Source organism: Mobula hypostoma, chromosome 8 (genome assembly GCF_963921235.1).
Source record: "Mobula hypostoma chromosome 8, sMobHyp1.1, whole genome shotgun sequence".
In the NCBI taxonomy this organism is placed as follows: Eukaryota; Metazoa; Chordata; class Chondrichthyes; order Myliobatiformes; family Myliobatidae; genus Mobula; species Mobula hypostoma.
In genome coordinates, this window is record NC_086104.1 from 33,096,242 (window position 1) to 33,168,330 (window position 72,089).

At 41.9% G+C, this 72,089-nt stretch overlaps 1 long non-coding RNA gene across 1 annotated transcript; it reads left to right on the forward strand.

Annotated features, from left to right (window-relative positions):
* The first annotated feature begins 31,443 nt into the window (after positions 1-31,443).
* LOC134350084 (uncharacterized) lies at positions 31,444-51,045 on the forward strand. Its single transcript, XR_010018805.1, has 3 exons — positions 31,444-31,525; positions 44,539-44,606; positions 50,346-51,045. It is a non-coding gene; the product is annotated as an uncharacterized LOC134350084 (long non-coding RNA).
* The last annotated feature ends 21,044 nt before the right edge of the window (positions 51,046-72,089 follow it).

Here is a 72,089-nt window from a genome sequence, read left to right on the forward strand (position 1 = left end):
ATTCAGATTGGAGGATTGTGACTAGTGGTGTCCCACAAGGATCTGTTCTGGGACCTCTACTTTTCGTGATTTTTATTAACGACCTGGATATGGGGGTAGAAGGGTGGGCTGGCAAGTTTGCAGATGACACAAAGGTTGATGGTGTTGTAGATAGTGTAGAGGATTGTCAAAGATTGCAGAGAGACATTGATAGGATGCAGAAGTGGGCTGAGAAGTGGCAGATGGAGTTCAACCCAGAGAAGTGTGAGGTGGTACACTTTGGAAGGACAAACTCCAAGGCAGAGTACAAAGTAAATAGCAGGATACTTGGTAGTGTGGAGGAGCAGAGGGATCTCGGGGTACATGTCCACAGATCCCTGAAAGTTGCCTCACAGGTGGATAGGGTAGTTAAGAAAGCTTATGGGGTGTTAGCTTTCATAAGTTGAGGGATAGAGTTTAAGAGTCGCGATGTAATGATGCAGCTCTATAAAACTCTGGTTAGGCCACACTTGGAGTATTGTGTCCAGTTCTGGTCACCTCACTATAGGAAGGATGTGGAAGCATTGGAAAGGGTACAGAGGAGATTTACCAGGATGCTGCCTGGTTTAGAAAGTATGCATTATGATCAGAGATTAAGGGAGCTAGGGCTTTACTCTTTGGAGAGAAGGAGGATGAGAGGAGACATGATAGAGGTGCACAAGATAATAAGAGGAATAGATAGAGTGGATAGCCAGCGCCTCTTCCCCAGGGCACCACTACTCAATACAAGAGGACGTGGCTTTAAGGTAAGGGGTGGGAAGTTCAAGGGGGGTATTAGAGGAAGGTTTTTTACTCAGAGAGTGGCTGGTGCGTGGAATGCACTGCCTGAGTCAGTGGTGGAGGCAGATACACTAGTGAAGTTTAAGAGACTACTAGACAGGTATATGGAGGAATCTAAGGTGGGGGCTTATATGGGAGGCAGGGTTTGAGGGTCGGCGCAACATTGTGGGCCGAAGGGCCTGTACTGTGCTGTACTATTCTATGTTCTATGTTCTGAGTCCCTAAAGCAGTCCCTAACAATTAATTTCAACACCAACTGGCAACTATTGCGATGCATCTGGTAGCAAACTGTATCAGACTCTGACGTTCCTTTGGATTCAGCAGCTGTGTGGAGAGGAGGAGCCTGCTGCACAGGCAACAGCTTGCTCTCTATATCATACTGCCCTGTGTATACACATATTGCCCTGGCTTGTGTATCATCTGACAGCTAGGATGCATCATCCATGGTCAATCTCAACCACTGGAGGGCTTCACCCAAGTTCGGAAAGCACGGTTGTCTCCCTCATTTGAAAGACAGGAGTACAAGTCCGTTTAAAAAAAGGTATCAAGCCCCTTAGTGGAAATATCACCTTCAAATTGTCCTGACCCAGCAACATTGAAGCTCTGGCTAAGGAAACTCACCAACACCTCTACTTTCTCAGAAGGCCAAGAAAATTCGGCATGTCCCTGATACACCATAGAAATCATCCTATCCTGATGAAACAGAGCCTGGTATGTCAACTGAAAGACAGCAAGAAATCACAGAGAACTGTGAAACAGCCCAGTTGGTCACACAACCAGCCTCCCTTTCATTGACTCTATGTAAACCTTCTGCTGCACCAGGGAAGCATAAAAGATCCCCCCCGCTTCCCTTTCTCACCAGGCAGAAGTTACAAAAGCTAGAAAGCAAATACCACCAGTCTCAAGGACAGCCATCTTGCTATTATCAGACTTTTCAATGTACTCTTACTTGCTTAAGATTATTTCTTAATTTCCCAATCTAACTCACTGAGGCACCTACAATTGTGTGCACTGCACCTTCTCTGTAAACTGCAGAACTATATTCTGCATTCTATTTCCTTTTTACTACCTTGATCTACTTACAGTATGTATGGTAGATACTACTTGTCAGCCTGGGAAGGCAGTACATCAAAGAGAGGGAAAACTCTGATTTCAAACCTCCGCTGCCTTGCGGCCATACCCACTCATGGGAAAGGCTTCGGGAGTAAACCCTGAGGACAAATCCGGAGCTGGAGTCCCTAAGGCAGTCTGACGTTGCCTTCAACCTCGTTCTGGCAACTCCTGCAATGACACTGGTGCCGAGCTGTATCGGCCCTTGGACAACATCGGTGTTGTGGAGAGGGGAGACTTGCTGCATGGGCAACTGCCGGTCTTCCATACGACCTTGCCCAGGCCTGCGCCTTGGAGAGGACACTTCAAGACTTTCCAGACGCAGATCCATGGTCTCACGAGACTAACGGATGCCACCATGTATGGTATGATCTGCCTGGATGCTACACAAACAAAACTTCTTCACTGTATCTCAATAATAAACCAATACTAATACCAGAGACCAATGGGCAAAATTAAGATCAAGTGCTGAGTCAGGAGTAGGTGTTGCTTTGTGATGCTGCAGGTCAAATCTAGATCTAAATGCTGCACATTTGGATTTTGATCCAAGAGATGAGTGTGCTGCCACCAAGTCAGAGTCACATTTCTAATGTCAGAGACTGGATAAGGTTGGATTTTAAAGGCCACAAAATTAGACACGGTGACGGAAATTCATTCAAGTAAGTCCAGAGGCATTTGTTTAAAGTTCCAAGAAGGACTGTGATGGGGTTGGAGTTAATGTCATTTTCACAGTGAAAGTGCAATGGGGAGGGATGGTATGCAAAACAGAGTGAAAAGGAAATTCTTTATGACCATGGTGAACTGAAGCCAAACAAGGAGACAGATATTCACTTCTTGCATTATACCACATGCTATTTGATTCGAGATTTATGCCCTGACACCTTCCTGGAGATCAGCTTCCAAGAATGACCACACAAAAATACTTTAAGCTGATGTGAGTTGTTCGAACATCAAATACCCACTTCAGAGTTGGTGAACTGCTGTGAAACGGTATTATTCACTGGCAAATGGCCTCAGCCACGGTAACATGGAAACTGAAACAAGTTTACCCAGATGCTCTCAATCTACCAATTTTCTGCTTGAAGACAAAAGTCTTAGCTATGTCTCTAAAGACATCATTACGATGTACTTTCCGAAATTTGCCCTGTTCTTGGATTCTAGGATTCTGATTATGAGCTGATCTCTTTCCACAGTACTGCTTTTGACTTTCTGTGACAAGCAAGATTCAGAAAGGTAACCATTTCACTAGGACCACATGAGTCCAGATAAAGCTGGTAGCAAACAGTAGCTCATGTTGTCTGTGAACTATAGGCTTTTGCAACTGGTGCTAATGTTCCAGAGGTTCTCTCTGCACTTTATCAACGTCTCGGCGCACCCACTGAGGTCAATGCTGTTGTTGATAATCTGCTCTTATATATGTGACAAAATCTTTAAGAAGTGCTAAATCCAACTCGAGGCCCCTAGGTTTGTTGTTCTTGTTTATCTCTTTCCGAAGCACATTGTTATAATCAGAATCAGGTTGATTATCGCTGTCTTATATGACACAAAATTTATTGTTTTGTGGGAGCAGTATTGTGCAAAATTGTGCAAAGTATTATTAAAAATTGTGCAAAGTATTATTATAAATTACAAAATAAATAAATAGTGCAAGAATCATAGAATCATAGAAATCTGCAGCACATTACAGGCCCTTCAGCCCACAATGTTGTGCCGATCATGTAACCTACTCTAGAAACTGCCTAGAATTTCCCTACCGCACAGCCCTCTATTTTTCTAAGCTCCATGTACCTATTTAAGGTTCTGTTAAAAGAGCCTGTTGTATCTGCCTTTACCACCACCGCTGCACCCACCACTCTCTGTGTGAAAAGTTAGCTCTGACATCCCCCTGTACCTACTTCTGAGCACCTTAAAACTATGCCCCCTTGTGCTAGCCATTTCAGCCCTGGGAAAAGCCTCTGGTTATCCACATGATCAATGCTTCTCATCATCTTATACATCTCTCTCAGGTCACCTCTCATCCTCCAACACTCCAAGGAGAAAAGGCTGAGCTCACTCATCCTATTCTCATAAGGCATGCTCTCCCATCCAGGCAACATCCTTGTAAATCTCCTCTGCACTCTCTCTATAGTATCCACATCCTTCCTGCAGTGCGGTGACCAGAACTGAACACAGTACTCCAAGTGGGGTCTAACTAAGGTCTTATATAGCTGTAATGTTACCTTACGGCTCTTGCACTCAATCCCACGGTTGATTAAGGCCATCACATCATACACCTTCTTAACAACACTGTCAACCTGCGCAGAAGAGGAGTAATGAATTAGTGTTAATGGATCCATGGACCACTTACACCATTACTTCCAATAAGGTGAAACCTAACAGCATAAATGGCAGTGACAACATTACACCTGTGCAAATCTCCACAGCCTCCTGTGACACTGTGATCTCTATCTCCTTCAAGAGAGTGAAATCTTGCTGGACATCAGGCCCCAATCATGTACCCTGGCTGGGTACTGAAAAGCTGTGCTGACCAACTGGCTGGAGAGTTCAAGGACATCCTCATTCTCTCACTGCCGGGCTCTGAGGTTTCCCATTTGCTTCAAAAGATAGCAAACACACCAGCGCCCAAGAAGAGCACAGTGAGCTGCCTCTATTGGTAGCACTCACTACAGTCCTCTCATGAGGTGTTTTAAAGGGTAGTTCATGGCTAGAGTTATCTCCTACCTGGAACCGCTGCAATTCGCCTACCACCACAATGGTCTGCAGTGGATGCAATCTCATTGGCTTCCTACCCTGTCTTGGAACACCAAGGCAACAAAAAACAATATGTCAAGTTACTGTTTATCAATCATAGATCAGTGTTCAATACCATTATCCCACCAGTAACTTCTAAACCTTCATTAGCTTCCTCACCAGGAAACCATAGTCAGTGCGGATCAGTGATAACATCTCCTCCTTGCTGTAAGTCAACAGAGGTGCACCTCAAGGAGACATGCTTAGCCAACAGCTCCACTTTCTGTACACTCACGACCGTGTGCCTATGCCCAGCTCAAATGGCATCTATAAATTCAAGATGGTGGCACTGTCGTTGGGAAAATCTCAAGTGACAACAAGGAGACATACAGGAGTGAGATCGCTCAGTTGCTTGAGTGCTGTTGCAACAACAGCCTCCTGTTCAAAGTCAACAAGACCAAAGAAGTAATTGTGGACTTCAAGAAGGGAAGTCAGGGGAACACACACCGGTCCTCACTGAAGGGTTAGTGGTGGAAGTGGTGAGCAGCTTCAAATTCCTGGGTGTCAGCATTGTGGAGAATCTATCCCGTACCCAACACATTTATTCACAATCAAGAAGAAGGCACCACAGTGGCTCTGCTTCCTCAGGTGTTAGCAAAGATTTGGTATGTCACCAAAGTCTCATGCAAATTTATACTGATGTACAGTGGAGACCATTTTGACTCACATCCTGGCATAGAGGCTCTAAAGCAGAGGATCACAATAGGCTGCTGAGGGTTGTAAACACAGCTAGCTATATCGCCGTCACAAACTTCCCCACCACTGAGGATGCCTTCAAGAGGCAGTGTCTTGGGAAGGTGGAATCCATCATTAATGACCCTCACCATCCAGGATCTACCCTCTTCTCTTTACTACCATCCGAGAGGAGGTACAGGTGCCTGAAGACTCACACTCAATGATCCCCTCCACAATAAAGGTCTCTTGTGGGTAGCAACTGTCATACCAATACAAACTTTTACTGATTAATATTCTCATTGTTTCCAACAAAAAAAAACAGCTTTAAAAAAAAAGGATCCAGAGTCTAGAATGATATGAGAGTGCAAGGAGTCAATACTGAAACATTCTTACTGATAGAATTTCCCTATGGATATTTCAAATTTCCAGTACTTGTTTCATTTATTTATTTTCAGGATCTTAACTTAGAGAACCATCTTCTTGAATCACTGCAGTCCTTCTCATGAAGATACGCCTGCAGTGCTGTTAGGAGGGATCTCCAGGATTTAGATCTGACTGCCTCTCTGCCCTCTCCAGTTGGTCAGGGTCGACCATAGGTGTTGTGTCCCAGCTGTCTACTGTAAGCCAGGGCAGTGTGATATAGAGAGAAGGTGGTTGCTCATGCATTAGGCTCCCCCCACCCCTCTCCATGAAGCTGATGAATCCAAAGGAACAGCAGAGATCGATACCATTTGGTACCAGCGGCATTGCCAGTCAGCGTTGAACTCAATGTAGGACGGCCTTAGGGAATCCAGCTCTGGACTTTTCCTTTGAGATTGTTCTCAAAGCTTTCCCTGTGAGTTGGTACAGCAGTAAAGCAGCGGAGGTTTGAGATCAGAACTTTCCTTCTAGGTGAGCTGCCAACCACAGCTGACAAGCCCCATCTCAAACCACGTCATCAAGTTTGCGATGACACAACAGTTGGCCTTATCAAGAACAATGACGAGACAGAGTATAGAGAGGAAGTGGAGTGGCTGGTGGATTGGTGTGAGAAGAACAACCTAAGCCTAAACATGGGTAGGACAAAGGAAATCATTGTGGGCTTCAGGAAGGTGCAGACAAACCATCCTCCTCCACGAATACATGGCTCCTCTGTAGAGACAGTTAAATACACCAAGTTCCTGCGAGTTCACATCACGGATGACCTCACCTGGTCCCTCAATATCACCTCTCTGAACAAGAAGGTACAGCAGCACCTCCACTTCCTGATAAGATTGAAGCAAGTGAGGCTCCCTCCTCCCATCTTAACTACATCTTACAGGAGCACCACTGAGAGCATCCTGACAAGTTGCACCTCCATCTGGTATGGGAGCAGTTGAGCATTGGACCAGAAGTGCCTACAAGAGACAGTGAGAACAGCTGCGAGGATCATAGGGGTCTCCCTACCATCGATCAGGGACATTTATCAGGAGTGCCGCATACGTAGAGCACTTAAGGATCCCGCCCATCCATCCAGCATCCTCTTCAACATTCTACCATCAGGCAGGAGACTATAAAAACAAGAATAGTCAGGATGAGAAACAGTTTCTTCCCTCAGGCCTTTAGGCTTCTGAACTACCAGCCACCTCTATTTTGAGGTGTCACTGGTTAATCTGTTCTGTACTTACCAATATTTAAAATTAATTCACCTTAGTTTGTTATTTATGTATGATTCATCTGTTGATTTGATCCTTACCTTCACAAGTTATCATGTGTTATGTGTATTAGTGTGCTTTATATGCTGGTTCAAAGAAACTTTGTCTCATTTCTATATACATTATATGGTTATGTACATGTATAGTTAAATGACAGTACACTTGACTTGACTTGACTTGGTGATGTGGGGAATGAATGTTTGGGATGGTCAGTTTGAATGTAGTTTGTTTTATAATGAAAGCTAATTAAAGTCATGTGTGAAATGCGGCATAATACAAAATGGAATCAGTGTAATCACCAGAAGCACATTTACGATATGAACTTTCGTTTGGGTTCTAGGAAGAGGTTATGCTGCAGACTGTATGTTATAGAGTAATAATGTTTGCCAGTTCTGTAATTGAACACAGAACATAGAAATTTACAGCACATTACAGGTCCTTCTGCCCACAATGTTGTGCCGACCATGTAACCTACTCTAGAAACTGCCTAGAATTTCCCTAGCACGTAGCCCTCTATTTTTCTAAACTCCTTGCACCTATCTAAGATTCTCTTAAAAGAAATATGAACAATTACTGAAACGACCCGTTTATACAATGGGTTTGTCCCAAACAGATGTCTTGAATGTTGTACACTAACTTAATGGCAAAATCATGGAGCCACAGGTATCTCTTCTCCTTCACAGACCAGCAATGTAGTTTCTAACCAGCATTCAGCACAGTTTGCGAAGAGTTTGCACATTCTCCCTATGAGCACATGGATCTCATCTCCATGCCCTGGTTTCCTCCTACGTCCCAAAGCTTGCTGGTTGGTACACTTATAGGTCACTTTAAATCATTGTAATGTATGTGAGTGGCAGGTGTATTGGAGGGATTATTAAGCATGTGAAAGAGAATAAATAGAAACAAGTGGATGAAAGGGATTACCCTGCGAGCCAGCATAGACTCGATGGGCTGAATGGCCACTTTCTGTATCCTCAGAAAATAAGAAAAATTGGTAGCTGAGAAGGTGCTTTTCTGCGAGCCCTGCCTGTTGGTTACCAGAATAAAATACTGGGGTAATGACAGGAACCTAAGGCACTGTTTGCTTCTATGGGAATGAGTGTAAACTCACCTGTAACAATAGAGCTATAATTTGTCTCGGGTTTATCACATGGTTAACTCTCATTTGCCTAGATGTTAATTAATTCTGATACTTCCAAACTCTGTTCAGCGAAGTGATGCATGAAGAATTGCAAACTTGTGTACAGTAATATGCCAAATGTATTGGGGCAGAAATATGACATTCCTTTACCTATTCTTTGGGACTGAAATGAATCTGAGTGACAATCTTTGGATTATGGACTTCTCCGGAAGTGTACCAAACATAACAGAACTATTCACTTTTAGGTACCTGGACTGTCCATTTGAAACAGGAGTCATCTGCACTGCTTCAACATCTAGACCTAGCAAACACTATATTCTTGACCTGGACTAGCAATATAATTTTCCCATGTGATTCAACACTAAAGTCAAATGGTAAAGATTAGAAAACCAGTATAAGCCTTAGAAATGCTCCAAAGAATAGAAACCAAATGCACACTTCAGCTTATGTTATGTTAAAGGGGTTGATGTCAGGAAATCCAACATTTTCTATTTACATAAACAATCTTCCATCAAAAACTCAATGCAAACTGACAAAATTGCTGACAAACCTGGCAAAATAAACAATCATTCTGAGGGGGGTGATGGCTTCTGGGCAACGTTGTTCAGAAATTAAAAGGATGAGCTTGATAAAATATGAGCATAAGCAGATAAACCATCCAGTCTGATGAACCACACTGGATGGAGATTAAAGCTAACACTTGTGCTCCTTGGATGGTGTTGATCTAGTTAATGCTGAATATGAAAATGCCTTTAGAACTTTAGTAGATTTGATGATTAATATACCCAACTAATACACAGCAGCAAAGCCAAAGAATACAGGATCACATGCCAGCATAATAAAAAAAATACTAGAAGAGGCTCCAATCAAAATAGTCATAGTCATAGTCATACTTTATTGATCCTGGGGGAAATTGGTTTTTGTTACAGTAGCACCATAAATAATTAAATAGTAATAAAACCATAAATAATGAAATAGTAACATGTAAATTATGCCAGGAAATATGTCCAGGACCAGCCTATTGGCTCAGGGTGTCTGACTCTCCAAGGGAGGAATTGTAAAGTTTAATGGCCACAGGCAGGAATGACCTCCTATGACGTTCTGTGTTGCAGTAATGTACAGTAATGGTTCAAATGTCATGTAAAGTTTTGGTCAGTCAAGACGCTAAAATAGTAAAGGTTTTATGCCAAGCATCCTGAATATTAAGGGCCTCCTAACTGAGGAAAAGTTGGAGCTGTTTCATATTTTCAGGGGAAATTGAAAGTGATTTACTAGAATAGTATAATATAGTTAAAACCATCTTTAAATTAAATGCCATAAGGTGCATAGATTCATACCAAGAAAAAGTACATTTATGATTGAGACCCAGTTTTTTAACACAGTTCTGGTCAACTTCTAAGCTAGAAAGTGATAGGTGACGGTGGGTGGTTGGGAAAGATAAAGGGGTGGATAAGAAGGAATCTGATAGGAGAGGAAAGTGGATCATGGGAGAAAAGGGAAAAGGAAGGAGACGGACAGGTAATAGGCAATACAGGTGAAGAGAAAAGAGGCCACAGTGGGCAATGGAAGAAGAGGAAAGAGGGAGGGAATGAATTACCAGAAGGAGAAATCGAAGTTCGTGCCAACAGTTTGGAGATGAGACAGAAGATTAGGTGTTGCTCCTCCATCCTGAGAGTGGCTTCATCATGGCAAAAGAGGAGGGCATGGACTGACATATCGGAATGGGAATGGGGACAAGAATCGCAATGTTTGGACATTGGGGAATTCCACTTTTGGTGGATGGAGCGGAGGTGCTCGACAAAGCAGCCCCCCAATTTACGCCGGGTCTTACCAACATAGAGAAGGCTGCATCGGGAGCACTGGGATACAATGGGCGATATTGATAGAAGTCCTGTGTCACCTGGAAGGACTGCTTAGGGTCCTGAATGGAGGTGAAGGAGGAGGTGAATGGACAGGTGTAGCATTTCTGTTGCTTGCAGGGATATGTGCCAGGTGGGAGTGATCCCTGGGGAAAGCAGAGAGTGGTGGGGGAGGTAAAGATGTGCTTGATGGTAGATCCCACTGAAGATTGTGGAATTTGTGAGAATGATGTGTTGGATGCAAAGGCTGATGGAAGGGACAAGAGGAACTCTAACCTCCTCTGTGACCACTTTCACGATAATTCTCTTGAACTTCATGACTATAAACAAGTAGAGATTCACTGCAGAAATTTACATAAAGCTTCTGAGAATCTCCAGGTATCCTAACATGCATTGCAGCCAATGTCACTGACTGCAACACTGTTGTGCAAGTAAAAATTCCAGGCTATACCCCTGTGACAATTATACTAGGCTCTGATTATGAAATAGGGAATAAATGATCACAGGCACAGTGTATCATTATCAAGTTATTACTGGTTACTCTACTGGGACTGTCTCAATTCATTTGTGACAAATCCTGCTTACTTTGCAGATGGCACTCCAAGCTTCCTTGCACTTGTAAATAAAAAAGCTCTCAAGGGCTAAGTGAATGAAAAGACTTGGAGTCCAACATGTTCACCATGTGGAAGATTAATTGAGCATTGTATGATTGATTGGATATTTAAAGACATCTTTCAGAGGAGTATAATATTTGTCTGATCTCTTTGTCGACAGAGAGTTTGTAGGTATTAGACCCTGCTATTCTGGGTGCGGGACGTGCATTTATCACATGCAGTGCATGATATTCTTTGGATTCTTTGGGTCAGGCCGGCAGCGTCACTCCTTCATCCCATATGTCCAGTTGAAATCCTTCCCTGTTATTTCTCTCCTGAAAGAGACAGTGATAAAAATGAAAATGGACGGCCTCTGAACATAAATTGCCGCAGAGACTTGTACTTGAAATCAAGTGGTGAATAGTATTAACAACCCAGTATTTGGCTTTAAAGGCAGTCAGCTCAGATAAATTGTTGCAGACTTTATGTAAATTGCTTCTATTTTTGCTGACTATACTTTGGAAATAACAGATGTTAACAAATACTCTTCCTTTTGCAAGTTTCCATCCTTTCTCAGGGATTGATTCCTGGGATGGCAGGACTTTCATATGATGAAAGATTGGATCGACTAGGCTTATACTCTCTGGAATTTAGAAGATTGATGGGGGATCTTATTGAAACGTATAAAATCCTAAAGGGATTGGACATGCTAGATGCAGGAAGATTGTTCCCGATGTTGGGGAAGTCCAGAATGAGAGGTCACAGTTTGAGGATAAACGGGAAGCCTTTTAAGACCGAGATTAGGAAAAACTTCTTCACACAGAGTGGTGAATCTGTGGAATTCTCTGCCACAGGAAACAGTTGAGGCCAGTTCATTGGCTATATTTAAGAGGGAGTTATATATGGCCCTTATGGCTAAAGGGATCAGGGGGTATGAAGGGAAGGCTGGTACAGGGTTCTGAGTTGGATGATCAGCCATGATCATACTGAATGGCAGTGCAGGCTTGAAGGGCCGAATGGCCTACTCCTGCACCTATTTTCTATGTTTCTATGTTTCTATGCTAACAGAGTTAATGAAGCCACAAGCTTCAGCAGGGAAGCAACTGTGACACGAGTAACTTATTAACATTTTAATATCATTTAGCCATAAAATCATGCGAAAGAGATCAAGGCTCTAATAGAGAAGAAAAGAGTTGAGTTGTGCCATCTATGGTGCTGGAGTTCAGAAGTATAACAATGGCCATCACCAGAAAATCGTTGGGCTGCTATGTCAGAAGACCTTACCCAGAATGATTGCCCAGTGGTGTCCTTGACTGGGGAGTGTAAAGTGCATTGTTTTAAGAAGAATACAACTTGGCTTCACAGAGGAAAGTCAAAGACCATTCCATCATTGTGTTTGCTGTTGGAGGAAGAGGGAGCTGGTGGCATCCATCATTAAGGACCCTCACCACCTGGGTCATGCCCTCTTCTCATTATGTCCATTAGGAAGGAGGCAAAAGAGCCCGAAGAAGACACTCACTGTTTTGGAAACAGCTTTTTGCCCCTGCCGTCAGATATCTGAATGGTTCATAAACCCATGAATACCTTGTCACTACTCCCCGTTTGTATTATTTATTCACTGATGTATTTGTTTATTGTAACTTATTGGAGTTTTTATTTTTTGCACTGTGTTGTGGGTACAAAATAACAAATTTCACAACCCATGTCTGTGATGTCTGTCAAGGAGGGGGCAAAGAGGAGTGCAGTAGTGATAGGGGATTCCATAGTTAGAGGAGCAGACAGCAGATTCTCTGGATGTAAAAGTGATGCCTGGATGGTACATTGCCTCCCAGGTGCCAGGGTCAGGGTCTTGGATTAGGTCCATTGCATTCTAAGCAGGGAGAGTCAGCAGCCAGAAATTATGGTGCCTATTGGTACCAATGCTACAGTTAGGAAAAGGGAGGAGGTCCTGAAGAGAGAATAGAGGGAATTAGGTAGAATGTTGAAAAGCATGACCTCCATGGTGGTAATCTCTGGATTTCCGCCTGTGCCAGATGTCAGTGAGAAGAAGAATAGGGTGATTTGGCAATGAACACATAGCTGAGAAATTGGTGCAGCAGGCAGGGTTTCAGATTTCTGGACAATTGGGATCTCTTCCGGAAAACGTATTACCTGTACAGAGCTTAAGATAAAGGAATTCTTAGGATGCAGTGATCATAATATGGTAGAATTCACTCTGCAGTTTGCGAGGGAGAAGATCAAGTCAAATCTATGGTGGGATAAAGCAAATTACAGAGCCATGAGAGAGGAGCTGGCCAAAGTTGATTGGAAGGGGACACTAGCAGTGATGACAGCAGATCAGCAATGGCTGGAGTTTCTGTGGGCAATTTGGAAGTCGTAGGATAGATATATGCCAAAGATGAACATGTATTCTAAACGGAGGAGTCGATATTTAAGTTTGTGGCTTCGGGGTACATGGAGGCTCATGGTAAAATATTCCAAAGTCGGCAATGTTTCCTGAAGGGGAAAGCTTGCCTGACAAATCTGTTGGAATTCTTTGAGAAAATAAGAAGTTGGATAGACAAATGAGAATTGGTGGATGTTGCATACTTCAATTTTCAAAAGGTACTGTGCATAAGAGTTCATGGTATTGCAGGGACGATACTAGAATGGGCAAGAAGCAAAGAAAGGGAATAAGGGGGACCTTTTCTGGTTGGCTGCTGCTGACTAGTGGTGTTCCACAGGGGCTGGTGTTGTACCACTTCTTCTCATGTTACATGTCAATGATTTGGATGATGGAATTGATGATTTTGTGGCCAAGTTTGTGGACGGAATGAAGATAGGTGGAGGGACAAATAGTTTTGAGGAAGCAGAGAGTCAGTAGAGTGACTTAGATAAAGGTTCAAAGGTTCATTTTATTGTGAAAGAATGCATGTACAATACAACTCTGATATTTGTCTTTTCCAGATAGCTGTGAAATACAGGAAGATCATGGGAGTTGATGAAAGAAAAGACATCAACGGTCCCGCTCCCTGACATGAAAAATGCAAGAAACAAAACTCACAGACCCCAAAATTCCCCATCTCTCCCCCGCAGAAAAATACAAAAACACAGTATCAAACCCTGTTGAAGAGAAAAACGTACCAGGAGAATGGGAAAATAAGGGGTAGATGGAATACAGTGCAGACTTCCCTGGTAATGCACTTTGGTAGAAAGAATAAAGGCATAGACTATTTTCTAAACAGGGAGACAATTAAAAAAATCAGAGATGCAATCAGACTTGGAAACTCGTGCAGGATTCCCTAAAGATTAACTTGGAGGATTCCTCAATCTTAAGGAAGGCAAATCCAATGTTAGCATTCATTTCAATAGGACTAGAAAATAAAAGTAAGGATGCAATGCTGAGGCTTTATAAGGCAATGGTCAGACCACATGGAGTATTTGAGCAGATTTGGGCCCTTATCTAAGAAAGATCTGCTGCACTCCTGTGGGTCCACAGAAGGTTCACAAGAATGATTCTACGATAAAAGGGTTAACATATGAGGAGTGTTTGATGTCTCTGGGCCTGTAGTCACTGGAGTTAAGAAGAATGAGAGGGGACCTCATTGAAATCTAGATGGTGTGGATGTAGAGAGGATGGTTCCTATAGCGGGGGAGTCTCAGCCCAGAGAGTACAGCTGCAGAATAGAGGGACATCCATTTAGAACAGAGATGAGGAGGAATTTCTTTAGCCAGAGGGTGGTGAATCTGTGAAATTCATTGCCACAGATGGCTGTGGATGCCAAGTCCTTGTATATATTTAAAGCAGAGGTTGATAGGTTATTGATTAGTGAGGTTGTCAAAGCTCATGGGTAGAAGGTAGGAGAATGGGTTTAGGAGGAGTAATAAATCAGCCATGGTTGAATGGCAGAGTAGACACAATTGGTTGAATGGCCTAATTCTGTTTCTTTTGTCTTATAATAAACCTGATTCTGATTCTTATGGTTTTACAGCAGAGTAATCTTGCTGCAACAACCAACCTGTTGGACTAGTATCTACCTACCCGCCTCCCTACACCCCATCCCCACCTGAGATGCCCTGAACCCTCTGAGTTTGTCAATTAATTTCTCCTCAGATTCCAGCAACTGCAGTCTCTTGTGTCACCATTATATAGTTCATGCTCTAGGTGGCAGGCACGAGCCACATTCAGACCAGGAGATGGCCGCAGCATCGGTGCTGCAACAGAGTTCCTGCTGAAGCCTATCTGCCTGTCCAGAATGTCCAGAATTAAACAGCAGGAAATCTTACAGTAAGTGTGGATCATTGAAAGGAATATCATTGCTAATAGCTGAAAAGCACATTGGACTCACCAAACAAGTCCATGTCATCCTTTGTCCCAAAAAAATTTGCATGTACTTAAATAGCAGGGATGGTAGACAAACCTCTCACTTTTGCATATATTTCTTAATGTTTCCCTGCTTTAAGCCTTAGGTTAAAATAATTACACACTCAGCTACGTTCTAGTAAAATAACTCCCATTCACCTGCCCATTGACCTCCTCCCTCACCTCCATTCAGGGACCCAAACAGGCCTTCCAGGTGAGGCAACACTTCACCTATGAATCAGCTAGGGTCACCGACTGTGTCCGGTGCTCCCAGTTTTTCTCCCTCTCTCCCTCTCTCTCTCTCTCTCTCTCTCTCTCTCTCCCCCCTCTCTCTCTCTCCTCTCTCTCTCTCTCTCCCTCTAAGCGTGATGAATTTTCAGGGCCACTTTTTATCTAATGTGAAAGCACTTCTTCATAAAAAAGGTGTAGCCATGGTCACTCGCATAGGTCACACTTATGCCTGCCTTTTTGTTGGTTATGTGGACAGTCTATGTTCCAAGCCTACACTGGTATCACTCCCTAACTTTTCCTACACTACATTGATGACTGCATTGGTGCTGCTTTCTGCACGCATATGGAGCTCATTGACTTCATTAATTTTGCCTCCATTTTCCACCCTGCCCTCAAATTTACCTGGTCCATTTCCGACACCTCCCTCGCTTTTCTCGATCTCTCTGTCTCTGAAGACAGCTTATCTACTGATGTCTTTATAAACCCATGGACTCTCACATCTACTTGGACTACACCTCTTCTCATCCTATTACTTGTATAATTGCCATCCCCTTCTCTCATTTCCTCCATCTCTACCACATCTGCTCTCAGGATAAGGCTTTTCATTTGAGAACTAAGGAGATGTCCTCCTTCTTCAAAGAAAGGTGCTTCCCTTCCTCTACCATCAATGTTGCCTCCAACTGCATCTCTTCCATTTTGTGCATGTGTGCTCTCACCCCATCCACCTGCAGCTCTACCAGGGATAAGGTTCCTCTTGTTCTCACCTACCACTACCACCTAGCCTCCGCGTCCAGCACATAATTCTCCATAACCTCCGCTATCTCCATGAGGATCCCACCACCAAGCACATTTTTGCCTCCCCCCCCTTTCTGCTTTCTGCAGGGATCACTCCCTACTTGACTCTCTTGTCCGTTCATCCCTCCCCACTGATCTCCCTCCCGGCACTTATCCTTGCAAGCGGAAGAAGTACCTACTCCTCCTCCCTCACTACTGTTCAGGGCCCCAAACAGGCACTTCACCTGTGAGTCTGTTGGGGTCATATACTGTATCTGGTGCTCCTGATATGGGCTCCAGCATGTTGGTGAGACCCAACATAGATTGGGATGCTGCTTCACTGAGCTCCGTCTGCCAGAAAAAGCAGGATCTCCCAGTGGCCACCCATTTTAATTCCATTTCTCATTCCCATTCTGACATGTCAGTCCTTGCCCTCCCCTACTACTGTGATGAGTCCACACTCTAGCTGGATGAGAAACACCTTATATTTCGTCTGGGTAGCTTTCAACCTGATGGCATGAACATTGATTTCTCAAGCATCTGGTAACAGTCTCTCCCCCTCACTATTTCCCATTCCCATTTCCCTCTCTCACCTCACCTGCTTACCTGCCCATAACCTCCCTCAAATGCTCCTCTATTTTCCCTCTTCCATGGCTTTCTGCCCTCTTCTATCAGATTCCCCCTTTTCCACTCCTTCTTTCTCTTTCACCAATCATCTTCCCAGCTCTTTACTTCACCCCACCCCTCCCAGTCCCACCTATCACCTACTATCTTGTTTTTCTTCCTCCCCTCCCCCCACTTTCTTATTCTGACTTATCATCGTTTGCCTCCAGTTCTGATGAAAGGTTTCGGCCTGAAACGTCGACTCTACTCTTTTCCATAGATGCTGCCTGGCCTGCGGAGTTCTCTAGCATTTTGTGTGTGCTGCTTGGATTTCCAGCATCTGCAGATTTTCTCCTGTTTGTTTCTCCCTGATTGATGAATCCCTGAAACTTTAAGAGCTCCATCTGTAAATATGAGGTCGTCTGGGCAATCTGTCAGGGAAGAGAATTTCTATGATCTCACTATCTAGTATCTTTTTCCCTTTGGCTAGAATAAAAATATTTCCCCTACAAATAAAATGTCAATCATTTTTTTAAAAAACACAAATGAGCTTATCTGTCAGGAGTACTCTGCTGAGATTTGACAGGATCTTGTTGCGAAGAAGCTGATTCGCAGCAGTTATAGTTTTTATCACTAAGCATTGCAATGTTCTGCTGCTGCAAAACCGCAAATTTCATGACATATGCCGGTGATATTAAACCTGATTCTGATTCTGACTCTGATTTAGCAATGGGAAGATACAACTTAGTCTGTAAATCAGCCAGCAGCTAGGGAAATAATTAAATAAGGAGTACAGAGCGAGCCAATATGGTTAGAATTCAAAGATAAAATAAGGGAGGAGGCCCTGAAGAGAGAATATAGGGAGACACAATAGGTAGACAACTGAAAAGTGAAACCTCCAGGGTAGTATTCTCTGGATTGCTGCCTGTGCCACGTGCCAGTGAAAGTAAGAAAAGGATGAGTTGGCAGATGAATGTGTGGCTGAGGAATTGGCACAGGGGGCAGGGTCTCAGATTTCTGGATCATTGTGATCTCTTCTGTGGAAGGCATGATCTCCAAGGATACACATTGTATCGAAAGGACAGGCAGGGAGGCAGAAGGGTTGGGGTGGCTCTGTTGGAAAAAAAATGAAATCAAATCCTCAGAAAGTGGTAACGTAGGATCGGAAGATGTATAATCATTGTGGGATGAGTTGAGAAACTGCAAGGGTAAAAAGATGCTGATGGGAGTTATATACAGGATTCTGAAAATCAGCCTGGATATGAGATACAAATTACACCGGAAAATTGAAAAGGCACTTTAGGGCAATGTTGCAGTAGTCAAGGGTGATTTTAATATGCAGGTAGATTTGCAAAATTGGGTTGGCGCTGAATCCCAAGAGTTACCAAAGTTTTTTCAGATATATAAAGAGTAAAAGAGAGGTGAGAGTGGATCTTGGACCATCGGAAAATGATACTGAAGAGGTTGTAATGGGGGACAAAGAATGTGTCATTCTTCACTGTTGAAAACACTAACCTTTTTTCGGAAAGTCAAGAGTGTCAGGGGATAGAAGTGAGTGTAGTTGCTATTACTAGTGAGAATGTGCTTGGAGAACTGAAAAGTCTGAAGGTAGATCAATCACCTAGACCAGATGGACAACACCCCAGGGTTCTGAATGAAGTAGATGAAGAGACTGTGAAGTCAATAGGAATGATCTTTCAAGAATCACTAGACATAGAATGGTTCCGGATGTCTGGAAGATTGCATATGTCACTCCGCTCTTCAAGTAAGGGAGGAGGCAGAAGAAAGAAAATTATAGGCCATTTAGCCTGACTCAGTGGTTGGGAAATGCTGGAGTCCATTAGTAAGGATAACATTTTGGGGTACTTGGGAGCACATGGTGAAATAGGCCAAAGTCAGTAAGGTTTCCTTAAGGAGAATTCTTGCCTGATAAATCAATTGGAATTGTTTGAGGAATAACAGGCGAGATTGACAAAGATCTGTCTTTGTCAGTTAGGTCAGTGGATGTTATTTACTTGGATTTTCAGAAGGCCTTTAACAAGGTCTCACAGTTGAGCCTGCTTAACAAGATAAGAAATCATTGTATTACAGTAAAGATACAAGCACAGATAGAAGATTGGCTGACTGGCATAAGGGAAACTGTGGGAATAAAGGGACCTTTTCTGGTTGGTTGCCGGTGACCAGTGATGTTCCACAGGGATTGGTGTTGGGACCACTTCTTTTCACATTATATGTCAATGGATGACAGAATTGATGGCTTTGTGGCCAAGTTTGCAGACGATACAAAGGTAAGTGGAGGGACAGGTAGTATTGAGGAAGCAGGGAGTTTGCAGAAGGATTTACCAAATTAGGAGAATGAGCAAAGATCTGGCAGATACAATATAGTGTAGGGAAGTGTATGCTTTTGCACTTTGGTAGAAGGAATAAAGGTGTAGACTGTTTTCTATATGGGGAGAAAATTCAAAATTTGGAGGTGCAAAGGGACTTGGGAGTCCTTTTGTATGATTCTTTAAAGGTTAATTTGCAGTTGGAGTCAGTGGTAAAGAAGGCAAATGCAATGATAGCATTCCTTTCTAGAGGACTAGAATATAAGAGCAAGGATGTCATACTGAGGCTTTATAAGGCATTGATTAGACTGCACTTGGACTATTGTGAACAGTTTTGGACCCCACATTGAAGAAAAGATGTGCTGACATTGAAGAGTGTCCAAAGGTGATTCATGACAATGAAAGGGTTAATATTTGAGAGCATTTGATGGCTCTGAGCTTGTACTTGCTCAGTACAAGATGCATGATGATGACGATGATGATGAGTAAGAATAATTAAATTATTATTTCCATGGATTTTAATTATCTTCTAATTGGCAGGCACAGATTGTGAATGAGAAAGGGGAACTGAATGTAATAGGCCTGTCAACTGTTAGTGAATATCTTGGATTAAGTCCATATAAATCTGAGCAATCCAAATTGTAAGTGTCAAAAAGGTCAAAAGTGTCAAAAAGACCTGGAACATCAGAGTGGGTCAGTAAAATTTTGGAAGGATGAGGAGTGAGGTGCCTGAGCTGAAATGAAGTGGGAAATCAGTATAAGAGGAATGATGAGATATTTTTGACACTGAAAATGACAGCCCACAAGGACTATAGGAATATTAATGAAAATGAAAATACTTCAGCAAATGAAAAACCCAGAGGTTGTCTGGAATCGATTGTTCTTTCTTTCCTCTTCTCTCTATAAGTGTATACCTCAGATAAATATTATGTGGAGATTTGTGACAAATATGATTATGTGATATATATGTACTGTATCTGAAATACATCTTACGGAAATGTTTGTTTGATGATGAAACTCAATAAAAAATAAATTACAAGAAAAAGAAAAGCTGAGGTAGTCTGGGAGAAAAAAAAATCAAGAAACATTAAAAAAATGAAAAGGGATTGTGTTCAGTCTTGGTCACCCTGCTACAGGAAAGATGTTATTAAAGATGTTATTAAACTGGAAATAGTGCACAAATCATTTACAAAGCTGTTGCCAGATGCCAAGGCACGAGTTACAGAGAAAAGTTGAACTTGGAGCATAGCAGATTGAGGGGCAGGGGTAGACAGGATGAATGCACTCTGTCCTTTTCCTAGGGTTGGGAAACCTGGATGGTCTCAGGTGAGAGGGGAAAGATTTAAAGTAAAGTTTGAGGGGCCATTCTTTTACACAAAGGTTGTACCTATGTGGAATGAGCTGCCAGAGGAAGTACGTGAGATAGATATATCTACAACTTTTAAAAACACATGTACAGGTACATGGATTGGAAAACTTTAGAAGTTTATGAGCTAAGTGCTGGTAAATGAGACTACCTTGTGTAACTCTCATACACCAACTTTGCTCTGCTGACAGCCACGCGACTCAGAGGTGAGGAGGCCGCCTTGCATTAGCAGTATATGTCTAGGGTTGGTATGATTTGGTGTTCAGCCAAACAGGAGCATGGGCACGTTCTGATTAAAAGAACCTCAATTTGAACGAATGCTGTGTAAATACTGCCCATTGCCCAGAAATGACAGATCATACACCAGCATAAAGTTTGCCAATTTTTAACTTTATCAAATGATTAACAGAGAAAGAAAAAGAAAGATAAAAGGGCCCATTACAGTGAAACCAGTCTAAATGTGCACATAAACATTGGAGCTAATTTCTGTAGTAGCTGGGTGTATTGCTTCACCCATGGTGCTGAATTCCCATCACCAACCAGAGGCAGAACTTCCTTTCTTGGAATTCTCCATTTGGTGAAACATTCCGTGCAATAGGGTCTCCCCTTCCAATGGGACCCTCCAGATGTCTTCCCTGCTGCTCTTCTTCCTGCACCTCCTTCCAAAAGACCCCAAGTCAGACTACTGTTGTTCAGAAATCCCTTCCCACCCAGTTCTCTAGAACTTTCTCACACATCCCACAATCCTGATCAGCCAACACCACATTCCTAAGTTGGACAACATGGCTCCTTATCTTTAGTCGAAGCCAAAACACTCTTACCAGCAGGACACACTGCTAAAATAAAATATCTCACAGCATAGCAGTAGAAATCTCAACCAGTGCATTACTCTAGGATGGGGCATCTTTGGCTGCATGGGCAGAAGGGCTTTTTTTCCCTGCTATATAACTCATGATTCTATAAAACAAATTATTCACAACAATCAACAAGCAGATTTAACAACAACTATTAACAAAGGGAGTTAGGCCTAGGCAAGAGTTGGTTACACATGTTTAAAGCATGATCAAAAATAGTATTTGATTTTTACTCAATTAAATACCTGAGTGGTCTTCTGGTACACTTGGTTCTACTTGGTATCAACTTTACAGTCCAGCTACAGGTCTATTTGATTGTACAGTATTCTTCCATTGTTTCACCAATCAGTTTAATCTTACTGTAATTTATATGCATCGGATATGATCCTCGAATTAACACTGAATGTATCAATCTGATCTCTCAGATGACACATGTTTACAATTGAATAACAGTGTGATCATACAAGCAATTATATCAAATTCAAGTATGATATTACTGTAAATATTATATAAGATACCAATGTTTTCATACAATACAGTTGAGTTTTGACAAATAACAATGTGATCTCACAGTCCACCCAGTTATTACAGCTAGTAGTGTGATCTTACAGTACTCAGCATATCAAATATCTGCAAAATATCCCTGTGATCCTACAATCACAGGGTTAAGCCAGTGATCAGTGTTATTTTGCAGTACACAGCAAAAAAAACCTAAATAGTTTTATAGCCCAGCTATTTATTGGAGAGGCATATGTTGTGTCCAGCTCTGGTTATATTAGAAATCTGTGTGATTTTGCAGAACAAAATTAGAAAAAAAACTTGCATTATTTTACAGTAAACCTATTTTACAGTATTCTGCTTATATTCTCTATTGCAAGGACAGCATGATCTTACAATCTTACAATACACATTCAGAATTATAAGAATTGTACAGCAGAGAAACAGGCCTTTTCTTCCACCAAGTCCACACTAGCCACCCCACTCTCCCATTAACTCCATCCACATTATATCACTCACTTACATACTGTTGATAAGTTACAATGGACAATTAACCTACCATCACCTGTCATCTTTGGGATATGGGAGGAAGCCCAAGTATGTAGAGGAAACACGTGGTTACAGAGAAAATGTGTAATCTCCACATAGATTGATGATAGATTTAGATTGAGCCCAGCTAACCAGAAGCAGAATCAGAATTGGGTTTATTGTTATGAAAGATGTTGTTTTGTAGCAGCTGTAGAGTGCAATGTATAAAAATTACTATAAATTACAATAAGAATTCATTAAAAATGAATAAATACCGCAAAAAGAGAGCAGAATGATGAGTCTGTCTTCATGGGCTGTTCAGAAATCTGATAGCCTAGGGAAAGAATCTGTTACTAAAATGTTGAGTGTGCACTTTCAGGCTCTTGCACCTCCTTCCTAATGGTAGTGATGAGAAAAATCATGTACTGGATGGTGTGACCAGAGCTGTGAGCTAACAGCTCAACTATCTGTGCCATTCTGAAGTTGCACAATACAATGAGTGTCTAATGCCACAGTACACAAGTCAATCAAGTACTTGTGTTACATAACATTCATGCATGATCAACGTAATGTTAGGGTGCTTTCATATCAGATATTGACGTGGTCCTGCAATGCACAGATGGGTCAGATATCAGTATGACTTTACAGTAGCTATCCCTTTCAACTAATTAATGTAATAACAGTAAATGTAGACCTTGAACAAAAAAAACCTTCTGCATTTTTAGTATGTTTTATCAAACGTTTAGACTGTACACTGCATACCTTGGTCATCTTTTTCTATGTTATTGTCTATCTAGTAAACTTATTCGAAATTTTGGTAACGTGAACCTGGCATTGAACTACAGGCAGTTGCTTGTACAAGATATAAATTATAAGGTTAAAGACTTGAATCTATTGGCGAAAAAACTTTACACAGATGATGTAGGCGTAATATATTCTGTTTGCCACAAGCTGGCAGTAGATCTGCACAATGAGCATCTATATTCATTATTTATTAATCCTGATGGGAATATGAGCACTGATCAGAAATGGATAACTAAGGTATTCGTAAGTGGTATGTTATAAATATAACATAAAATTTGGGGCCTTGGATTGCTGGTGACCTTAATTTCTTTAAAGGTTTTGTACTTTGAATGACATTTTCTGGACATCTTTAATCAGTTAAGACTTCCATAAAAATAGTGGATAAAAATATATGATTCACATCCTTTATATAAAAATTTCACTGGTTATAACATAAAATTTATGTGGCTTCATAATGCATTAGACAGCAACTATGCTCTAAAGCTGGAAATTATAATACCAGTTTAGAACTTTAAAATAAAACTGCTATTAAGGAGGCAAAACGTTCCTGCACGGTAGGTGCAGGGATGGAGTTGCTTCACGACAGGGTACCTGGAACCAGGAGATGAGAGGAGAAGAAATGTCTTCATCCTGGGAGTGGTGAATCTATGGCAATCTCTACCCCGAAGGGATGTGTAGATTTAGTTACTGAGCACGTTCAACGCAGGGATTTTTGCATATTAAAGGATTAACACATTATTACCGGAAAGTTGAAGTTCTTTCTGTCAGGCAGTGCCTCAAAATCAAGGATTACTTCAACTTCAGTTCTGTGGATCCTGAGGTGGCTGAAGATGTCAGTGTGGAATTCACAGACTGTGCCTCTGTAGTTGGTAATGTGGGAAGTGAGGCATTCTTTCTCCATTATACTAGCTTCTGTGCTCTTGATGAAGAATCATAAGTTTCCCAACTGTACCTTATCCATTTTGTTTAGACATAGTCCAGAGATTCTGTTGAGGATTTTAAACTTTTACAGAAAAATGGCACTGAAGCAATTGGACAATCATGAATTTATTGAATAATCTAGCAGAAACCAGGTTCTGAACAAACAATTTTTGCTTATGCAAACACAAGGAAATCTGCAGATGCTCGAAATTCAAGCAACACACCCAAAATGCTGGTGGAACGCAGTAGGCCAGGCAGCATTTTTGCTTATATTCATTTTTCAATAAATTATTTATTTGGGAGTAATTTTCTTTTAAAATTTTGTATTGTTTTGACAATATCTCCATGAGAAAGCTTTGTCAATTCATGTCACTTGATGATGTCAACACTGATAAATTAGCAGCCTTGACGCTAGCAGTGAAAGTCTTGTTGAGAAAGATACTATGGCTGATCGCTTGGATATGATAGAATTAAGAACTTGCTTTGATTGTGCTCCTGTGAAAATCAATCCCAGATTTTGTAGTCACCGTCTTGTAGAATGGACTCTTGGAGCAGTTATCACTGTTTTGGTGACACCGCAAAGGATACACATGGAAAAGACATACAGTCTGGGCAGAAGCTAGTCCATGATCACAACAAGTCCAATCAAATCTATCAAACTAGCAGTTACATTGTGATCATAAATTCTTCATTACTTACTGTAATGATGGACCAGCAGATTTTTGCTCGAGGAAGCTGAAGCAACAAAACACTTTGTGGTGAAGTATTCACACTGAAGTACCAATTAAAATCGAATATGTTCTTTGTTTTTTAACTTAGATCCTAGTCCTCTGGAATTAGCAGACTCTCTAAACTTGATCAAATGCAGGAAATGCTGGAAATATGCAGCAGACTGCAAGTGTGGGAAGAGAAACAGACAAAAGTTCAGGTTGGAGACCCTTCATCTTCACTGAAATTCAATATCGAGTCTGAAAGTTGACAATGTCCCAGGCAGATGATGAGGTGCTGATCCTCAATCTCGGGTTAGACCCACTGTGACAGTACAGGAGACTGCACTTTGCTAGTGAATTAAAGTGTCAGTCAATGAGAAGCTCAGGGTCAACCCTTACGGTTTGAACACGTGTTCCAAAAAGCGATCACCCATTCTGTGCTTGATTTCTCTAATGAAGTGGAGCCCACAATGTGAACCCAGAATGAAAATCGTACAAGTGAATTACTGATCTACCTGGAAGGACTGTTTGGGCACTTCATTCAGTATTGATAATGAGCTCTCCTCTTTATTAGAGAAATCAAAAACAGATTATCTGGTCAATTTTCAGAACACCAATGAGCAAAAGAATTGCAAGGGACAAAAGTAGTCCTCTGGAAAATCATAATGTTATTCCGTGTGTGGAGCCAAACGAGATGGGGGAAATCTTAAATGGATTTTTTGCACCTGTATTTACTCAGCAGGCAGACCCAGAGTCTATAGAATTGAGGCAAAACAGTATCAAATTCATGGACCCCATACAGATTAAAGGGGAGGAGGTGCTTGCTGTCTCGAGGTAAATTAAGATTCCCTCAGACCCTTTGGGAGGCAGGAGCAAAAATTGCAGGGGCTCTAGCAGAAATATTTAAATCATCCTTAGCGACAGTTGAGGAACAGGAGGATTGGAGGATAGCCAGTGTTGTTCTGCTGTTTAAGAAAAGCTCTAAAAATAAACAAGGAAATTATAGGCCGGTAAACCTGGCATCAGTTGTAGGAAACTTATTGGAAGGTATTCTAAGGGAATGGATCTATTTGGATAGACATGGACTGATTAAGGATAGTCAGCATAGTAGGTTGTGTGTAACCAATCTTAAAGAGTTTTTTGAGGAAGTTACCAGGAAAGTTGATGAAGGCGAGCAGTGGATGTGGTCTACGTGGACTTTAACAAGACCTTTGACAAGGTCCTGTGTGAGAGGTTGGTAAAGAGGGTTCAGTCATTCAGCATCCAAGATGAGGTAGTAAATTGGATTACACATTGGCTTCACAGGGGAAGCCAGAGAGTGGTAGTAGATGTTGTCTCTCTAACTGGAGGCTTGTGAAGTACCGCAGGGATCGGTGCTGGGTCCGTTGTTGTTGTCATCTATATCAATGATCTGGATGATAATGTGATTAACTGGATCAGCAAATTTCTGGATAAAACCAGGCTTGTGGGTGTAGTGGACAGTGAGGAAGACTATCCGAGCTTGCAGCGGGATCGGGACCAGATAGGAAAGCGGACTGAAAAATGACAGATGGCACTTAATGCAGACAAATGTGAGGCATTGCACTTTAGTGGACCAACAAGCGTAAATCTTACACGGTGAATGGTAGGGCACTGAGGAGTGCGGTAGAACATTGGGAATCTGGGAGTACGGGATCATAATTCGTTGAAAGTGATGTCACAGGTAGATAGAGCCATAAAGAAAGCTTTTGGCACATTAGCCTTCATATGTCAAAGTACTGAGTACAGGAGATAGGATGTTATGTTGAAATTGAGGCCTAATTTGTAGTGTTCTGTCCAGTTTTGGTTACCTACCCACAGGAAGGATGTACATAAGGTTGAAAGAATACAGGGAAAACTTACAAGGACGTTGTCGAGAGTGGAGGACCTGAATTATAAGGAAAGATTAAATAGGATTTTTTTTGCTTGGAACATTGAAGACTGAGGGGAGATTTATTAGAGGTATACAAAATTATGAGGGTATAGATAGGGTAAATGCAAGCAGGCGTTTTCCACCGAGTTTGGGTGGGACTACAACTGGAGGTCATGGATTAAAGGGGAAAGGTGAAAAGTTTAAGGGGAACATGGAGGAATCTTCTTCACCCAGAGGGCCGTTTTAGAGTATAGAGTGCAAGTGATGCATGCAAGCTCAATTTTAACATTTAAGGAAGTTTGGATAGGTCACACCTGGAGTATTGTGTGTCACACCTGGAGTATTGTGCGCAGTTTTGGTCCCCTAATCTGAGGAAAGACATCCTTGCCTTAGAGGGAGTACAAAGAAGGTTCACCAGATTGATTCCTGGGATGGCAGGACTTTCATATGAAGAAACACTGGATGAACTGGGCTTGTACTCGTTGGAATTTAGAAGATTGAGGGGGGATCTGATTGAAACGTATAAGATCCTAAAGGGATTGGACAGGCTGGATGCAGGAAGATTGTTCCCGATGTTGGGGAAGTCCAGAACGAGGGGCCACAGTTTGAGGATAGAGGGGAAGCCTTTTAGGACCGAGAATAGGAAAAACTTCTTCACACAGAGAGTGGTGAATCTGTGGAATTCTCTGCCACAGGAAACAGTTGAGGCCAGTTCATTGGCTATATTTAAGAGGGAGTTAGATATGGCCCTTGTGGCTACGGGGGTCAGGGGGTATGGAGGGAAGGCTGGGGCGGGGTTCTGAGTTGGATGATCAGCCATGATCATAATAAATGGCGGTGCAGGCTCGAAGGGCCGAATGGCCTACTCCTGCACCTATTTTCTATGTTTCTATGTTTCTATGTCTATGTAAATGGTTGGTAAGGGTGTGGAGGGCTACGGTCCTGGTGCAGGTGGATGGAAGTAGGCAGCTTAAATGGTTTGTCATGGACTAGATGGGCTGAAGGGACTATTTCTGTGTTGTACTTTTCTATGACTCTATGACCTTCCTGTTACTGACCATTTTAATTCCCCATTTTTATTTAGTTGTGTATTTACAACAGTGCCTCTTTCATCTCAGATGGTTGAGGAAGTTTGGTATGGGCCCCCCAAATCCTTTCTACAGGGGCACAATTGAGAGCATCCTGACTGGCTGCATCACTGCCTGGTATGGGAACTGAACCTCCCTTAATCACAGGATTCTGCAGAGAGTGGTGCAGACAGTCCAGTGCATCTGTACATGTGGACTTCCCATGATTCAGGACATTTACAAAGACAGGCATGAAAAAAGGGCCCAAAGGATCATTGGGAACCTGAGTCACCACAACCATGGTCCTATCCAGCAGCTACCATCTGGAAAACGGTACCACAGCATAAAAGCCAGGACCAACAGGCTCCAGGACAACTTCTTCCACCAGGCCATCAGACTGATTAACTCACACTGATATGAGTGTAATTCTATGTTAGATTAGATTATGAGAACACTCAGTCCTCTTTTATTGTCATTTCCAAATGCACAAATGCATTATTATAAATTACTATGATTGCACATTGCACATTTAGACGGAGACATAATGTAAAGATTTTTCTCCTCATGTATGTGAAAGACGTAATAAATAAAGTCAATTTAATTTAATTACAAATTCACTAGAGTGGACTGATATATATACCAGCAATAAGCATGTCAAGAACAGAAAAATAGAGAGTCTAACAGCCTGAAAATTATTCTTTTGTTATGTATTAGAGAGAATGACCTTTGACTCGTGTGTCAAAAACAAAGATTGCTTCCGAAGTACTTACTGAACTGATGTCACACAATTGAATGGTTGGTTAGTGATTATAGCCAAAGGGCAAGGCATAATGAAATATTGACTGAATTTGTCTGGCTATAATTCTTAAAATCTGAGCAGAGGATTAGAAAAGTATCCTTGAGTGCACAATAAGAACCTTGGTCTTTTGGCTTTAGGCCCACACGATACTCTCAATCACCTCTGCAATTTTCCGAGCTTCACCACACCAGCCTACTGTTAGATAATCTTGTTTAGCAATAAGGTAAAATGAAAGTATTGTCCGTTGTCAAGGATATTAGCAGAGTTAATGAAACCTGATCCCTCTGACACTGACAAAGGCTGTAGGGTCCACCATTACACATTGGCTTAAACAGGTGGAACATTCAGTTTGTTCAGAGGGATATAAACACGCTGTGGGATTATGGAAACTATAGTTTTTGAAGTTCTTTTGCACTTTATAATGCCTTAGTAAATAATTAATAATTAAAGCTCTATTCACTGACTCTTCTAAAAAGCCCTAAACTTGGATGTAACATTAATCATCAATAATGAATACAATTTTACATCTTTAGAATAAGATGTCTGCATTATCATATGAGCATAAGACATTGGTGTTGAAATAGGCATCCTGCCCCTTCATTCATTAAGTTTATGGCTGATAATCTGCCTCAGCACCATTTTGGTTTATTATTATCACAAGTAGTGAGATACACAGAAAAACTCTGTTTTGTACACCACCCATATAGATGATCTGTGCATTGAGCTAGTGCAAGGGCAAAGGAATAACAGAGTGCAGAATAGAGTGTTATGGGTACCAAGAAAGTGCAGTGCAGGAAGTCAATAAAGTGGAAGGCCATGATGAGGTAGATTGTGAGGCCAAGAGTTCATCTAGAACTAGTTTTCCAGAACTATCCCAAGCCTTTTGATTGCCTTAATCTCCAGAACTCTACCGAGCTCTGTTTTGAAAATACGCAGCAAATCCAAGCCTTCCAAGGTCAGGAATTTCAAAGGTTCCCTTTGAATGAAGAAATTTCTCCTCAATTCAGCTTTGAAGAATCAACTTCTAATTCAGAAGCCCTGTCTCTGCTTTGACTCACAGCCTCTGAAAATATCCTCCCTACATTCAACCTGTCCTCATCTTTGACCTCTAAGCCAAACACTGCTCTCACCAGTTCTCATCTCCACCTCCCTTTATTCCATGCTCCATTTTCTCTCATATCAGATTCCATCACTTTCAGTTCTTTGTCACTTCCTCCATTCACCTCCCATCTTCTGATATCACTCTCAATCTCCTATCATTCCCCAGCCTTGCCCCCAAACATTTGGATCCAGCTATGACCTGCCAGCTCTTGCTCACCCCTACCCTCTGCATTTTTATAGTGGCTATTTCCCCTCTTTCTTACAATCCAAATGAATGTTCTCAACCTGTCTTTTTCCCTCCATGGATACTACCTGGCCCGTTGAGTTCCTCCAGCACATTGTTGATTTAGCTCATCAAGCCTTCTGAGAATTTTGTTTGTCTCAATGACGTATCTTTGCACTTTCTAAACTCTAGCGTATACAGTCCCAGTCTCAGGGACTGGTCTAGAAGATCCTTGCTATACTCCTATGGCAAGTACATCCATTTTAAATGAGCAGATCTAGATCTCACACAATACCACAGCAGCATCTCACCAAAGCCCTATGCAAATACAATGAGAATTTGTTACTTCTACATTCAAATCCTTTTGTAATAAAGGCTAACATTCTATTTGCCCTCTTAATCATTGCCTTCAAGAACAGCCCAGCTCATTCAAGCTTCTAGATATATCATTGATTCATTTTCTAGAGAACAGCATTGTTTGTTGAGCAGCATTGTCCAACATCAAACTGTATTCCCTTGCCACAGCTCAGAATGAATAGAAAGGCAAAACATAGGAAATTGGTTGAAGTGAAGTCACCTTTTAACCAAACGTTTTCGTGTTGCAGCTGTCAGACTTTTCTGTAGGTTAATTGTCTATAGAACTCCTATTTTTAGAAATTGAACTGCTGCATCACCGTGCTGTCAATGACCTTGTTTGTCTAGTTGGCAAGCCTCCACTTGGTGAGGCAGACTTGATCCCGAGGCAGCATAGCAATGTGGTGTGTTAGAATACCTTCTGGTTATACCGCAGAGCAGCAGTACCAGGGTCTTTTTCCATCTGTGCTCATTTAAGAAGTGCGATATCTAGTCTGAACTCTCCAGTGTAACCCAAATCTGGGGTACATAGTGGAGGACAAGTAATTGGGTATATTTAAAGCAGAGTTTGCTAGATTCTTAATCAGTAAGACTATCAGAGATTAGGGGGAGAAGGCAGGAGAATGGGTTTGAGAGGGAAAATAAATCAGTCATGATCAAATAGCAGAATTGTCTCAATGGACTGAAAGGCCTAATTCTGCTCCTATGTCTTATCATTTATGTCTTATGAAAAGATCTCAATCTGAGCTAGATAAGGCACCGAAGAATATAGCTTCTCTTGTGTTATGAGAGGGAAATGTGGGGTAAATGAATGCTTGTTTCACTTATGAACTCCTATTGTCTGATGCAAGTACATGATTGCCAGTGGGTTCTATGACCGTCTCCTCTTTTATGGAATGCGGTGCAATGGGAGGAGGCAAAGTGGAAGACAAAGGCCAAAATGTCAAATGGAGGTCACACTTTAGTTCCGGGAATATGAGCCAAGTTGTATGACTACTTTTGAAATATGAGCAGAACTGATATCAGCAACTACTTTGACATTGCCCAAGGCAAAAATAGTATTACTGTCAAAAGCAATGACATGTAATGAAATTGCAGCCAGGATTTAATCTCTGGGGAGGAATGAACTTTACTTGTAACCTCTTCAACATGCTGTGATTCAACATAAAAACTTACAGTTAAGCCCTGAGTTTTAGTTGAAGTAATATTTTCTTTAATACCTTATTTTCTAATTCATTGTCGTAGAATCATACAATTCCATGGACAGATTAGACCTATTGTGTCAATTTGCCCTTGGCAGAAAGCTTTTATTATTCATAGGATACGGACGTCACTAACTTAATCACCACCCCAAATTGCCCTTGGAAAAAGTGGCAGTGAGGACATCCAATAGGCTCACCTCACTACCACCTTCTTATCTTGCTACAAAGTGCTGGAGGTTGGAGCTGAATGTGCAATGCTGAGAGACCAGGGCCAAGGACTGGAGATCAGAGGTCTGGACAGAACCTGTCTTGGGGTTGGAGCTTGTCTGTGTGTGAGAATTGATTTGTGGGTGGGGGGTTTGGGAAAAGGGCTTATTTTGCTGCTGTTGCTGTTGTTTGTGTTGTTCTGCTGAACGTAGTGGGAATGTATGCAACACCTGTGTGCTACCTCCTACACATCCTTGGGTTGCATTATTTGTTAACACAAATGACACATTCCTCTGTAAGTTTCAATGTCTATGTGATAAATAAATCTGATTCAATGTTATTGGATAGGGAGTCCCAGGATTTAGACCCTGTGATGATGAAAGCCTGGAAATATATTTCCAAATCAGGATGATGTGTGACTGATGATCTTGTCCATATGTGTGGTAGAGGCTGCATGCTTTGTCGATACTCTCAGAAAAGCCTGGGCAATCATTTATTGTCCACCCCTAACTGGCCTTACAAAGAAATGTTTAGCCTTTTCAGTGAAGGTACTTCCTTCACCCTGTTGGGAAGGGATTCTAAGATTTTAGAAAAGGTTCAAAGGCTCATTTTATTGTCAAAGTGTGCATGTCCAATACAACTCTGATATTTATCTTCCCTAGATAGCCATGAAATACAGAAAGACCATGGGGGTTGTTGAAAGAAAAGACATCGGTTCCTCCCCCACCAGCACGAAATATAATCAAAACTCGAAAACTCCAAATCCCCCAGACCCCAAAACCATGAAAGAATGGCAAAATTTCAGTTAGGTAAAGTACTTTTGGCAGTGTGTAATGCAGTCACAAAGCTCTAATGAACACTGAGAAAATAAACATTTAGGGTGATGGATATGGTGCCAGCTGCTATGCCTGGATGGAATTGAGATTCCTGCAACCAGCTAAAGTGCCAAAGGAAATTATTTCATCGTTCTCTTGACTTTGGACTTGTAGATGGTTGAGAGGAAAATGTATCAGTGTTTGAGTCACTCTCTGCAGTTTGCCAAGTCTCTAACCTGGTGTTGAAGCCATTGTATTTGAAGAGTTGTTACATGGGGATTTTATGTGCAAAACACAACTGAGTGGGGTTAGGATCTTGGCAGGATTTGAAACATAGAAACGTAGAAAACCTACAGCACAATACAGACCCTTCGGTCCACAATGCTGTGCTTACTTTAGAAATTACCAAGGGATATCCATAGCCCTCTATTTTTCTAAGCTTCAAGTACCTATCCAGGAGTCTCTTAAAAGACTCTATCATATCCGCCTTTACGACCATCGTCGGCAGCCCATTCCACGCACTCACCACTCTCTGCGTAAAAAACTTACCACTGAAGTCTCCTCTGTAACTACTTCCATGCACCTTAAAATTTGTGTTAGTCATTTCAGCCCTGGGAAAAAGCCACTGACTATCCATACGAACAATGCCTCTCATCATCTTATAGACCTCTGTCAGGTCACCTCTCATCCTCCATCACTCCAAGGAGAAAAGGCCAAGTTCACTCAATCTATTCTCATAAGGCATGCTTGCCAATCCAGGCAACACCATTGTGAATCTCCTCTGCACCCTTTCTATAGTTTCCACATCCTCCCTATAGTGAGGTGACCAGAACTGGGCAAAGTCCTATATAGCTGTAACATTAACTCTCGGCTCCTAAACTCCATTCCATGGTTGACAAAGGCTAATGCACCGTATGCCTTCTAAACCACAGAGTCATCCTGCACAGCAGCTTTCAGTGTCCTATGGACTTGGTCCCCAAGATCCCTCTGATCCTCCACACTGCCAAGAGTCTTCCCATTAATATTATATTCTGCCATCATATTTGACCTACCAAAATGAACCACCTCACACTTATGTGGGTTGAGCTCCATCTGCCACTTCTCAACCCAGTTTTGCATCCTATTGATGTCCTGCTGTAACCTCTGACAGCCCTCCACACTATCCACAACACCCCCAACCTTTACGTCATGAACAAATTTACTAACCCATCCCTCCACTTCCTCATCCAGGTCATTTATAGAAATCACAAAGAGTAGAGGTCCCAGAACAGATCCCTGAGGCACACCACTGGTGACCAACTTCTATGCAGAATATGACCTGTCTACAACCACTCTTTGCCTTCTGTGGGCAAGCCAATTCTGGATCCACACACCATGCCTCCTTACTTTCTCAATAAGCCTTGCATGGGGTACCTTATCAAATGCCTTGCTGAAATCCATGTACACTACATCTACTGCTCTACCTTCATCAATGTGTTTAGTCACATCCTCAAAAAATTCAATCAGGCTCATAAAGCACGACATGCCTTTCACAAAGCCATGCTGGCTATTCCCTATCATATTATGCCTCTCCAGAGGTTCATAAATCCTGCCTCTCAGGATCTTCTCCATCAGCATACTAACCACTGAAGTAAGACTCACTGGTCTATAATTTCCTGGGCTATCTCTACTCCCTTTCTTGAATAAGGGACAACATCTGAAACTCTCTAATCCTCTGGAACCTCTCCCATCCCCATTGATGATGTAAAGATCATTGCCAGAGACTCAGCAATCTCCTCCCTCGCTTCCCACAGTAGGCTGGCTAATATCTCCTCCAGTCCCCGTGACTTATCCAGCTTGATGCTTTCCAAATATCCAGCACATCCTCTTTCTTAATGTCTATATGCTCAAGCTTTTCAGTCCACTGTAAGTCATCCCTACAATCAAGCTCCTTTTCCGTAGTGAATACAGAAGCAAAGTATTCATTAAGTACCTTTGTTATCTCCTCTGGTTCCATACACACTTTTCCACTGTCACACTTGATTGGTCCTATTATCTCATGCCTTATCCTCTTGCTCTTCACATTCTTGTGGAATGCCTTGAGGTTTTCCTTAAACCTGTTCGCCAAGGACTTCTTATGGCCCTTTCTGGCTTTCCTAATTTCATTCTTAAGCTCTTTCCTGCTAGCTTTATAATCTTCTAGATCTCTATCATTACCTAGTTTATTGAACCTTTCGTAAGCTTTTCTTTTCTTCTTGACTAGATTTTCAACAGCCTTTGTACACCATGCTTCCTGTACCCTACCATCCTCTCCCTGTGTCATTGGATGTACCTATACAGAAGACCACACAAATATCCCCTGAACATTTGCCACATTTCTGCTATCCATACATTCCCCTGAGAACATCTGTTCCCAATTTATGCTTCCGAGTTTCTTCATGTTTCTCCTTACTCCAATTAAACGTTTTCCTAACTTGTCAGTTCCTATCCCTCTGCAATGCTATGATAAAGGAGATAGAATTGTGATCACTATCTCCAAAATGCTCTCCCACTGAGAGACCTGACACCTGACCAGGTTCATTTCCCAATACCAGATCAAGTATAGCCTCTCCTCTTGTAGTCTTACCTACAAATCTGTCAGGAAACCTTCCTGAACACACCTAACAAACTCCACACCATCTAAACCCCTTGCTCGAGGGAGATGCCAATCAATATTTGGGAAATTAAAATTTCCCACCATGACAACCCTGTTATTATTACACCTTTTCAGAATCTGTCTCCCTATCTGCTCCTCGATGTTCCTGGGTCTATAAAAAACACCCAGTAGAGTTATTCACCCCTTCTTGTTTCTAACTTCTACTCACAGAGACTCAGTAGACAATCCCTCCATGTCTTCCTCCTTTTCCGCAGCCGTGACACTATCTCTGATCAGCAGTGCCACACCCCCACCTCTTTTGCCTCCCTACCTGTCCTTTCTGAAACATCTAAAGCCTGGCACTCTCAGTAACCATTCTACCCCTGAGCTGAGTGTGGTTCTGATGTTAGCTTGCTGAGGCAGAAGGATGGTGGACTGCAGGAGGAAAAATGGACCCCGGCTTCTCTTGTGCCACAGGTGACATTGGAAAGGTAGTTTATTCTGAAGGTTAGGAGAGGCACCCATTGCCATTGCCATCTGAAGAATAGCTTTAAAATAAAGCATGTAGACATGATGATAACTTACTTTTATTTATGCATTTTTGGAAGCAGGATATTGCAAACCGTGTTGTAATTTATTAGCTGTGTCAATTGTGCATGAGAAATGATCACTGGTTTGGGAGGTGCGGCTGGAATAGCCCAAGTGATAATGATCTATTTTGGAGATACTATACATGGCAGCTACTCTGTGCCCAAATTTTTAGGGTTTTGGATGAGATGTCAGTCAAGTAGGTTGCTTCACCCTGGAGTTTGTTAAACTTCAGGAGTGTTTTCTCAGAGCTGCACTCATCAGGGGATGTGGAAAAAATTCCTCTGCACCTCTGAAGTGCCATGTAGATGGTAGAAAGGCTTTCAGGTGTCACGATGAAAGTCATTCATCACAAAATATCCAGTCTCTAATCTGCTTGTATAGCCACTGAATTTACGTGCCTGATCTAATTGAGTTTCTAGTCAAAGGTGACCTGAGGGTCCAGCTGTAGCTTGTGGAACACTTGACTAAATGTCTTGCATTGCTGGTTGGACACTCTTGGTGGGATACATATTGCCTGGTACTTCTGTTGAGCAAAGGCTACTGAGCATTTGTCAGCTCACATCTGTTTGTTGCCTAGATGTTGAATCTCAGTAGAGGCTGCCTTATTATCTGAGGAATTGCAAATGGAATTGAGCGTTGTTCAATCATCAGTGAACCTAATCACTTATGCTGGAAGAGAGATGAAGATGAAGATGATAAAGCAACTGTAATGACCTGGTTACTGCTATGCTGCCAGTATTTCACTTTAGCAGATCTGTAAAAGCAGTCTGTTCTGCTTTCAGCCTGTTTGGGTTCAAGCTGAGAAAAGGGGCTTTACTGTTCTACTTAGGAATGTTGTGTCAGCTAATCAGGATGGTGGAATTGGGAGATCTGTTCTAGAGTATGCTGGGTGGAGAGGTTTTGTGAGGGACACTGGTGTGGGTCGAAATCTTTTTTAGTGGGAGCTGGGAGAAGACAGGAGAGAAGATGGCCAAGGGTGCCGTCCCTGTTGCACAAGGTGCTTTGTGCAGATGAATGGCTTCAAGAAGGAAGCAGCAACACTCCTGTGAGAAAGTCCGTTTGTTTGAGATGGATTTTGGTGTCACTCAGAAGGTGGCGTGTGCTTTCACGCAGACTGAGGGTCCAGTGCGTGAGTTACAGACAAGTTCAAGATGAGATCCAACTTATGTGCACATTTGACTGTTTAGTTACAATGGGACCTTCCTGTCTTTTCTTTATTAACCCTTTGGCTAAGTTAACATTAGAAATATACTTTCTTTATAATTGTAAGCAGTATACAATCTGTTATTTCTTGCTGATAGATGATTGTGGGGGTGGGGGTAGTAAATCACACAGCATTCACACAAACTGGGCTTTGGATGGGGGAGACATCCTGACCTAATGACCGATCTCAGGACCAAAGGTGTATACAACCTAGACATATGAAATCTGAGAAAGGCAGGTTTCTCGCCGCGGAGTCCAGTGGCTGTTAACGAGGGGCGAACGAGCCGCATTTCCAGAGACTCCTAGTAAAAGGGGATTTCACTAATGCTGTGATGTCCCGACATTTGGATTACTGATCTTTAAACAAAGAGACATTTTCTTTTGTGTGACTTATCACTCCATTTATTGCAGTTTTTCCTCAGTTCTCAGGGACTTCAGTGTTACCAGTGTTCTTGGAGCCACAATTGGTCAGAACCTACCTCAGCAAGTCACTTTCTGGCTTGGGAACTCAGTTCTTTGGCATACATTTCCATAAAGCTGTGATGAGGTGTGGTTTCATTGTGGTGCCACCCAGTATATGGAAGGTGTTTTCAGTGTGAAGATGGGACTTTATCTTCATGGATTTATGTCTTATGAAGAGATCTCAATCCGAGCTAGATAAGGTACCCTAAGAAAACAATTGCTCGTGTCATAGGAAGGAAATACAGGGTAAGGGATCAATTCTACCAATGTTGTCACTGGAGAAATGGAGGAGGATGAGGGACCAAGTAGGTTTATCCTTGTGCTGATTCACTCACAACCTGCATCAGTCCTCACCAAACCTCAAGTCAGTGGTGAAGTCTCCCACCCAAAATATATACTGTGCCTCTGCAGCTTTTATATTTTCTATACTGCAATTTGAGAGGAGAAGCATAACTCACATATACCAGTATCTCAATGGAATAAAGGGAATTACGGAGGCATGAGTGAGGAGTTTGCCCAGGTGGATTGGAGGAGGATACTGGCAGGGATGACGGCAGAACAGATATGGCTGAAGTTTCAGGGAATAGTTCACAATGCGTGGGATAGATGTGTCCCACAGAGGAAGTAGTTCTGAAATGGCAGGGGTAGGCAACTGTGGCTGACAAAAGAAGTTAAGGACTGCATAAAAACCAAGGCAGTCAAAGTGAGTGGGAAGTTGGATGATTAGGAAACTTTTAAAGTCCAACAAAAGACAACTAAAAAAGCTATAAGAAAGGAAAAGATGAAATATGATGACAGACTAGCCAATAATATAAAGCAGGATACCATAAGTTTTTTCAGTTATATAAAGAGTAAAAGGGAGGTGAGAGTTGATATTGGATTACTGGAATACTTTGCATCTGTCTTCACTGTAGAAGACACTAGCAGTGTGTTAAAGGTCCGTGAGTGTCAGGGAGCAGGAGTGAGTGCCATTGCTATTACAAAGGAAAAAGTGCTTGGAAAATTCGAAGGTGATTAAGTCAGCTGGACCAGGCGGACTACATCCCAGAGTACTGAGAGAGGTTGCTGAAGAGATAACCGATGCATTGGTCATGATCTTTCAAGAATCACTTGATTCTGGCATGGTCCTGGAAGAATGCAAATATCACTCCACTCTTTAAGAAGTGAGGAACGCAAAAGAAATGTAATTATAGGCCAGTCAGCCTAACCTCAGTGGTTGGGAAAGTGCTGGGGTCTATTTTTAAGGTTTCCAGGTACTTGGAGGCTAACGATAAGTCAAAATGAGCATGGTTTCTATGAAGCGAAATCTTGTTTGACAAATCTGTTTGAGTTCTTTGAGGAAGTAACAAGCAGGGTGGACAAAGGCGAGGCAGTGGATGTCATTTACTTGGATTTCCAGAAGGTATTTGATAAGGTGCCACACAGGACGCTACCTAACAAGATAAAATCCTATGGCAATACAGGAAAGATACTGGCATGGATAGTGGAATGGCTGACAGGCTGGAGGCAGCAACTGGAAATAAAGGAGGCCTTTTCTACTTGGCTGCCGGTAACTAGTAGTGTTCCTCAGGGGTTAGTGTTGGGACTGCTGCTTTTCACATTGTCAGTGATTTGGATAATGGAACTATTCCTAATTTGGACTATTCCTCTTCTCACCCTGTCTCTTGCAAAAACGCCATCCCTTTCTCGCAATTCCTCCGTCTCCGCCGCATCTGCTCTCAGGATGAGGCTTTTCATTCTAGGACGAAGGAGATGTCTTCCTTTTTTAAAGAAAGGGGCTTCCCTTCCTCCACTATCAACTCTGCTCTTAAACGCATCTCCCCCATTTCACGTACATCTGCTCTCACTCCATCCTCCCGCCACCCCACTAGGAATAGGGTTCCCCTGGTCCTCACCTACCACCCCACCAGCCTCCGGGTCCAACATATTATTCTCCGTAACTTCCGCCACCTCCAACGGGATCCCACCGCTAAGCACATCTTTCCCTCCCCCCCTCTCTCTGCATTCCGCAGGGATCGCTCCCTACACAACTCCCTTGTCCATTCGTACCCCCCATCCCTCCCCACTGATCTCCCTCCTGGCACTTATCCGTGTAAGCGGAACAAGTGCTATACATGCCCTTACACTTCCTCCCTTACCACCATTCAGGGCACCAAACAGTCCTTCCAGGTGAGGCAACACTTCACCTGTGAGTCGACTGGGGTGATATACTGTGTCCGGTGCTCCCGATGTGGCCTTTTATATATTGGCGAGACCCGACGCAGACTGGGAGACCGCTTTGCTGAACATCTACGCTCTGTCCGCCAGAGAAAGCAGGATCTCCCAGTGGCCACACATTTTAATTCCACATCCCATTCCCATTCTGACATGTCTATCCACGGCCTCCTCTACTGTAAAGATGAAGCCACACTCAGGTTGGAGGAACAACACCTTATATTCCGTCTGGGTAGCCTCCAGCCTGATGGCATGAACATCGACTTCTCTAACTTCCGCTAAGGCCCCACCTCCCCCTCGTACCCCATCTGTTACTCATTTTTATGCACACATTCTTTCTCTCACTCTCCTTTTTCTCCCTCTGTCCCTCTGAATATACCTCTTGCCCATCCTCTGGGTCCCCCCCCCCCTTGTCTTTCTTCCTGGACCTCCTGTCCCATGATCCTGTCGTATCCCCTTTTGCCTATCACCTGTCCAGCTCTCGGCTCTATCCCTCCCCCTCCTGTCTTCTCCTATCATTTAGGATCTCCCCCTCCCCCTCCCCCTCCAACTTTCAAATCCCTTACTCACTCTTCCTTCAGTTAGTCCTGACGAAGGGTCTCGGCCTGAAACGTCGACTGCACCTCTTCCTACAGATGCTGCTTGGCCTGCTGCGTTCACCAGCAACTTTGATGTGTGTTGCTTGAATTTCCAGCATCTGCAGAATTCCTGTTGTTTGTGGATAATGGAATTGATGACTTTGTGGCAAAGTTTGCAGATGATAGGAAGATAGGTGGAAGAGTAGATAGTGCTGAGGAAGCAATGTGATTGCAGCAGGACTTAGACAAATTGGAAGAATGGGCAAAAAAGGGGCAGATGGAATACAGTATTGCGAAATGTATGATAATGCATTTTGGTAAAAGGAACAATAGTGCAGACTATTAGCTAAATGGGGAAAAGGTACAAACATCAGAGCTGCAGAGGGACACAAGAGTCCTCGTACAAGATTCCCAGAATGTTAGTTCACAGGTTGACTCTGGGGTAAAGAAGGCAAATACAATGTTGGCATTTATTTTCAAGGGGAATAGAATATAAAAGCAAAGAGATAATGCGGAGCCTTTACAAGATACTAGTCAGGCTACACTTGGAGTATCGTCAACAGTTTTGGGCCCCATATCTCAGAAAGGACGTGTTGTCATTAGAGAGAGTCCAGAGGAGGTTCACGAGGATGATTCTGGGAATGAAGGGGTTAACATGTGAGAAGCATTTGGCATCTTTGGGCCTGTACTCACTGGATGTTAGAAGAACGTAGAGGGATCTCATTGAAACCCACTGAATGTTGAAAGGACTAGATAAGGTGTATGTGGAGAGGATGGTTTCTATGGTGGAGGTATCCAGAACTAGACGGCACACCCTCAAATTTGAGAGGCAATTCCTTAGAACAGAGGTAAGGAGGAATTTTTTTTAGCTAGAGAGTTCTGAATCTGTGGAATTCTCTGCCACAGATTGTGGTGGAGGCCAAATCCATGGGTATATTTAAAGCAGAAGTTGATTGTTTCCTGATCGGTCAGGGCATCAAAGGATATGGTGAGAAGGCGGGTGTATGGGGTTGAACGGGATCCGAGATTAGCCATGATGGAATGGTGGAGCAGACTCGATGGGCTGAATGGCCTAATTCTGCTCCTATGTCATATGGTCTTATTTAAATATTATTTGTATTGGGAAAGCACTCATTCATCAGCTGAGGTTAAAGAATGGAATCATTATGGGATTTGGATTCCACATTGAGGACTCCATGTACATTTTTTCACTTTATACCAACCCATTCCATGGGGTCTGCCTGCCAGTTGGACAGGATGTACAGTACATAGCAATTGTGATGGAACCTAGTACTTTGTCCACAAATCTGGATATATTACTTGCCTAGTCTGTGGAACAACTTTCCCAACTTAGACACTCGGTGTATGTGAGGAGGATTGTGCAATGCTGATGCCAGGTGAACAACTGGGTTATGTTCATTTTCTGTTTCATCACAATGGTTCTGGTAGAACTGGGTGGCTTGGTGGACCACTTCAAAGTCGACCACATTGATGGCTTTGGAATCCCACAAAAGGCAGTCCAGGTAATGATGGCAGATGTCCTCCTTTGGAGAGAGAACCAGATTTTATTTTATAATGACCTAGTGGCTTTGTGGTCATTGATATTAATAACTAAATTTTCACTCTCTTCACCAACATCCCTCGCCCCATCATCCTCAACGTTCCATACAGGAGCCTCAGGATTCACACCACCAGGTTCAGGAATACTTATTACCCCTCAACCATCCGGCTCTTGAATCAGAGGGGATAACTTCACTCAACTTCACTTGCCCCATCAGCCAACTGTTCCCACAACCTATGGACTTACTTTCGAGGACTCTTCATCACATAGTCTCAATATTATTGCTTATTTATTTATTATCGTTTTTTCCTCTTTCTTTTTGTATTTGCACAGTTTGTTGTCTTTCGCACATTGGTTGTTTGTCTATCCTGCTGCCAACTATCTTTTATTAATTCTATTCTGTTCCTTGTACTTACTGTGAATCCCCGCAAGAAAATGAATCTCAGGGTTGTATATGTAACATATATGTACATTGGTAATAAATTCACTTTGTATTTTGAACTTTGGGACTTGATTTCATTCCTGGAATTCCAGATTACTGGTGCCGTGAGTCAGAGGCCTGGACTTGGCCTCTAGATTACTGCAGTGCAGCACCTCATGGGCATGGGTTAATTAGATATGGCGGTGAATCGTTTGGTACAGGTTAAAAGATTCCATTTAACATCAGAGAATGTATACAATATACAATTTGAAATTCTTACTCTCCGCAGACATCCTTGAAACAGAAGAAAAACCCCAAGGAATGAATGACAGAAAAAAAGAATCCCAAAGTTCCCTACCTCCTCTCAAGCACAAGCAGCAGCAATCAGCATCAACTCTCCTTCCTCCCACTTATTCTAGCATAAAGCATCAGCATTCCCACCACCCACCATGCAAGCAACAGCAAAGCCCCAAAGACAGCCCATGTTCTACAGTACATCAAAACCGACTATTCATCCCTCAAGCTCTCTCTCACACTAACAAGGGAAGATAAACAGTTGCTGTTTTGGTGTTACAGTCTGTCTGTCGCCTGTCCACTTTTATTTCAAGTTTCCCTGACTCAAGAATCGCCTGCGAGAGAGAGAGCGCGAGATCACTCGAGTGCAGGGGCTTCCAACAGCTGCACTTGCTGTCTTGATGTTCTGGCTCCCCGCGATGCTTCAGTTCACGATGCTACGGCATTGTAATTTCCTTTGGGATCAATAAAGTTTCTATCTATCTTCTGGCGAGAGGTCAGGTCTATAGAGCTTCATCTTCTGACGGGACCCACCTTCAGGACGCTCCTGGAGATATCAAAAACACAGCCGACTGGTCAGCTCCAAGAACAGGAACATGCTGCCATGCAGAACCGCAGTTTGAGTGCAGCTGTAGATCACGGACTCTGACAGGGACCCCAGTCACCTTGAAACAGAAAATAGAAATGTTTGAAGAAGAATAAATTAAACTGTTTCACTGATGGGCAGGGAGAAGTCACCCTCTGGTGTCATCTTTAGCTCCACCCCTTTAAATAAAGGGGGTAAATGTTAATGTTGGATCAGGTTAATATTGGATCTGAGTAAGCTTAAACATTTACAATTGATCCATCTCAGATACACCAATTTTTAAGTGTTAAAAGTTATCCCCCAATTGCCTGTTTGACAAAAAGCAACTTTGAACGTATGGCATGGACATAGCATCCTCTTTACTTTTACACTCTTGGAAGAAGTGTTGGACAAAAAAAGAGCTGAAACTAATATGGTGGAGCCTTAAAGCTGGGGTTGAGCAGCACAAGGGCCTGATAGAAGACAGCAGATGATGTGTTGCTCAAGGAAAGCCTTGCTAAGCCCAGAGGTTATGTACCCTTGAAGGTCAATGTTATTCTCTTTGATATGACTGAGGAGCACTACACGAGGAAACTGTGAATCACTAGGTTGGCTGTCACTGCTCTGTGAAAATACGTCAAAGCCAGCAATTCCCAGGGATACATAGATGAAGATCTACTCCTTGAAAGTTTCGACATTTTGCCAATCTCCATCCCCGGTTGCCCAATTGACACTGAATGATGTTTAAAAAGTAAATATTCAAGCAGTAATATTTAAATATTTAAGTAATTCTAAATGATAATTTAAAAAAATGAAATTAATAGAACATTCTAAAACATTTAACATAAATATTTTTATTCATTCATTTTTCTTGCAGCCTTGGCAACATTGACGAGGACTCATTTCTAATTGCATTTGAAAAATAAGTGGTGAGTCACCTTCTTGAAGCAATTCTGTTTACACATAGCAGCCATGGTATAACTGAGTAACTTGCTATGCTACTTCAGAGACAACCATAGCCACAATTTTGGCAAGAGCAAATTGAAGAATGAAGATTATCACCAGAACAACATTTTTGTATCAGGTTGTTTTTAACAATGGACTATTAGTTTTGTGTTGTTATTATTAATGAGGTGTATGGAGTGTCCAGAGGGGTAGCATCTCTGGTGAGGAGGTTTGATGTGTCTATTCTGGGGCAGCTCACTCACCTTTGGTTCCCACCGAACACTCAGGTCTCACCTGTGGCTCCAAATAGCTGTTTGCATGTGACAGCGACCACACCATGGTACACCATTCAGCAAGTGGGCTAAATCAGGTGAGTGTGGCTGGTGGTCTCATACCCCTGTGTGATAGTGACATGCCTGTCCTAGCATGCGAAATCAACTCTGGTGGACTGGGCAAATGAGATCTATAGTGAGATCCAACAAATAGGAAGGCATTACTGCAATGCTCTGTGGACAGTGAAAGCCATAACAGGGCATAGTAGACATCATGGTCATCCACTGCAACCAAGGAAGATCCCAGCTGTTGTACTTGTTCATACCACCGGACCCAGACTTCTGAGGTTGAGAGAGTGGAACTGCCCAGTGCAAAGGATTTTCCACTTAAAAAACTCTGCCGCACAGGTTTCACGTCATTGTCCGATACAATGGACAACCACCACGATTATTAATAACTAATATATTTTTGGGTCCAAATTTTATCTCAATTTAATTTCCACAGGGCTCTGGAACTTTAATCACTGTGACAACAGCCTGGTCATTGTTTTTTTCTCCACAGCCTTACTTCCTAGCCAGAATTCAAGGGCTGTATGCGGAACAATTTGCCAGCAGGACCCGCAGATGCAGGTACAATTACAATGTTTAAAATACATTTGAACATGTACATAGATAGAAGTTGTCCAGAGGGATATTGGCAATGCAGGAAAATGGAACTAACTCGGGTAGATCAACACACAAAATATGCCAGATGAACTCTCTATCTAGGTCAGGCAGCATCCATGGAAGGAAATGAACAGTCGACATTTCAGGCCAAGACCCTTCATCAGGAACAGAAAGAAAGGGGAGGGAAGCCAGAAGCCACCTGTCATTTGCAAGCATACTATTCCCTTCTCTCTGCCATATGATGAGTCTTCCAATTGCAGTATATCGGAGATGTCTTCTTTTGACAGAAAACGGGGATTCCCCTCCAGTGCTATCAATGCAGCATTCACCCACATCTCTTCCTTTTCCACACATCTCCCCCTATTCCCCCAGACATACCAGAAATGGGATTCCCTTTGTCATCGCCTACCACCCCAAAGATCTGCCTCCAGGCACTTGTCCTTGTAACTGTCCCAAATGTTACACTTCCTCCTACACCTCCTACCTCACTGCCATTCAGGTCCTAAACAGTCCTTCCAGGGGACAGAGCATTTCACGTGTGAATCCAATGGTATCATTCATTGCATCTGGTGTTCTCAAAGTGGCCTCCTCTACATTGGTGACACCCAATTCTGATTGGGGGAATCATTTCATTGACCCACTGCCCAACTATTTTAATTTTACATCCCAACACCACGGATACGTTTGACCATAGCCTCCTTTACAACGAAGTTGTGGCTAAACACAGAGTAAAGGGACAAAACCTCATAAGACCACCAGGCATAGGAGCAGAATTCAGCCATTTGGCCCACAGAGTCTGCTCCACCATTTCATCATGGATGCACCAATTTTCCCCGCAGCCCCAATCTTCTGCCTTCTCCCTGCATCCCCGCATGCCCCAACTAATCAAGAACCCATTGCCCTCTGCCTTAAATATACAGTCTTATCCTCCACAGCTGTGACAAAGAATTCCACAGATCTGCCACTCACTGGCTAAAGAAGTTCCTCCTCACGTCTATTCTAAAAGGATGCTCCTATGCTCTGAGGCTCTGTCCTCTGCTCTTAGACTCTCCCACCACAAGAAACATTCTCTCCACATCTACTTTATCAAAGCCTTTCACCATTTCACAGGTTTCAATGAGGTCACCCCTCATTCTTCTGAATTCTGGTGAATACCGGCCCAGAGCCATCAAATGCTCTTCATATGACAAGCCATTCAATCCTGGGCTGGAATCATTTTCGTGAACATTCTTTGAACCATCTCCGGTTTCAGAGCAGGCTTTCTAAGATAAGGGGGCCAAAACTGCTCACTATACTCCAAGTGAGGCCTCTCCAGTGATTTATAAAGTGTCAAGGTTACATCCTTACTTTTATATTCTAGTCCTCCTGAAATGAATTCTGACATCACATTGCCTTCTGCACCACAGACTCAACCTGCAAATTAACCTCTTGGGAATCTTGCACAAGGACTCCCAAGTCCCTTTGTTCCTTAGTTTTTTGTATTCTCTCTCCATTTAGAAATTAGTCAACCCTTTCATTTCTTCTACCAAAGTGCAAGACCATACAATTCCCAACACTGTACTTCATATTCCACTTCTTTGCCCATTCTCCTAATCTATCTAAGTCCTTCTGCAGCCTCTCTACTTCCTCAAAACCACCTGCCCCTCCACCTATCTTCATATTGTCTGCAAACTTTGCAAAAAAGCCATCAATTCCATTATCCAAATCATTGACATATAACATAAAAAGAATTGGTCCCAACACAGACACCTGTGGAACAGCACTAGTCACCAGCAGCCAACCAAAAATTGCTCCCTTGATTCCCAGTCTTTGCCTCCTGCTAATCAGCTACTGCTTTATCCATACTAGAATGTTTCCTGTAATACCATGGGCTCTTAGCTTATTAAGCAGCCTCATGTGTGGGACCTTGTCAAAGGCCTTCTGAAAATTCAAGTACACAATATCAAAGTTCTCCTTTGTCTATCCCACTTGCTATTTCTTCAAAGAATTCCAACAGATTTGTCGGGCAAGATTGTCCCTTGAGGAAACCATGTTGACTATGGCCTAATTTATCACGTGCCTCCAAGTAGCCTGACACCTCATCCTTAGTAATTGACTCCAACATCTTCCCAACCTCTGATGTCAGACTAACTGGCCTACAGTTTCTTTCTTCTGCCTTGTTCCCTTCTTGAAGAATGGTGTAACATTTGCAATTTTACATTCTTCAGGAACCATTCCAGGATCTAGTGATTCTTGAAAAATCATTACTAATGCCTTCATGATCTCTTCACCCACCGTTTTTATTACTCTGGGGTGTCAACCATCTGGTCCAGGTAAACATCTACCTTCAGACCTTTTAGTTTCCCAAGTACCTTCTCTCTAGTAAAGGTAACCACACACTTCATGACCCCTGACACCTGGAACTTCCACCATACTGATGGAAAATACTTATTCAGTTCATCCGCTATTTCCTTATTCCCCATTATTACCTCTCCAATGTTATTTTCCAGCGGTCCAATATCCACTCTTGCCTCTCTTTTACACTTCATGTATGTGAAGAAACTTTTGGTATTCTCTTTAGCATTATTGGCTAGCTTACTTTTGTATTCCATTTTGCCTTCTCAATGACTTTTTAGTTGCCTTCTGTTGGTTTTAAAAGCTTCCCAATCCCCTAACTTCCCACTAATTTTTGCTCTATTATATGCCCTCTATTTTGCTTTTATGTTGGCTTTGACTTCTCCTGTTTGCCATAGTTGTGTCATCTTGTCTTTAGAATACTTCTTCCTCTTTGGGATGTACATATCCTGTGCCTTCTGAACCGTTTCCAGAAAATCCAGCTATTGCTGCTCTGCTGTCATCTTTGCCAGAGTTCTTTTCCAATCAATTCTGGGCAACTCCTCTCTCATGCTTCTGAAATTTCCTTTGCTCCACTGTAATATTGATACATCTGACCTTAGCTTCTCCCTCTCAAATTTCAGGGTGGATTTGATCATATTATGATCACTTGCCCTTAAGGGTTCTTTTACCTCTGATCAATTCTGGTTCAGTGCACATACCCAATCCAGAATAGCTGATCCTCCAGTGGGCTCAACCATCAGCTGCTCTGAAAAGCCATCCTGTAAGCATTCTGGATTCTAGAAAATCCCCCTCTTGGAATCCCGCACCAACCTGACTTTCCCAATCAACCTGCATATTGAAATCCCCCATGACTTTTGTAACATTCTCATTTTGGCATGCATTTTCTATCTCCCTTTGTAACTTGTAGATCACATCCTTACTACTGTTTGGGGATCTGTATATAACTCCCATCAGGATCTTTTAACCCTTGCAGTTCCCTAACTCTATCCACAACGATTCAACACCTTCCGACCCTATGTCACTGCTTTCTAATGACTTAATTCATTTTTTACCACAGAGCCATGCCACTCTGTTTGCCTTTCTGCCTGTCCTTTCAATACAATGTGTATCTTTGGACATTAAGCTCCCAGCTATAATCTTCTGTCAGCCATGATTCTGTAATGTCTACAACACCATACATGCCAATCTGCAACTTTGCTGCAAGTTCATCTACCTCATTCTATATACTGCGCTTATTCATATATAACATCTTTAGTCCTGCATTCACATTTTTCGATTTTGTCTGTCTTTTAAGTTGAAGCTCATCCTGTTGACTGCAATTTCACCCTTACAATGGTCTCTCCTTGCTAGGAGTCTCACTATACATTACCTTTGCTTGTAAACCAATCACCTCATCTTCAGCACTCTCACTCCAGTTCCTACCCCACTGCCAAATTCGTTTAAACGCACCACAACAACTCTAATCAGCTTGCCTGCTAGGATATTGACCCCCCGCCCCCGGGTTCAGGTGTAACCTGTCCCATCTGTACAGGTCATATTCGATCCTGGTAGTCTGCAACTTGATGGCATCTCTAACTTGTTGCTATCTCTAACCATTCCCACCGACCACACCCCCTCCCCATCCATACACTTTGTTTTCTCTTATTCCTCTGTCATCAATAAACCTTCCCTTTCCTGTGTCCCACCTTCACAGCCTGCCCATCACCTACACCATCCTTAATCTGGTTCACACTTCCTTCTGTCCTCTCCTATAATATTCTATCTTCTTCAGTTTTTTGCCTTTCCAACTATCACTTCTGAGCTTCACACATCATTCCCACTTCCATTCCCCGCCAACCCTTCTTCCCTCTCTCCCGGATTCACCTATACTGGATTAGAATTTAAATTGTCACTTTTATTGCAGTTTAACTTTCTTTATGTTTGCTTATGTATTTCTCTAATCACCTATTTGTCAGTAAATATTCAGTGGATTTTCAGTATTTGCTGTATAGTTGGTTCTGTATTTTTAGTTTATTTGCAGCCTGCGTCAATCTCTATGAATTGAACTGTCTTCTAGGAGGAATATTCCTACCTGTCTAGTTTGAGCTAGTTTTCAGCATAAAGTCAACCACGAGGCAAGATTCTTTGTCTGTCTTCTTTCTTTGTTCGTCCTTACTTACAGTGGAGTGAGTTGGTAATTGTTCTTTGTAATGAACGTCTAATAAAACAGCTAGAAGCTTTATGCCTCATTCTTGACTTCCAAAGAACCTCCTGGACAATATCATTTCCAGATCCACGACATATCATCCACTAGTTCATGCTCCTCCTGTTCCTCCCATCCTTTACTTCTGGTTTCTACCATCTTTTTCTTCTAATCCTAATTAAGTGTCTCAGTCCAAAATGTTGACTGTTCATTTCCCTCCATAGATGCTGCCTGACATGTTTTTTGTGTGTTGCTTCATTTCAGTGTCTGCAGTCTTTCTTGTCTCTATCTTCGTCGCCATGGATGAATTAGATTGTAGGGCCTGTTTCTAAGCTATATAACTCCATGGCTCCATGACTGTTATGAACCAAACACCTTGTATCCAAGGTAGATTTTCCCTCCATGCCATTCTTGTGATCTGTGTGTTGTGTACCTATCACTGGTAGCCTGAGAGACAGTAGCAACATCATTTAATCATCCTCATCCCCCACCCCCCCGCACTCTGCTGTTGCATTTATTCTGGTTCCTGACTCAGTTTTGTCACTGGTCAGGAGGAGAAAGCATCAACTGTAGTATTCACATCACTGAAGCTTGAGGCTGATTTTCTGTAAAGCTTTAAAGCTTCTAGAGAGAGCCCTTGTTAATCCGCCATCCCAAGCATTAATCATTGCCATCTGAGCATCTGTGTCAGATGTAAGAATGCTGCTGGGTTTCTTTAGACTGATACTTAAGGCAATAGGGTGACTAACACCTGTGCTGGAAGTGTTAGCAGTGTGTGAAAGAGAAGCTCCAGGCTCTCCTCTCTGATTCCTGCTGCATGAACAGCGAGGGAAGGGCAGGCAGTTTAGAGGTGAGCATCGATGGAAATCCAATAGAACTCCTGCTGAATTCCAGAAGGAACGTCATGAAGGTTTATTTATGTGTTTGGATGACATTTATGTGTACTGCATAAATTAATAGGACAAAAGAATATTAAAGCTATGCCTGATATGCAGTTCAAAGGATTCCTTAGGTACAATTAGAAGTTATATTCTGAAAACATTCTCACATGTTGAAGTTTTCAGATCTAGAAAATAAAACATAGAATAATGCAGCACAGAAATATGCCCTTTGGTCTATACTGTTGTGCTGAATTAATTAAATTGATAATCAAATGCCCAAGTAATCTCTTTTCCCTTCTGCAGCTCAGCATCAGTAAAACAAAGGAGATGGTGATGGACTTTAGGAGGACTAAGCCTGCACTGCTTCCTGTTACTATTGATGGTGAGGATGTGGATGTGATGAGGACCTACTAGTACCTCAGCTGGATGCCAGACGAGTACAGCGCCAACACAGACGCTGTGTACAAGAAGGGTCAGAGTCACCTTTACTTCCTGAGGAGACTGAGGTCCTTTGGAGTATGCAGGCCTCTCCTTCACATGTTCTACCAGTCTGTTGTCACCAGACTATGCGGTGGTGTGCTGGGGCAATGGCATCAACACGAGTGATGCCATCAGGCTCAATAAATTGATTAGAAAGGCTGTTATATGAGTCAAACTTGACACACTGGAGGCTGTGGTAGAACAAGTGACCCTGTGGAAAATCCTGGCAATTCTGGACAATGTTTCTCACCCTCTGCATGCCATCTAGGCTGAATAGAGGACCACATTCACTAATAGACTAAGACAACTATGCTGTTCCAAAGAGCGCTGTATGAAGTCATTCTCACCCCCAGCCATTTGGCTCTGTAATGAGTCAGTCTACAGGTGGGGAAGTGATGACCCCCCTCCTGTTAGATTGTTTGAGGTAACATTTTTTATTCTTTCTTACTTCTTATCTAATATTTGTATATCTGTGCACTTGTAATGTTACTGTGACAATGTAGTTCCCTTTGAAATCAATAAAGTATCTAACTGTGCAAAATCTATATCCTCTATTTCCTGCCATTTGAGATTTTACCAACAACACTGTTATCATCTTTGAATTTATAGAAGGAATTCATTGTCTACCTAATACCTTCTTAAATGACTCTGTGATACTTGCCTGCTCCACCAACCCAGGCATCCGCCACTCTGCGTGGGAAAAGAAAACTGATCGTGAGGGTCCATTGTAATGGGTACCAGCTTCCTGAGGCACCACAGTTTGAAGATGTTGTTGAGGAAGGGGAGAGTTGCGCCCATGATGGAGTTGCATCCTCTTTCAACCTTGCATGCTGGAGTCCCCATATTTGGTAGTATTTCAACCAGTCAAACTGCTCTCCACCTGTAGAGATTTGCTAGAGTCTTTGGTCACATACCGAATCTCATCAAACTCAAAACAGAGTATAGCTGGTGGTGTGCCTTCCTCATGACTGCATCAACCTGTCAGGCCCAGGATAAGCCCTCTGAAATGTTGATGCCCATGAATTTGACTATAATCAAGCACTTCAGATACTGCATGAAGCCATCAGCAAACAAGAAGCAATCCAATGACTACCTTGCAGTAGCACTTACATCCAGAGAGGCTGGTAATGAAACATATCAACACCTGTCTGAGAAGCATCTTGGATCTGCTTCAACTTACGTACTAGCACAACAGGTCCACAGCACATGCCATTTTATTGGCCCTTCACTCAGCCCTGGAGTATCTGGACAGCAAAAAGCTCTTTATCGACTATAGCTTGGTATGCAATACTATCATCCCCTCAAAACTACTCAATAAGCTTCAAGAACTTGGCCTCACGACCTCTTTATGCAAGTGGATCCTTGATTTCCCCACTTGTAGGCTCCAGCCACTTTGGATTGGCAACAACATCTGCTCCACTATCTCCTTCAGCACAGGGGCACGGCAAAGCTGTGTGCTTACCCCCTTTCTCTACTCTTTACACTTCTGACTGTGTGGCTAAGCACAGCTCCAATACCATATTTAAATTTGATGATGACACCGCTGTCATACAATGAATCTAAAGTGGTAACAAATCAGCATATAGGAGGGAGATTGAATTTCTGTCTGAGTGGTGCCATAACAACAACCTCTTCCTCAATGTCAGCAAGACCAAGGAACTGATCGTTGACCTCAGGAGGAGGAAACCGAAGGTCCATGAGTTAGTCTTCCTTGAGGATCAGATGTGGAGATGGTCAGCAACTTTAAATTCCTCAGTGTATCATTTCAGGGGACCTTCCAGGGCCCAGTACATGTGCAATTACAAAGAAAATACAGCAGCACCTCTTCTTCCTTAGGAGTTTGCAAAGATTTGGCAAGATAGAACATAGAACATAGAATAGTACAGCACAATACAGGCCCTTCGGCCCACAATGTTGTGCCAACCCTCAAACCCTGCTTCCCATATAAGCCCCCACCTTAGATTCCTCCATATACCTGTCTAGTAGTCTCTTAAACTTCACTAGTGTATCTGCCTCCACCACTGACTCAGGCAGTGCATTCCACGCACCAACCACTCTCTGAGTAAAAAACCTTCCTCTAATATCCCCCTTGAACTTCCCACCCCTTACCTTAAAGACATGTCCTCTTGTATTGAGTAGTGGTGCCCTGGGGAAGAGGCGCTGGCTATCCACTCTATCTATTCCTCTTATTATCTTGTACACCTCTATCATGTCTCCTCTCATCCTCCTTCTCTCCAAAGAGTAAAGCCCTAGCTCCCTTAATCTGTGATCATAATGCATACTTTCTAAACCAGGCAGCATCCTGGTAAATCTCCTCTGTACCCTTTCCAATGCTTCCACATCCTTCCTAGAGTGAGGTGACCAGAACTGGACACAATACTCCAAGTGTGGCCTAACCAGAGTTTTATAGAGCTGCATCATTACATCGCGACTCTTAAACTCTATCCCTCGACTTATGAAAGCTAACACCCCATAAGCTTTCTTAACTACCCTATCCACCTGTGAGGCAACTTTCAGGGATCTGTGGAAACGTACCCCGAGATCCTTCTGCTCCTCCACACTACCAAGTATCCTGCCATTTACTTTTGTACTCTGCCTTGGAGTTTGTCCTTCCAAAGTGTACCACCTCACACTTCTCCGGGTTGAACTCCATCTGCCACTTCTCAGCCCACTTCTGCATCCTATCAATGTCTCTCTGCAATCTCTGACAATCCTCTACACTATCTACAACACCACTAACCTTTGTGTCGTCTGCAAACTTGCCAACCCACCCTTCTACCCCCACATCCAGGTCGTTAATAAAAATCACGAAAAGTAGAGGTCCCAGAACAGATCCTTGTGGGACACCACTAGTCACAATCCTCCAATATGAATGTACTCCCTCCACCACCACCCTGTGCCTTCTGCAGGCAAGCCAATTCTGAATCCACCTGGCCAAACTTCCCTGGATCCCATGCCTTCTAACTTTCTGAATAAGCCTACCGTGTGGAACCTTGTCAAATGCCTTACTAAAATCCATATAGATCACATCCACTGCACTACCCTCATCTATATGCCTGGTCACCTCCTCAAAGAACTGTATCAGGCTTGTTAGACACGATCTGCCCTTCACAAAGCCATGCTGACTGTCCCTGATCAGACCATGATTCTCTAAATGCCTATAGATCCTATCTCTAAGAATCTTTTCCAACAGCTTTCCCACCACAGATGTAAGGCTCACTGGTCTATAATTACCCGGACTATCCCTACTACCTTTTTTGAACAAGGGAACAACATTCGCTTCCCTCCAATCCTCCGGTACCATTCCCGTGGACAACGAGGACATAAAGATCCTAGCCAGAGGCTCAGCAATCTCTTCTCTCGCCTCGTGGAGCAGCCTGGGGAATATTCCGTCAGGCCCCAGGGACTTATCTGTCCTAATATATTTTAACAACTCCAACACCTCCTCTCCCTTAATATCAGCATGCTCCAGAACATCAACCTCACTCATATTGTCCTCACCATCATCAAGTTCCCTCTCATTGGTGAATACCGAAGAGAAGTATTCATTGAGGACCTCACTCACTTCCACAGCCTCCAGGCACATCTTCCCACCTTTATCTCTAATTGGTCCTACCTTCACTCCTGTCATCCTTTTTTTCTTCACATAATTGAAGAATGCCTTGGGGTTTTCCTTTACCCTACTCGCCAAGGCCTTCTCATGCCCCCTTCTTGCTCTTCTCAGCCCCTTCTTAAGCTCCTTTCTTGCTTCCCTATATTCCTCCATAGACCCATCTGATCCTTGCTTCCTAAACCTCATGTATGCTGCCTTCTTCCTCCTGACTAGATTTTCCACCTGACTTGTCACCCATGGTTCCCTCACCCTACCATTCTTTATCTTCCTCACCGGGACAAATTTATCCCTTACATCCCGCAAGAGATCTCTAAACATTGACCACATGTCCATAGTACATTTCCCTGCAAAAACATCATCCCAATTCACACCCGAAAGTTCTAGCCTTATAGCCTCATAATTTGCCTTTCCCCAATTAAAAATTTTCCTGTCCTCTTTGATTCTATCCTTTTCAATGATAATTATAAAGGCCAGGGAGTGGTGGTCACTGTCCCTCAGATGCTCACCCACTGAGAGATCTGTGACCTGACCCAGTTCATTACCTAGTACTAGATCTAGTATGGCATTCCCCCTGGTCAGCCTGTCCACATACTGTGACAGGAATCCATCCTGGACACACTTAACAAATTCTGCCCCATCTAAACCCTTGGAACTAATCAGGTGCCAATCAATATTAGGGAAGTTAAAGTCACCCATGATAACAACCCTGTTATTTTTGCACCTTTCCAAAATCTGCCTCCCAATCTGCTCTTCTGTATCTCTGCTGTTACCAGGGGGCCTATAGAATACCCCCAGTAGAGTAACTGTTCCCTTCCTGTTCCTGACTTCCACTCATACTGACTCAAAAGAGATAGAAAAAGATAAGATGACTCAAAAGATATCAAAAACTTTGTCAAACTTCTATAGCTGTGTGGCGGAGAGTATATCGGCTGTCTGTATCATAGCCTGGTATGGAAACATCAGTGCTCTTGAATGAAAAATCCTACAAAAGTAGTGGATACAGCCCAGGCCAACATGGGTAAAACCCTCCCCACCATTGAGCACATCTATATGTAGCGTTGCTGAAGGAAAGCAGCATTCATCACCAGACACCCCCACCATCCAGGTCATGCTCTCTGCTGCAATCAGCAGGAAGGTACAGGAGTCTCAGAACTCATGCCACCAGGATCAGGAACAGTTATTACCCCTCAACCATCAGGATCTTGAACCAGAGGGGATAACTTCACTGAACTTCACTAGCTCCATCACTGAACAACTCCCTGAACCTATGGACTTATTTTCAAGGACTCTTCATCTCATGTTCTTGATATTCATTTACTATTATTATTATTTTCTATATTTTTGTGTTTGCCCAATTTGCTGTCTTTTGCACATTGGTTGTCTGCCCTGTTGGTGTGGTCTTCTGTTGATTCTATTATGATTATTGGATTTATCAAGTATGGCTAAAAGAAAACAAATCTCAGTGTTGTATATAGTGACATATAAGGATTTCAATAATAAATTTACACTGAACTTTGAAGCTGCACACTCTTTTCCACCACTGACCCCTCAATGAGGACTAGTGTGTATTCTCATAGCCTCCTCTTCCACAAATATTTCCTTCATCTTGCTGATGTTGGGTACGAGATTGTTGTTATGACTCCACTCAGGCAGCTGATCTATCTCCCTCCTGTATGTCTAATTGTTGCCATTTGAGATTTTACCAACAACAGTGTTATTACCTAAGAATTTATAGATGGCATTCGAGCTGTGCTTAGCCATGCAATCATGACTGTTGAGTAGAGCAGTGGGCTAAGCATGCAGACTGGAGGTGTACCTGTGCTGATTGTCAGCGAGGATGATCTGCACTCGAGTATGGTCTCCCAATGAGGAAGTGAATGATCCTTTCGCACAGGGAGGAAGAGAACCCAGATTTTGAAGCTCATTTATTATTACTGATTTTAATTTTATTGATTCCACAAAAAGCTACTGATAAGATGCCTTCCAAGGTGTCCTCATTAATATTGACATTTTCCCTGTGTGCGCCTCTTTCAATCAAGCATTTGAAACCAAAAACAAGAATTGATGCTCAGTTGATGTTGAAATCTTTCTAACAAACAGTAGGTGGAGCTGCTGCTTCACTTCTTTCCTATGTTTTTATTTCTGGCCAGAAGGTGTGAGGAAGAGGAATATTGAAAGAAATCCAAACATAGAACAGAAAGATTTTGTTATTAACTCACATTAAACAAAATAGGCAAATTATAAATGGCTAAGCGTTAGAGTGAAAACTGTCATGAATACATGGAAGGATATATCATACCTTTCCTCAGTTGCTTACCATCAATTATTTATCATGCACAATTCTGTTTTATAATTAGGTCATGTGCACTGCTTTGTATGAAACAATAAAAAATAGCAATCTCTTCCTTTATCTACATGCAGAATAGTTTCCAGGTGAAACATCCACTCACTTGTAGTTACTTCTTCATGGTTTGTATTATTTGTTGCATAATTAAATGTACAATTTTGGTACTGAATATAAATGTTAAGTGGAAAAGGTAGTGAGTGATTACTTTAGGACAAAAATTAGAGGCAGGTCTAGGCTTGCTGGCTCGTCAAGCCTGTGTCACCATTTATCAAGGCTGAGGCTGATATCGCACCTCATCCATTTTCTCACAGTACCCCCTGATTCCAGCAATAACCAGGAATCAATCAACTTGTGTTTTGAATGAACTTATTGACTCAACCTCTCATCTAAAATCTTTGTCAGATTCCCTTCTAAACTCCTCCTCAGCTTAAGCCCATGTCCTCTTGATTTTGATGCCTTGACCATGTGAAAAGATTCTATCATTTATCTCCCTATCAATGTTCAAAGTTAAAGTAAATTTTATTATCTAAATATATATATGTCACCATATACAACCCTGAGATTTGTTTTCTTATAGACAAAATACAAGAGACACAATAGAATCAATGAAAGACAACACCCAACAAGACAGAAACGAGCAATGTACAAATAAAACAAACTGCAAATACAAAAAGAAAGAAAAAATAATAATAAATAAGAAATAAATAATAAGAACACAGGATGAAGAGACTCAAAACTGAGTCCATAGGTTGTGGGAATAGTTTAGTGATGGGTAAGTGAAATTATCCCTTCTGGTTAACCTTTCTGGTTCTGGTTGAGAGTTAGTAACTATTCCTGAAGCTGGAGGTGTGGGTCCTGAGGCTCCTGAACGTTCTTGCTGATAACAGCAGTGGGAAGAGAGCATGGTCTGGCTCCTGTGACAGGGCTCTGTGTAGATGTGCTCAGTGGTGGGGAGGGTTTTACCCGTGGAGAATTGGGACACGTCCACTACCTCTTGTAGGCTTTCCATACAAGAGCATTAGTGTTTTCATAGCAGGCAACCAGCCAATCTTTCTAAGACTCTCAGAATTTTATATAACTATCTAGTCACCTTCAACTTCTTTCACTCCATGGAAAACAAGCCCAGCCTGTCCAATCTCTCCTCAAAACTAAGGACCTCCATTCCAAGGAAAATCCCAGTGAACCTCCTCTGCACCCTCTTCAGTACAATGACATGCCTCTTAGTGTGTTGACCAGAATTGCACATTATACTTCAAGTGTGGCCTAACAGGGTTTTGTAAAGTTGTAACATGATGTCCAGCTCTAACATTTTTCATCCTGACTGATGAAGGTAAGTTTTCCATATGACACCTTCACCACTCTACCTACTGGTGTTGCCACCTTTGGGGAACTATGCCATTTCAATGGGACTTAGAGATACTCTTGTTCAACTGGCATTCAACAATTTTCTTCCCATCACCCTTCCCCATTCATCAGAACATAAAAAGTATGAGCAGGATTTGGTCATCAGACTCACTGAGTCTGCTTCACCACTCAATCGAATTATGGCTGATCTGACCATGGATTCAGCACCACCTACCTGTCTTTTCCCACAAACCCTTAATTTCTCTTCTATGCAAAAATCTATCTAATTCTGTCTTAAAATATTTAATGAGACAGCCTCTATTACTTCCTTAGACAGCGAATTCCACAGATTCACTACCCTCTATGAAAAGCAGTTTCTCCTCATCTCCATCCTAAATCTATTCCCCCAAATCTTGAGGCTGTGTCCCCTGGTACCATTCTCAGTTGCCAGTGAAAACATCTTTACTGGTATAGGTAGAATACTAATTCACTTGTATTGCTTTTAAGTTAGTGAACTATAGTTTCAACTCAGAATACTCCTTTTCATTGGTGGAACCAACATACAATGCAGAAGATCTTATCTCAACTTGCAAACTTGTCTCTAAGCCTTGGATCACCTGTTGATAATAGTTTTCCTTCACTCCTACTCTGAGATCTCCGTTAATGGCCTCACACTCTCCTCCAGTCAACCTTAAAATATGTTCAATAAACATTGTTGAATCCTAGAGGCTGCATCACTACTGAAGACTGAGTTCAACAGCTTGAGGTGGTAATTCTGTTACTTCCATGTACTCTTCTTTGAGACACGTTGTTTCTTTCTTTGTGTCTTTGTTGTGCTTTTAGCACCAACAGTTTCCCTTGTACCTATACACCCCCCCCCCCACACACAAACACTCACTTTCCCCTCATCTGGGCTCACCTATCATCTGTCAGCTTGTACTCCTTCCTGCTCCCCCCAGCACCTACCAATTATCTTATTCTACCTCACTTGATAAGTTCCTCCAGCACTTTGTGTGCTGCTCATGGTTCCCCAGCAGCCTCAGATCTCCTTGTCTCTCTCACCATTAAATCTCTTAGGCCTTTCACCTTATCACTGATATGTGTCATTTTCATCCCATTCACTCCTGAAATAAATATCTGTGTCTTAAAACTTATTTCACCTCTAACTTTTCCTGCTCCTGATACAAAGGTTTACTCACCATGTAGCTACTTTTCAGCTATTTATACTTTTTACTTAAAATAAGGTTAGAATCTGCAACCCCCACATAAAGTGGTAAATAAATGGATAAAAGAAAGTAATTCTGCCTGGTAACAACACATTAATGCTTTTGGATGTTATATTAGCCAAGATTTGTAAACCTCAATATTAAATTTATACATAAAAATAATCCCCAGAAAACATTATAAATTGTAAACGCTTTAAAATGTGTGATCGTACTGCCTATTATGCATTTCATAGACATAACCCATGAACATTATTTTAGTATTATTTTCCCCTCTCTTTTGCATTTCTTAATTCATTTTATATATACTTCTTACTGCAATTTATAGTTTTTATTGTTAAATATTTCATGTTTGCAACTGCAAAACAAACAAATTTCACAACATATGTCAGTGATAATTAAACCTGATTCGGATGGCAGATGCACTCTATTTATTATTTAAGATATATTTATTGTTGATCAAACTTCAGTAACATTTTATTAATACCTTACAGCTTAATAAAAAGTAGCATTGAAATGTTTTTATTCTGGCAGTAAAATTATTCTTCCTATTGTCCCAATCATGGCTTATTCCCTTTGTCGGGTATAATTATTTCAATTTCACTTTGTGTCCATTGTGTCACAACTCAAATAACTAAATATTGGCAGAAAGAAAGTTTAGTTGCTGTCTTCATCCCTGCAAATACCACCAAGGTTAATGAAGCAAAGTACAACGTATTCTGTGATACTGTGTCATTTCGACTCCCTATATTAATTGCTTTAGCTTGCCCATTTCTATGGTCTTGCTTAATTTTTAAAAAAATTAGTGATAAACATTCTGCAATTGCTTTAATTTTCTAATATATGGAATTAGCATATGCTGAATTATTGAGACGACCTAAAACCAGCAGTGATCAGAAGTTCTCCCTTCTCTGAGTGCCTGTTGCCTGTGAAACCAGAAAATCAAATCTCTCAAGCAGTTTCTACAAAATGATTCTTCGTTTAGCTTGCCCCAGTGCTACATATTTTAATATTCTATTAATGGTGATTGATGAATTGCTGAATAGTTCTTAGTTCTACATCAATATTCTCCAGTACTCCCCGATACAACACATATTTACAGATGCAGACACCCTTCAGAATAATAATTGGACAGAACAAAATTTTATAAAATGTTGTCAATGGTATACAGTGGTATGCAAAATTTTGTGCACCCTTGGTCAAAATTTCTGTTACTGTGAATAGCTAAGCGAGTAAAGATGACTTGATTTCCAAAAGGCATAAAGTTAAAGATGACACATTTCTTTAATATTTTAAGCAAGATTACTTTTTTATTTCCATCTTTTACAGTTTCAAAATAACAAAAAAGGAAAAGGGCTCGAAGCAAAAGGTTGAGCACCCTACATGGTCAGTACTTAGTAACAACCTCTTTGGCAAGTATCACAGCTTGTAAATGCTTTCTGTAGCCAGCTAAGCCTCTTTCAATTCTTGTTTGGGGGATTTTCACCCATTCTTCCTTGGAAAAGGCTTCTAGTTCTGTGAGATTCTTGGGCCATCTTGCATGCACTGCTCCTTTGAGGTCAATCCACAGATTTTCCATGATGTTTAGGTTGGGGGACTCTGAGGGCCATGGCAAAACCTTCAGCTTGTGCCTCTTGTGGTAGTCCATTGTGGATTTTGAGGTGTGTTTAGGATCATTATCCTGTTGTAGAAGCCATCCTCTTTTCATCTTCAGCTTTTTTACAGATGGTGTGATGTTTGCTTCCAGAATTTGCTGGTATTTAATTGAATTCATTCTTCCCTCTACCAGTGAAATGTTCCCCGTGCTACTGGCTGCAACACAAGCCCAAGGCATGATTGATCCACCCCCGTGCTTAACAGTTGGAGAGGTGTTTTTTCATGAAATTCTGCACCCTTTTTTTCTCCAAACATACCTTTGCTCATTGCAGCCAAAAAGTTCTATTTTAACTTCATCAGTCCACAGGACTTGTTTCCAAAATGCATCAGGCTCATTTAGATGTTCCTTTGCAAACTTCTGATGCTGAATTTTGTGGTGAGGACGCAGGAAAGGTTTTTTTTCTGACAACTCTTCCATGAAGGTCATATTTGTGCAGGTGTCGCTGCACAGTAGAACAGTGCACCACCACTCCAGAGTCTGCTAAATCTTCCTGAAGGTCTTTTGCTGTCAAATGGGGGTTTTGATTTGCCTTTCTAGCAATCCTATGAGTAGTTCTCTTGAAAAGTTTTCTTGGTCTTCCAGACCTCAGTTTGACCTCCACAGATCCTGTTAACTGCCATTTCTTAATTACATTATGAACTGAGGAAACGGCTATCTGAAAACGCTTTGCTATCTTCTTATCACTATCTGCTGCTATGTGGGCATCATTTATTAAAATTTTCAGACTGCTAGGCAGCTGCGTAGAGGAGCCTATGGCTGCTGATTGTTGGGACAAGGTTTGAGGAGTCAGGGTATTTATAAAGCTTTGAAATTTGCATCACCTGGCCTTTCCTAACGATGACTGTGAACAAGCCATAGCCCTAACAAGCTAATTAAGGTCTGAGAACTTGGTAAAAGTTATCTGAGAGCTCAAATCTCTTGGGGTGCTCAAACTTTTGCATGGTGCTCCTTTCCTTTTTTTCACTCTAAAACTGTACAAAACAAAAATAATACACTAATCTTGCTTAAAACGTTGAAAAGAATGTTTCATCTTTAACTTTACGACTCTTGGAGATCAGTTCATCTTGTACTCACTTAACTATTCACAGCAACAGAAATTTTGACCAGGGGTGCCCAAACTTTTGCATGCCACTGTATCTATTGTCTCTCTTTCTGTCGAAATAAGATTAACACTTCATTATTTGAACAATCGCAGAATGGCCTTCGTTCCTGTAACAACCACTGCATTTTTTTTATAGCGCCTTCAGCTTAATAACGCGGGGAAAGGTGGGCAGACATGCGCGCACAAACATAAATTGGGATGGATGTTAACGAGCATCTTAATATGTGAAAGTAGAGAAAAATCCGCTGAATCATATCACAGTCAGATAATAACTGGATACGATTTTTAAAAGTTAATCTTATTCGCGTCGGTTAGTAATACTAGGTCTCCGACGATTTTGTTTCATTAATTTGTCCCGCTTCCAAAAAAAAGCAAACCAATTCTAACCTGTGATATTTCAAGAGGGCAATTTTCTGAATTCCCTGCTCGACCGTGGGAAACGGTTGTCTCTACACATTCCCCAACACTAATTTCCTCAAAATGTCTTTTAGTCACTTCACTTTTGTTGACACGGTTGAGCGGGGCCAAAAATCGGAGCAATGAAATCTACGTGGGCACTGTACACAATAGAGATGATTTGGCAGCTGAACACATAACCACGGTGTCTGCAGGCACGCTTTGGAAGTACCGGTCCCTTCATCACACAGTAAGAAATAGTTCCTTTTAATCTTACTCGTACAATTGACTACTAAAATCCACTCACTGGCAAAAGAGTCCTCCATAACGTATTTATTCAAATAATTTATTAACTAGTATAGAAGCAATTATCAATGTCTTCGCCTGAACGTGATTTTATCGGCACTAATCAGAAGTATATAAAATTCTAAAACAAATTTATTTGGGGAAAAATGCATCCACGTTAATTTCCGACTCCACCCTCTAACACACAAATTATTGTGCAATTGCAAGCACTGGGTTTACTTGACGATTCCTACTAATGACATTCAAAATGACAGATCTTGTTACCTGAAGCGCCAGGATCCCGTCGTGTTCTCTGTTTGTCGCTGTCACACAGCCAGTGGATTAACAATCGCACCCGACTTGCAGAGTCCATCTTGATAGTACCCAGATCATGTGATATCAATAAGAATTTACGGTCAGATCTCACCGTGCGTATTCAGTGATCTAATTTAGAATGTTGTGAAAATAAAATTGATGTCTTTTTCCGCGAGAAAGTATTTAAACAGATCACGGATTTTCTATTGCAATGTCATTGTGAAATATGTTTTAAACCTAAATGTGAATGGTGTTTTTTTTAAAAAAACAAGGTGTGATTTAGTGTACGTTGCAATTGAAATAAGTATTTATATATGCACAAGAGGTCCGTGTTTCAAATTTAATGTCACCTATTAAACAAAGTTGGACTGGATCAGCGGCGCCATTAATTGAGCGTAGTGTTTTATTGCGCAATTATATCCGCGTCCACGTAGGAAAAGTTGATTCAATTGAACAAGATGTATAATTGTATTGATTGGTTAAAACGAACGTGAAATTGTAATTAGGGTGAGACTTTTGGCCCATAGATCATAGACTATAGAAGAGTACAGCATAGTCCGGGCCCTTCGGCCCATAATGTGGCGCTGTCCTATACAAACCGACTCCACGATCAATCGAACTTAATTGAATTTCGTGATGTAATTCACCATGGCAATTTCTTATCGTTTCATTTTATATGTTAACGAAGGAGAATCGAATGATACAACCAAATTCAATATTCCCACGTAGGTCGGAAAACGTAGGAGAGGTAACGGTTAGTAGTAATCATTGTTGTACTACTTTCCTTACCGTACTGTTGCGACTGCAGAGTTTGCGAAGATGTTGCAAACAATACGAGAAAACCCGCAGATGGTGGAAATCTAAGCAACACACACAAAATGCCGGAGGAACTCTGCAGGCAAGGCGGCATCTATGGAGAAGCCTACATCGTCGATGTTTTGGGATAAGACCTTTCATCTGGGTCTTCAGCAGTCAGTTGTTTACTCTAGTCCCTGGATGCTGCCTGGCCTGTTGAATTCCTCCAGCATTTCGTGTGTGTTGCCCAAGAAGTGTGGATTTAAATATTTATCAGCAGAAGTTGTTCTTGTATCTCCAGATAACCCCAACGAAGGATGGTCTTACCAACTCGAATCGTCAGGCAGTGATTTGTGCAAGTTGTTAAGCCCTTGTTTAAAAAAAACAGAAAGGCTGTTATCGTGGGACTAACTCTATACATAAATCTTTGAATGCTTCTTGTCGAGATTTGTCATGAAATTAATATAAATCTGACTATTGCTCTTGTACGGAGTAAAAAAATAACCAGCACAATCGGAAGCAATCCCATTGTAGTGGGAATTAATACAAAGATTGACCCAAATAGCAAAATTAAATTTAATGTTAATGTTTCGATAATTTAATGTTGGCAAAAGTATTATTAGCAAAGAATCTTCCAATGCAAGTCGGGGGTGGGTTGGATTGTATGATTAGATCACATTTATTAAACTAGGAATACGGCATCTGATTTATTATATAGCATATTCATTGCCAGAAATCATCTCGCCTCAGGTGAGACAAAAACCACCTCAAATCAGACGGTTTATGGCGTGGCGCGCTTGCAGTTCGTATTTTTCACAACATTTCCCAACTCCTTACGATAATTAACCAGACAGATTAATCTTATACAAAGCTCTGCGTGCTCGGTTACGCCCATCTTCAAAATCCACCTATCAGTTTACTGTTCAATAAAGCAACGATTAATATGTCAGCTTCATGGCACCCAGCCACGCAGAAATTTGAATCAAATTTTAATTTTCGATAAAAAAAACAAAAGGAACTATGTATGTTAGTTGTCTGTAATAAACTGTTCGCTCTCCACAGACGCTGCCTGCTTTGGTAAATATTTCCAACATATTCCATTTTAATTTTAAATTCAAATTCGTGATACGTGTCAATGCCCATAAGACATAAGAGCCGAATTAGGCCGTTCGTACTATCAAGTCTGCTCCGCCATTCCACCATGGCTGATTTACTATCCCTCTCAATCAAGTGTCATGGGACACTAAAGGCTTGTTCTTAATTCACTTGAGAATTATTTAAATTACGAACCAAAAAAAACAATACATAATAAACGTTTGCCATAAATCACCTCGGCATTATTAGGCGTCGAATGAAATTATTAAAAGAAAACTACAGATGCTGGACATCTGAAATGAATAACAGAAAATACTAGTGACACCCTGCAGGTCAGGCAGTATTTGTGGAAAGAGTAAACAGTAAACTTTTCGGATCTTGGCTATTCGACCGCTGTACCACAGATCTGAATGCAAATTGCAAAAAAAAAGTATCTGGATCTGTGGTGCATTTGCTGAAATTGCGTTACAGCAATGGAAAGGTAGATAAGACGGCTTTGGGAAGTTATACCTCCTGCAAACTTGGTGCCCGATAGCGATTGTGCAAAATCAGGTTTGACTCAGCTAACGTCTCGAAGGATACGTACTGCCGAAGGATCACTCTCACCTGCAAGAACAATCACAATTTTTTTTCGAGTTGTACTTTGAGAGAACCTAGCAACAAATGGCTGCAGTGTCATTACGGATATATAAAACTGCAAAGGAGGTCTAAATCTTGCACTGGGCTTCTTGGGAACACGGTCCTCATCTCCAACCACTGACACACACCCCACCATTTACTGGATTTCGACGGGAAGTTGTGATAATGAAACTAATTAATTTGGTCCCCACAATCAAAGCACGACTTTGTGCTCCGGCAATTATTTATTACCGACATAGCACATACGTTAAAATACATAGTTCAGTACATTTATTTTAAATTTTTGGTACATCATTTTGCTGTAATTGTCAGGAACTGTTAGGCAACACGCGCGAAACTTTGGATTCTTCAGTTTCGAAAGGGCAATAAAGCTGGTGTGGATTGCGCCGCCAGGCGTATTCCTATTTTCTAAAGCCAGATAACTTTCCAGAACTCCAGCTATTAACGAAAAACAAAGCAGTTGGCTCAAGGAAATGCTTTCATTTAAAGCATATATATACTTTCCATTGAGCAGAAAAAGTAAACTCGTTCGCCCGTCTTTAATTTGACAATGGTTTAATTCAATGGTTGAAAGCCGTTTCAATGTGTACTTTGGTAATATAGCCAAGGGGCCTTTGAACATGAGAGATGGACAAATAGACTTAGAATATGAGAAGCAATATCTGTCATCGCCGTCCGTCGGGTTATCTTCAGTCAAGGTATTTCACACGGGTTACTGCAAAGTAACATTACGGCGGCACTTTCTGTCTCTGTGCGGTTTTAGAAGATGGAGAGATTGTCCATTCAATGCTACTTCTGAATCTTTTTCAAATCTGTTACAGTGTTTTTTTTAACTCCCTTCTCTCTTCCCTGTGGGAACATAACGTGGAAAGATTGGAAAAACAGAGATGTTTCCCCGACTGAAGCAACCGAATATTTAATCGGTATTTGGAGCTAGCGCTAACTGCACTGAATCATAGTAATTTAAACTACAATCAAATGACAATACCTTTTCATCAGAATCCTCTTCCGCCCAAAATACAGACATCTCCAAGGTTACATCGAATTTATTTTTAAGTGAACTTTGCAATAAAACATTGAGCTACCCTTCTTGACTAGAATACATGCTCACTGTTCAAAGCAATCAGTTACAACAGAACCAAACTCAATACAAGAATTGTATTTTAAACATAGTTGTCACAGTTACTAAAAAATATCTCCATACAAAAACTAAATGCAGTTTGTGGGAAGAGCGTCTGTTAACTAGCCCCGCTGAACATCACAAGGTGAAACTCTTAGCGATATTGAATTTCTCAGAATGGGTGTGTTGATGTTAAATTTGCTGAAAAGCTTTTATTAAGTTTGCAAGCATCGACCCCCAACCGATCGCAGATGCATTCACAATTTGTTTCCTATATAGATCGTGGCTCTATCGTTCTCTGGAGCATTTGGTCACCCTGAGACCGCGAACGACGCTGTATAAAGTGCAGGACGAATTTTTGCACCTTGCGTGAATAACTTTATGCTCAACTTTAATCTTAAGTAATAAGCAAGTGGACTCTTCTAATAATATTCACCTGCTTGTCTAATGGTTTTCCAAGTATTGTAACATGAAGGCATATTTTATTTACAATGAATAACTTCATTTCGAACCCGCAAAGCGTTAGCTAGCAGCACGTGAAACAGTGCCTTTCGCTTCTTGTACTCAAGTGGCTTAATGCATTAAGTTACTTTTTGTTTCCTGGCAAAGGACGAGTCGCAGACTGAGCTCGGACACGTTAGGATATTTATTTAAAATTGAAAATCTCATTGATGGAGCGGGGGCTAGGGTCCCGAATCTCGGCCGGTTTGTTCAGCGAAGAGCTGATTGTATCTTCCTTCCCCGCTTGTAACACCTTTTCCCACGGGCACCTTTCAGAGCGAGCCCAGAAGCTGCCTCTCTTTTGTCCGTTTTCAGGCGAGCATACAATGTGGAGAGGTAGAGTTACACGAGTTAGTCTGTAATAGATATTTGCCTCTGAACCGGCAGAATTCCTGGAGACCAAAACAGTACTTACACAGCTCGTTCTACCTGTTTAGCTTGAACTGAAACAAATGAAAGTTTTCCCCACCCCTCAGAGAGAACAGCGAGAGTTCTTTGTTCTTGCCCTAAATTGTGCGAGAGTAGAAGTAACTGCTTTTTGCATGCGTGACACACGAGGTGACCTGATCTTTCTGGGAAAAGTAGAACTTCAAAATGCCTTGATTCTCGCACTAGAAGGTGCAACAAAACTGCACACAAAATGCGAGTCAGCCTCATCAATGCAAACAGAGAGGTGCGAGTCAGCCAAAACATTAGAATATCGCTTTGTTCATTTTAATGTGCCCTTTAATGGTCACCTTTATAGGGCCATTATTATAATTGTTACTTTGTCAAAAACTCGCGCGTTATTGTCGTCTGCTCCGAGGAGAGCACAGGCGTGGAAGCGAGATTAAATAGCGTTTTACATAAAATAGACACTCACGCCAGCGGAAGAGAGTGGAAAGGCTTCTAGTCACTTTCAGGAATTGTTGCTCTGATATTTAGTGAGGACTTCCTGACAGGGGTTGATTCTCTTGGCGCAAAGGCCACTATCGCGAGGCGACCGAGAACCAGGGAGGCAGCGTGCCCACTGAATATATTGCCCTTTTGCCGTGAATTGGGTGTATGCTGAGGAGTTAGCTTCATCACGAAATACCAGGATTTATAGTTCGCCTTCTTTTCAAATGTGTCTATGGAGATCGTTTACACTATGGCTAATTTCCGACAGAGAAATCCACTCTTGTTATCCGTTGAGTATGTTTTATCAATTACCGGGACTTCTCACCGCTCACCATAATCTGTTCGGCTAAAATATCCAGAAGTATTTTTAGGAGTTGCCAGCGACAGTTTAAGGTTACGGCTGCAAGGAGTTTAGCAGGTGAAAAGTGTCAGAAATTTCACAAAGCAGACTCCGGAAATGATTGGAGTGTGATGCTACAGAATAAACCCTTTTACATCTGGTCTGTTAATCTGTTGAATGCATACAAAAAAGAAACACTGAAAGGTGCGGTTTATGTTGTATTCTTTATGGCCAGAGCGCATTTCAGCGGTGGATACTTCGCTCAATATTTTGGATGAGTCCCCATTTCTTTATTAAAAGAACAAGTGTCCCATTCTGTCAGTTTCTGTTATAAATTTGTCATGCCGCCGCAATGAAATCATTGTCTGGATTTAAAAGTATAATTTTGCCTCAAGGGTATCTTCGAAAGCGAAATGAAAAAAAATACAGGCACGTCTGTGAACAGGATAAACTTGGTGGCGGTGTGCGTTTGCACGGTGTATACGTGTGCGAGAATGTGTGACTGAGAAATGGGACTTGTGAATGGAAGTGTAAGAACGGTGAAGGCGACAATATGTATTGTTAAGAATCACAGTATATGTATGAGAGAGTTTTGTGAGAGTGGTATACAGGTGAGAGTACATCAGAATGCATGTGCCTGACCGTAAGCTGTATGTGAAATGAACTACTGGTATGAAAACAATCAATCTGAGTGTGCAAAACTGATGAATGCCAGGAGCGCCATTAGCAAATGTACAGGAATATTTAAACAAATATAATAATATAACCCTATATGTATAAGTCAGTAATAGTAAGATGCTTGCTTAAGTCATTCTAGCCAACCGGGTTAAGTTGAGTTTATGATCCACTTTTGACATTTCTGATTCTCATTTGTTAACATTTTTAAACTTTCAAGGTTTCTTATTCTCCTATAGGAAACTGACTTTTCATTTAAAAAAAAATCTCCTGACTTCTCCATCTTCTTCCATTATACTCATTTTGTTAAAACGATTCCAGGTGTTTAAATTCTGAATACGGCAGAGAAAAGTTCCTGGGATGTAATTTCCTTTGACCATTTATGATACATCTGCTTATTTCTCAACCCACATCCCATTCAGGTCCACTTCCTTTCAATCCCATTACCTGAGGATAGTCAATTTTTATCTCTCATATCATTCCCTTAAATTTGGGGATCAATTGTGCCTCAGTACTGTGTTCAATAACCAAATATGCTTTATTTTTTAAAAAGAGAGATCAAAACTGAATTGCAGTATTCCAGATGTGGTACTATAAGGGCCAAATATTCTTTCATAATGAATTCTCTGTCTCGATGTGCTCGTCCTTCCTTAGGCATCCCAATACACTGCTGCATTTTCAAATGTCTAGGATCAATGTGTGGGTGGATTTGGTGAGCAGTAAACTGACTCCAAATAATTTTGATCTTCTCCGATTGCATTTATATAGTGGTGGTACAGCAGTTAAGACAGAAGTCTCAATCCAAATCCCAATATGGTAGCTGAGGTATATTTGGAGCATTTGCTTCTATCCCCACAAACACTGATTGATGGCTAATTACCCAGCATTTTCTGAATTTTTAAAAATTTATAATACAATTTTCCAACATCTGTAGGTTAAATGTTATTTATTGTCTCCTTTACTTTGGTCTTCTTAAACACTATGCAGGTAGCTTTATAAAGGCTAATGTTTGTAATTTAATGGCAGGTCCTTTAAAAAGATTGGAATTACATTTACCATTTCCCAATCCTCTGCTACTTGGCAAGAGTCCAGTAAATTGCAAAATCAAAAATAAGAGGATTTGCAATAATGTGAGACAATTTTCCTCAGAATCTTGGAATTAAGGTTATTTGTACAAGAACTATGTGTATTTTGAGCTTCAGCAAACAATGTTCCTTTTTTTACTTCGGATTTATTTTTCACTGTTTTTCCACCTCTACCCTATTTCTTCTACTAACACTGTTGAAGTTGAACTTCCAATTTAGAAATTTCTCTATTTTATGGGAAGCCAAAGGAAAAGGAGAACAAACCCACCTTGTGTGAAGTGAAATTATAAAGTTTTCTGCTGCCTTGGAGAAACAAAAGTGGAAGTCTCTCACACAAAATCTGTAAGGCAATAAAAAGGCCAAAATAGTCAGAATTTTTGTCAGGTGAAACATCAAAGACTATAAAGCAAATCAAGCTTAACACGAGGTAGCTGATACAGCAGCTTAAGTACTTGCTTAGGTCTAGATCTTTGTTTCAATGACCCACTTGTAACCTAGGTTGGACACTGCACTGTGCAGCATGATGCCCTACATGGAAATGTAATAAAGATTACAGTTAGAGGCAGAAAAGGCCTTATGGGGAGGAAGTGAGGGAGAAGCAGAACAAACTAGAATGCAGTGCTTCGCAGCCAGAAAAGACAAAGGTCAATTATTGGACCATCATTTTCCATAAGTAGTTCAATCTCCTTCTCTGAAAACTGAAACATAACTCTTTATACTAAAAGAGCATTCCCTTAGCCCTACATTAAAGAATGCTAAAATAATTTAGCCAAATTCTTCTTTGAAAAACAGACTTAAAATGCAAGCTTTCAACATGATCTGAAATAGCACACATTGCCAAATGTGCTAAAGGTGATTAAGTTAAGGCCAAACAAAATAATTGCCTTAAGTTCATTTATAGCTCAGCATCAATAGAATCAGGTTTCAATTGAATGCATATGCTGCAGTGTAAGATAAAAACAGAAAATGCTGTAAATGCTCAGCAGATCAAACAGCAACTGTGGAGAGAGAATCAGTGACCTTTTCAACAATATAGTTCTGACCAAAAGTCTGATGAAATGTCATTGACCTGAAGTATGTAACCACACACAAAAAAGTACTGGAAACACAATTTTGGGGAGAGTTACTGTTTTGGTTTGAATGCCTTTTGACGGAACTGAAGAGGGGAGACAAGAAGCTTGCTAAGCTGTAGTGTGAATGGGGAAAGGGGATATCACTGAAGGGGGCAAAGATTGGATGACCATGGGATAAGCTGGAAATAAAGTTAGCTGGTCAATGAGTGAATGGATGTTGTGAGAGAGAACAGAGAGAGAGAGAGAGAGTGAGAGAGAGAAAATAGAGAGAGAGGGAAGGGGAGGAGAGAGAGGGGAGGGAGAGAGGAGGAGAAAGAGGGACGAGAGAGAGATGGGGGAGTGAGGGGGTGAGAGAGAGGGGGACAGAGATGGAGGTGGGAGAGAGGTGGTGAGGGGGCAGGGAGAGAGGGGGAGAGAGGGAGGAGAGAGAAAGTGAGGGGGAGAGAGAGTGATTGGGAGAGAGAGGGGAGAGAGAGAATTGAGAGAGAGAGAAGGGGAGTGAGAGAGAGAGGAGAGAGAGAGGGGAGAGATACGGAGGGGGAGAGAGGGAGGGGGTGGGGGGGAGAGAGAGTGAGGGGAGAGAGACAAAGGTGGGAGAGAGGCGGTGAGGGGGCAAGGAGAGAAGGGAGAGAGAGAGGGGGAGGGAGAGAGGGGAAGAGAGAGGGAGGAGAGAGAGAGAGGGGGAGAGAGAGAGGGGAGAGAGAGGGAGAGAGAGAGGGGAGAGAGAGAGGGGAGAGATATGGAGGAGGGAAAGAGGGAAAGGGGTGGGGGGGAGAGAGAGAGAGGGAGAAAGAGAGAGAACGAACATAGGCGGGAGGATGTAGGTGTCATTGAATGCAGAGCAAGATAACATGCCTATCAAGTCAGGGCTGGGCAACTTCCACTTCCAAAGGTAAAGAAGGCAAAAGAAAGCAAACAATATCGCTGCAGCATAACATACACAGAGAGAGAAATCAAGTTTCCTGAAGTTGTAGAATTCAATACTGAGTCTGGAAGTCTGCACCTACTCAGAAAGGATTGAAGTTCTGTTCCTCAAACTTAGATTAGATCTCATTGGGATTGTACTTGAGGTCATAGACCGAT